The following is a 72,089-nucleotide window of genomic DNA, read 5'->3' on the forward strand; positions in this document are numbered from 1 at the left end:
GCTGTTGGTTGAAATCCTGGCTCACTAGATTTATCATGTTTTCGAGTAACTCTCCAGCGAGCACTGCAGTATTTTTTTTTCCCCCATCTCCAGTGTGTAGTTGGAGGAATAACTTTGTGTGTTTCCTGGTATATGTGTGTGTGTGTGTGTGTAGATGATGAGTAATGATGCTTCCGTGATGTTGCGTTTCCTGGTGTATAATTCTGTATAGCTGATGAATAATAAAGTTGACGTGATACTTAAAGGAAATCGAGATAGTTTACACTATACAAGATTCATTTGAGTTCATGTAGGGTTTTATTTGTGTAATGGAAGTAAACTTTATATCTACCTTACATAACCCATATGTAATAGTCATGATACAATTACTCTACACGGATACCCTCAGGAATATAATAGAATTGTTAATATGGGATTACAAACAAAGGATTACTAACATAGGATTACTAACATAGGATAACCAACATTTGTTTACTAACATAGGATTACAAAAAATGAATTATAAACACGGGATTACTAACAAAGGATTAAAAAAAATGGATTATAAACATAGGATTACTAACACAGGATTATAAACACGGAATTACTAATACAGGATTACAAACATGGGATTACTAACACCCGGTCTAGCCTTCACCACACACGCACTGTATCACAACAACACGTCTGCCGGTGTAGATCAAAGGGCCTCGATAATACTGTACATCAGAGTGTAATGTATCCCGATATAATTATATGTACACAAAAGTATAAACAGTATATTGGAACACGAAGCACCACTACCTACATGATATGTTAATTACTCAGATGTATACACTGTGGTACACGGAGAGAAATACACTGCAGTATAGCCTATAAGTGTACACCTTTGGCACTGTAATGTATGTACAATTGTAAAGAAAATAAGTACACAACAACATAAGATAACAGAATGATATGAATAAACATCATGAATTACCATACAGATAATGCTACAATAAATGAATCATACGAAAAGACCTTGTGTGAGTATTGCTGTAATGTTTTGTGTGTGTCTTCCAGTAGTGTGAAAATTACACTACACGCCGCTGTTTCGTGTGTGTGTATCTGCGTGCACACATAAGCACACACACAGGTTGTCTTCGGTTTGTGTGTGTCTGCGTCCATACATGTACAGTCACCTTCACTAATGCGTTTATAGGGGCTCGTCAGGTTTTGTGCAGTGTGGCAGCGCTGTGTTTGTTTTCATTCGACAAAAGGAAACTCGCAATAGTAAACACACTATGGAATCATATTAAAACAATATTAAAACAAATATCTCAAAGATATGATTTGTGGAATGTTTATATGACGAGTCCCTGTAAACGCGCAAGTGAAGGAGACTGTACATACACTGGTAACGTCTTGCACGCCAGGTTGGACAATTTCGCCACAAGTACCTGGTTTCCCGACATGTCTTTACCGTATCCACGTCTCTCAGAACTCTGTATCTTGGCTAGGGTATATTTTTTGCTCTGTATCTCCGCATATTTTTCTGTGACAAAGACAAGAATTTTACCTTCTAATATATGAAGGTTTCGCGCGGTTATTCCTGGCAACAGTCAGACCATCAACAGTGTGAGGGTGATTGAGACACCAGACTACAGCCAACCACCATCGTATTTCATTCTCTGGGTTTTTTATCGTAATTTTCATGCGTGTACCCCCAACAAGGCGGGTTAGTGTCCATCAAACATTTCCTGAGGCTACTTGTTGACTCGCCCGGTGGAAGACAAGTAAAGATCGTCTCCTGTTGTTGGTATTGACTCGTGCCAGAGAACCGCCTAGTGGTGATGGTCACAGATAGGTAAAGAGAATCACTTTGTCATGTTATCAACGCGTTAGTCTTCACACCAACTCTGACACAGACTTCCAGCGCCTCAGATAACATCAATCTTAACTAAATCCACACACACACACACACACACACACACACACACACACACACACACACACACTATTCATCATTTAAACCTGTTTTATATATTATGTGTTTGTCCCCCACAGTGTTGGTGGTGGTGAGCGACGAACAGGAGTACCGCCTCACCCGCTACCTCATGGCCAACTACGACGCCTCTGTCAGACCAGCCAGGAACTCCTCCGAGGCGCTCTCCGTGGTCTTCGGTCTCTCCCTCCACAGCATCATAGACGTGGTTAGTACCTGATGTCATGGTTGTCTGGTTTATAGTTTGTTTATGTATGTATGCATGTATGTATGTATGTATATATGTATGTATATATGTATGTCGCTGGATTGGCCGAGGCTAACCAACCACCTGGCCACCGCGATCACCAGAAACACCCCCCTTGATTTTTCCTGGAGAGGTTTGTCAAAATGTGGATTCCCAACATGTCAGAACTCGAGCACCAGCTTGATGACCTACACGCAACAAACAGAGCGCACGTTGAGTTATATTGATGGTGTGCACAGAACTGAATGTGTTTCCGCTGGTGGAGTGGTGTGGGGGGAAACACGTTATTGTTCGCTGGTGGAGGTGTATTGTAGGCCTCTCGCTGGTGGAGTGGTGTGGGGAAACACGTTATTGTAGGCCTCCTCGCTGGTGGAGTGGTGTGGGGGAACACGTTATTGTAGCCTCGCTGGTGGGTGGTGTGGGGAAACACGTTATTAGGCCTCCTCGCTGGTGGAGTGGTGTGGGGAAACACGTTATTGTAGGCCTCCTCGCTGGGGTGTGGGGGAAACACGTGTAGGCCTCCTCGCTGGTGGAGTGGTGTGGATTGTGCCTCCTCGCTGGTGGAGTGGTGTGGGGAAACACGTGATTGTAGGCCTCCTCGCTGGTGGAGTGGTGTGGGGAAACACGTGATTGTGGCCTCCTCGCTGGTGGAGTGGTGGGGGAAACACGTTATTGTAGGCCTCCTCGCTGGTGGAGTGTGTGGGGAAACACGTGATTGTAGGCCTCCTCGCTGGTGGAGTGGTGTGGGGGGGAAACACGTTATTGTAGGCCTCTCGCTGGTGGGTGTGTGTGGGGAAACACGTTGTGTAGGCCTCCCTCGCTGGTGGAGTGTGTGTGTAGGCCTCCTCGCTGGTGGGTGGTGTGGGGAAACACGTGATTGTAGGCCTCCTCGCTGGTGGAGTGGTGTGGGGGAAACACGTGATTGTAGGCCTCCCTCGCTGGTGGAGGGGGGAAACACGTGATTGTAGGCCTCCCTCGCTGGTGGAGTGGTGTGGGGAAACACGTGATTGTAGGCCTCCCTCGCTGGTGGAGTGGTGTGGGGAAGCAGCCGATTGTAGGCCTCCCTCGCTGGTGGAGTGGTGTGGGGGGCACGTGTTGTAGGCCTCCTCGCTGGTGGAGTGTTGGTGCATGGTGTAGCTCCTCTCTGGTGGAGTGGTGTGGAAACACGTGATTGTAGGCCTCCCTCGCTGGTGGAGTGATTGTCACGGTCATCTCCCCTCTGGTAGGTCGTAAACACTGAACATAACAGACCACTCCACTGTTTCAGCAACATGTTTAAAACTGACACTTTTGTAACAGTGATTAATTGATCGACAATCCTTGCACTTGTTTCTTGATCAGGGAGGAGGGGGAAAGTGAGTCACATATTGACTCCCAGGTCGCTCCAGTAGCTTGGAGATGTATGTATGTATGTATGTATGTATGTATGTATGTATGTATGTATGTATGTATGTGTGTAAAGTTAAATATGTATCATACAACCGCTACGTAATACAAGTATACAGGTAAAATACATACATATTATTTACTCGATGACAACAAAGGTAATTATATACAATATTATTCACGTCAAGTCTTAGGTAACAATAAGGGTTTCTGACCTTAATTCAAATTTAAGTTTATTGCAAGTTTTATTAAACACTTCATAGCATTAACTCAGCCTCAGCCATTGTCAGAGAAGCTCAGACCCGGATATTACATTCTCACACAATGATAACACGCTCACTCCTCACCTCTTCCTTATATTTATTCCAACTCAAGAATTCCTCCAATGTTTTACCTGAATTTCATTTATAAAACACTACTGCAAGTCTACCTTTTACGACTTTAAGTAATATTAGTAGGTTTTAAGTTCGTAAATAATGAATGTTTTTAAAAATATGAGTAGGATTAAAATACTAAAGACTAGTTTATGATGAGAGGAGGAATTAAGGCTCGTATATCTCAATAATTCACGTTAATGTAATTTTAATGAACGTCAAGGTTATGGCAGCTGGGAGGATGACTTGGCGAGCCTCCACAAAGTTGGCTTAATATCTCTCAAAATTTTCTCTTGACAATGAAATAAGTTTTAATATTTCAAATGACATTATTGGTAGGAATATTCATCACACCTTTGTTATATAATATACGAGGATAAATATTTTCACACCTTTGTTAAGTATAAATATACGAGATTTAGAGTCATTTCACACCTATGTTATATAATATACGAGGGGATGGAGTCATTTTCACACCTTTGTTATATAATATACGAGGGGATGGGGTCATTTTCACACCTATGTTATATAATATACGAGGGAATGGGGTCATTTTCACACCTTTGTTATATAATATACGAGGGGATGGGGTCGTTTTCACACCTATGTTATATAATATACGAGGGAATGGGGTCATTTTCACACCTATGTTATATAATATACGAGGGGATGGGGTCATTTTCACACCTTCGTTATATAATATACGAGGGGATGGAGTCATTTTCACACCTTTGTTATATAATATACGAGGGGATGGGGTCATTTTCACACCTTTGTTATATAATATAGATGGGAGATGGGGTCATATAGTCCTACCTCTCTCCTCCCACGTCTATATATATAATACCACCACCGTTCAATTATAGAAAAATGGAACTTAACGGATTGAGATGAAAACTTGGTATACAATTTCCTCTCATAAAACAGCTAAGTTGAGTTTAACTATTCGTTCGTGCCTTCTTTATCACCTGAGTCATGACCTTCTGTTCGACTTATACACTCTCTCTCTCTCTCTCTCTCTCTCTCTCTCTCTCTCTCTCTCTCTCTCTGGCACAACCTTATTGCCTCTCTTCATTTGTTGTTGATGAGCAAATACGTTAATGATGGAATTATCTCTATAGGTAGTTAACGCACTTTATAATTAACTTATTTACTAACTACTAACTTGATAGCCATTTATAACCAATTAAATAGGATTATCCATTCCCCTTAGCATGGTAATAGTGTAATCAAGGGGTTAAGACAGTCTTCCTCATACTTCAGGGGTCAAGTCATCGAACTCATGGGGTTAGGTCATCTTACTGAGGGGATTAAATAAGTCGTACCGAAATGGTTAAGATATCATTTCAAAGGGTTAAGTCATCGTACTCAAGGGAGAAAGTCATCATACTTAAGGGGTTAAGTCATCATACTCAAGGCATCATACTTAAGGGATAAAATCATCGTATTCTGGTCAGGGAATTAAAACATAGACCACATAACAATTAACATGACAGAACAGGATGGAACTTTGTGAAAAATACATTTCTTGAAAATTGGAACAAGTGACCTCGTCATTTGAACTGACGAGTTGTTGTCCATGAAAAACTAATATATATATAAAAAACACAGAACACAAATTTAAAACGCAAAACAAACGGGGTCACGAGGACACGAGGTCACAAACGAGAACACGAGGACAATAGGTCACACACGAGGTCACATTAACAGCAGGTAATTACATCCTTCGCCAACATATCCTCACTATTAAGTCCTAACTATATTATACACGCAGGTGCCATTAAGCTGTAATTTAATCTAAATTTTGTTTCATGGTTTACTTTCACTAACTCTGAGGATAAAGGTCACTTATAAAAACTTTTAAAACAAAACATTTTATTTAGTTCCTGTGTGTGTGTGTGTGTGTGTGTGTGTGTGTGTGTAACAATCAGCCTAACAGACTAAGAGTTAACACATTAACCATAAACAGATAGTTGTCAGAAACACTCGTATAACTTTGATGTTTCAGTTAATTATGAGAGAAGGTACACAGTGACAGGTCCGCCCAAACACAGTCAACCAACACATCACTTCCTTTAGTAAATAAAGTCGTCAGAAAACTTACGGATCAGATGTAAAAGAGGGACATGAGCCGCCCTCAGTCAGCAGCCTCCAGTCATGCAATTAACAACTTAAACGGAGGTGAAAGGTCATAGAGATGGTCACCATGATAAATCTGACCTCAGTTATGACGTCACTACCAGGAACAAGGAAAATGACCCTAAAATAATTACAGTAATATTAGCAGCATGGCAATCCTCACCTGTATACAAAATCTAGATCAGGTAAACACCTGTGTAGGCATTAATCATACGGCCGGCAGTGCAGAAGCTTAAAACCAGGCCAGCGAGGGTGTGTTGCCGGCCGTCTAAATGAGTTTATCATACAGCCGAGGAGAGACAAAGAGACTGAACGTTCAAGTGAAAGTTTTAGGGATTAAGGGGAATTTATTTAACTTATAAATGCAATTTGTGCACGTCGTGATTGTATGTGTCAAGGCTGTCATGACCCATGCTGTTATTTGTGTCATACAACAACGTTTGTTAAGAGTGTCATGACTCACACTGCTGTGTCATACAACAGCTTTTGTTAAGAGTGTCATGACTCACACTGCTGTGTCATACAACAGCTTTTGTTAAGAGTGCCATGACTCTCACTGCTGTGTCATACAACAGCTTTAAGAGGTCATGGACTCACACTGCCGTGTCATACAACGTTTGTTAAGAGTGTCATGACTCACACTGCTGTGTCATACAACAGCTTTTGTTAAGAGTGTCATGACTCACACTGCTGTGTCATACAACAGCTTTTGTTAAGAGTGCCATGACTCTCACTGCTGTGTCATACAACAGCTTTTGTTAAGAGTAACATGACTCACACTGCTGTGTCATACAACATTTTGTTAAGAGTGTCATGGATCTATTAATTGCTGTGTCATACAACAGCGTTTGTTAAGAGTGTCAAGTGACTCACACTGCTGTGTCATACAACATGTTTGTTAAGAGGCCAAGACTCACACTGCTGTGTCATACAACAGCTTTTGTTAAGAGTGCCATGACTCACACTGCTGTGTCATACAACAGCTTTTGTTAAGAGTGTCATGACTCACCGCTGTGTCATACAACAGCTTTGTTATGTCAGGACTCACACTGCTGTGTCATACAACAGCTTTTGTTAAGAGTGTCATGACCTCACACTGCTGTGTCATACAACAGCTTTGTTAAGAGTGCCATGACTCACACTGCTGTGTCATACAACAGCTTTTGTTAAGAGGTCATGACTCACACTGCTGTGTCATAACAGCTTTTGTTAAGAGTGCCGCGGACTCACACTGTTGTGCCATACAACAAGGCTTGTTAAGAGGCCGCGACTCACACTGCTGTGTCATACAACAGTGCTTGTTAAGAGTGTCATGACTCACACTGCTGTGTCATACAACAGCTTTTGTTAAGAGTGTCATGACTCACACTGCTGTGTCATACAACAGCTTTTGTTAAGAGTGCCATGACTCTCACTGCTGTGTCATACAACAGCTTTTGTTAAGAGTGTCATGACTCACACTGCTGTGTCATACAACAGCTTTTGTTAAGAGTGTCATGGACTCACACTGCTGTGTCATACAACAGCGTTTGTTAAGAGTGTCATGACTCACACTGCTGTGTCATACAACAGCGTTTGTTAAGAGTGTCATGACTCACACTGCTGTGTCATACAACAGCTTTTGTTAAGAGTGTCATGACTCACACTGCTGTGTCATACAACAGCTTTTGTTAAGAGTGCCATGACTCACACTGCTGTGTCATACAACAGCTTTTGTTAAGAGTGTCATGACTCACACTGCTGTGTCATACAACAGTTTTTGTTAAGAGTGTCATGACTCACACTGCTGTGTCATACAACAGCGTTTGTTAAGAGTGTCATGACTCACACTGCTGTGTCATACAACAGCTTTTGTTAAGAGTGTCATGACTCACACTTCTGTGTCATACAACAACGCTTGGTAAGAGTGTTATGTTAGGCTTATAACACAAAAGGAATAAAAACGGATATATATATATATATTGTTCACAATCAACTAATAATGTTACGTAGCCATTATTTACTATGACCTCATTAAAAAGAGCAAGACTAATTTTATAAACAATAACACTATAAGGTAAACGTTCCCCCAGAGGACGCTTAAGTGTGACCACCAACTAGTGTAGTTACACACAGGGTGACATAATTATTCGTGATAACTCGATAATTTCGACTTTCTCACTAATTGACGCTAAACTTTCTTAATTATCAAAACTTATACCTATTTAAATGACCAAAGTTTGTTAACTAGGGGAGGGAGAGAGGGGGGAGGAAGGGGGAAGGAGGAGGAGGGAAGTCTACTATTGTAAATTCCAAAGCTGCTTCCCTCCACACTTGTAACACACTGGTGCACACAACAGGTCTGCCCGTACAGCAAATTTGGAAGGCAACACAACAGGTAAGCTGATTTACCTTTAAACTATTACCAGTGTGTTACGAGGCTCAACCTAACTTGTTGGAGCAATCCCCACAAGTCTCTCTCTCTCTCTCTCTCTCTCTCTCTCTCTCTCTCTCTCTCTCTCTCTCTCACACACACACACACATACACACACACACACACACACACACAAATGATCTCTCCTGGGGCGAAAAACACATACTTAATGTTGTGTTCCTCCACGACAGGTGAGTGGCACTGAGGGAAGGTAAATAGTGATTAAGTGATGAAGGGAGGAGGGAGGGAGGTGGGGGAAGGGGAGAGGAGAGTGAGAGCGGGGGGAGGAAAGACTGGAAGTGAGGAAGGGAGAGGGGAGGAAAAGAGGAAGAAAAGAAGGAGGAGGGAGAGGAAGAAAAGAAGGGGGGATGAAGGAGAGGGAGGAACATGAGAGGAAGGAAGAGAAAGAGAGGGGGGAGGAAGAGGAGGAGGGAGAAGAGGGGTGGGAAGGTCAAAGGAGGATGAGCGAGGAGAGGGCAGGAGAGAAAAATCGAAGGAGATGGAGAAAGGGGGGGGGAACGGAAAGACGAATGGAGAGAGAGAAAAATGGAGAGAGCATGAAGGAGGAAAGAAAGGAGGTATAGAATGAGATGGAGAAGGAAGAAGGAGGTAAAGGAATGAAAGGGAGGAAGGGAAGGTAATCGAATACATAAGTCAACCCGTAATTATCATCCCCACAAAGTATATTAATTCCGGTGGTCACGTAAATCTCTTGAATATGACTTCTACTGTATATGAACCTCTGTCCTGCGTGCCAGTGAGAAGTGATACCACCCTCAATGTCAAGACCTGACTGAATTACTCAGAATAGGCAAATTGTACTCCAAGCTTTGTCAATAAATTTGTTAACCGTAAATCTCTCTCTTCGAACTGAGAGAGACAGAGAGAGAAGCAGATAGATGAAAGATATGAAAGATAAAAAGATATATTATACAAAACAGATAAATATAGAAACAGAGAGAAAGGAAGAGACAGACAGACAGACAGACAGAAATGAAAAAAAGACTCCAAGACTATTAATATCCCGTCATCTGCTGAGTGGAGGAGAAACGGAGAACGACCACAGCTAAGACAGTGGGGTTACGTTGGTCCGTTCATCCGTTGACGTGACTTAAAGCGGACCTCACTGGTAGAGTATGAACTACATATAGGGGACATCTACCTGGGGGGGGGTCTCTGGAGATGACAGTACACAGGTAAATATTCTGGGGTTTTAATGTATATAATCTATGTATTGTCTGGAGAGGATGGGGTGTGGGAAGAAGGGGTGGGAGAAGTGGGTGTGAGGAGCGTGTGGGAGGAGCGGGTGGGTGGAGCGGGTGGGAGAAGTGGGTGGGAGAATGGTCGAGGCTCGGGAGTAATGTTGTGATGTGCCTTTAGGTGATATTAACCCCTTGAGCATGACGATTTAACCCCTTCAGTACGATGATTTAACCCCTTGAGTATGACGATTTAACCCCATGAGTATGACGATTTAACCCCTTGAGTATGGTGATTTAACCCCTTGAGTATGACGATTTAACCCCTTGAGTATGGTGATTTAACCCCTTGAGTATGGCGATTTAACCCCTTGAGTATGGCGATTTAACCCCTTGAGTATGGCGATTTAACCCTTGAACCCAATAACTTATAACCCCTTCTTTACTATTATTTAACCCATTGTGTACGGTGACAACATAGTCAAGGAAACAGTTAATCCTAGTCGAAAGATTAAATCATATTATTCAACGGATTAAGTCATCGTAATCAGGAGTTAAGATCTTTTACTCATTAGCATAATATCTTGTACACACCTCAAGGTAATTTCCTCTATTACTGAAACACCTTCTTGATAATATTACTCTAAGTTAATGGCTGTTCTTCATGCTATGGTCAGGCCAGAAGATACCTTAAATTCTGTTATTGTTCAACTTTTATTGATATTGGAGAGAACTATTATTTAGGGCTGAACAATAAACCTTTTTTTTTGTTCTCGTACACGTCAGCATGTAACTTTTAATTGTTATTACTTCAATAAAGAGTCAATGAAAAAGTGGTGGTTTTAATTGGATTTTTTTTTTGACGTATGAAATATATGATTACAGCATGTTGTTACCGGAAGTCTCAGGGAGTGTAACACAATATCCTGCTTCATCTACCACACTGAACTCTTGACCTACCACACACAATAACTAGGAGAGTCTACCACAATAACCACACACAATAAGTAGGAGAGTCTACCACAATAACCACGCACAATAACTAGGAGAGTCTACCACAATAACCACACACAATAAGTAGGAGAGTCTACCACAATAACCACACACAATAACTAGGAGAGTCTACCACACTAACCACACACAATAAGTAGGAGAGTCTACCACAATAACCACACACAATAAGTAGGAGAGTCTACCACATAACCACGCACAATAACTAGGAGAGTCTACTACAATAACCACACACAATAAGTAGGAGAGTCTACCACAATAACCACGCACAATAACTAGGAGAGTCTACCACAATAACCACACACAATAAGTAGGAGAGTCTACCACAATAACCACACACAATAAGTAGGAGAGTCTACCACACTAACCACGCACAATAACTAGGAGAGTCTACCACAATAACCACACACAATAAGTAGGAGAGTCTACCACACTAACCACGCACAATAACTAGGAGAGTCTACCACAATAACCAGACACAATGACCAACACGTCTGCCACGATAACCAACAAATCTGCCCCACAGGACGAGAAGAACCAGATTCTCACGACCAACTGCTGGCTAACACAGATATGGACGGACGCTCACCTCACCTGGAATTCCTCTGACTTCGGCGGCATCCAGGTGATCCGAGTGCCCTTCCAGCGTGTATGGAAACCTGACATCATCCTCTATAACAAGTAAGGCGATAGTCTGGTGTGTGTATGTATGTATGTATGTATCTATGTATGTATGTATGTATGTATGTATGTACGTGTTTTTTAGAAGGTGTATTTTTTAGTGTGTGTGTATACATGATCGGACGTGTGGTTGTTGTACTACCATATATGTTATAGTGTGTGTGTGTGTGTGTGTGTGTGTGTGTGTGTGTGTGTGTGTGTGTGTGTGTCTGCCTTATTGTGTATAAAGAAGAATTAAAACATCGTATAGCAACAGTATTCCTATCCATCATTCACCAACTCAAAACAACTTCACGAGCCATTAGAGGTGGCAGCCCCGAGTCACTTGTCCCGTGAGTCAAGGAGAGAAGAGACAGGTAAACACGTAGCCTCCTGGACATGTGTCTCGTGTTTCCTGTTATGAGAGGAAGTAATACAAGAGAGACAGACAGGAGGAAACTGGACACATTTCCGTAGTCAATATTATATACCACTTGAGATAGCCCTAACCACCACCACCACCACCACCCACCACAAGTGACAACCACCATCATAAGTGACTACCACCAACCATGGCTACCACAAGCTACCACCACAAGTTATCACAACTAACCACCACCACCACCACAAGTGACACCCAACAACCCCCACCATCACAAATAGCCACAACCAAACACCACCAACCACCACCACTAACCCCTACCACCACAAGTTACCACAACTAACCACCACCACCAACTAAAGTTCAGTACAGGTCCAAACAGGAAGCATATCTCTACATGTCCATATTCATCACAGTATAAGAATTGACATTTATTCATTACCCTAAAATTCGAAATACATGAAAATATGGAATATAAAACATTGGTACAGTGGAGGTGACACGAGGCAATCATCCCCACATTCATCTTACTCAATGGCCCAACAAACATGGTTGATAAGCCCTCACACACATAAACACAGATGACACAAAAATGATATAGATTGATCCATGAATTAACTGTTGAATTAATAAGGAGGAATCAGCGAGGAATAACTCGATTATCATCACACCCATATACATGATTTATGCCACGTGTCTCATTCACAGTTGGCAGGGATGACACGCACCAGACTACAGTAACTTACAGAGAACAGTAACACGATAAGATTCAAACACTTTTATGATAATTCACACCATCAAGGAGTACAGCACTGTAACCCTCTGTACCCTTACTGTACTTCATAGAGATCTTGATAACAACGATAGAGCTTAAAACTTCCGCGTCTTTAATAATTGTATATATCCATTAATATATAAACGTCTGCGGTCATTGGTCCCCCACGTCTCACTTCCTAGCCAACACATTACATTTTTTTTATAGGGATTAGCCCACCCGGACACAGGTCACTGACCCACATCGGGGCCTGGGGGGAGGATTTGAACCAAAAATGAATATAGAAATGGAAAAAAAATAGAACAAGAGTGAAAAACGATATACTGTATATGTTGTGTTATCAAAGTAAGAGAAACAATTGAGACCCTGCAATTGTGTGTAAATGGGGCAGAAAGTCAGATCAGCAACCTGGGACTTGGTCACAATTTTCGTGATGCCATATGGCAGCAGGGTCTACCATTAGACAACACATTATGTTTCCAATATCGTCCCAAGCGGTAGTTATTATACTGAGTCTTGGATATAGAGTCACCAGACTATACTTATCTATGAATGGCTCAAATACTCTCACAGTATACTGAAATTTTTTATTCACTTTGCTGTTTGTCAAATACAGACGACATAAATTAGCTTGTAAATAAACAAACACGAAACAAGCAATATGAATTATTTATTCACTTAGAATATAAATGTATTCCGTCGCGATATTTGTTGGCGAATATTATACGTAGATATGTGTGGAAGCAGAGCAGCCATTACGATATTATAAGTATTAAGGTCAGCTGGTAGACCGGATGGTGCTGCTTGTTAACCTATGCATGTGAGGGTTAAAGGTTGATGCGGTACCCGCGTCCAGATGAAAGATGTATTGAATTCAGCGAGTTGTGTCATTATTAAATCTACCCCCCCCCCCTCCCCTCCCCACCAGTAGAGAGTGTGTTTCTAGTGTTCACAATCAGTACTAGTGACCCAGTACGTGTACATCTACTACTCTCTCCTCAGCGCCGACGCCCAGCACTCGGCGGCGACCATCAACACCACGTGATCGTAACGTCAAAGGGAGTAACTGGCTCACACTTACTCCAGCTATCGTTCCTCCCAGACATGAACGTCGAGTACTTCCCCTTTGACATCCAGTCCTGCAAGATGATGTGGGCGTCCTGGACCTACGACGGATACCAGGTAGGTCATGTACTTATGTTTAATTAGAACCTGTTACCTGCCTTGGCCATAACTACAACAAGTGAGTCATTCATTCTCCACCTTATACTATCATACATTGTTATACACCTGGTCACGTCCTCCACAACACCTGTCTCATACATTAAGCTATACACTTGGCCACGTCCTCCACAACACCTGTCTCATACATTAAGCTATACACTTGGCCACGTCCTCCACAACACCTGTCTCATACATTAAGCTATACACCTGGTCACGTCCTCCACAACACCTGTCTCATACATTAAGCTATACACTTGGCCACGTCCTCCACAACACCTGTCTCATACATTAAGCTCATCAGATTCTTCACCTTGCCTCCCTTACCTGTCCATTTACTCTCACCAAATTCAATTAAACACTATAACGTTCATCAGACACATGAATGATACGGCGCCTCTGTTTTAACTTCATATAAACATTATAATATATTGTTGATCAAATTACTAAGTTAATATACCTACCCTTTCCTCCCTTACTTTGCCATTTATCTTTACTAAATTCAATCACTATGTTTATCTAATGTTTGATTCATATTTCATCTCCGCTGTTGTTTTGTTGTAATACATCAATAGGGAAATATACTACAATCGTTTATGAAATACGTTGGATCAGCACAATATTCTGACACGACAACGAGGAGGTAAGTTTTAGGTAATGTCACTCTCTTCTTGGTATTACTATAGATGTGATATTTTTGGATGCGTGGTAATTAATCTTAAGTAAAAAATAACCTTAGCCTATGATGGAATTTTTCTTAATATATTTCTACCGTAAAATAACTTTAATATAATCCTTTTTTTAATATAATTTCCGTGTAATGTTATTCAACCGTAATATGATATTTCTCCAGTAGAATCTTTCTCCTCATATAATTTTACCCAGGTGTAATTTTTAAACAAATGTTATACAAGTCACGTGTGAGGGTAGGTGAGTGACAGGTCAGGTGTGAGGGCAGGTGAGTCACAGGTCACTGAGCCAGGTGTGCGAGCAGGTGAGTCACAGGTCACTGAGCCAGGTGTGCGAGCAGGTGAGTCACAGGTCACTGAGCCAGGTGTGAGGGCAGGTGGGTCACAGGTCACTGAGCCAGGTGGGTAACAGATCACTTAGGCAGGTGTGAGAGCAGGTGGGACACAGGTCACTGAGCCAGGCGAGGGCAGGTGAGACACAGGTCACTGAGCCAGGTGTGAAGGCAGGTGGGACACAGGTCACTGAGCCAGGTGTGAGGGCAGGAGGGACACAGGTCACTGACCCATGTGTGAAGGCAGGTGGGACACAGGTCACTGAGCCAGGTGTGAGGGCAAGTGGGTCACAGGTCACTGAGCCAGGTGTGAGGGCAGGTAAGACACAGATCACTGATCACAACTGCTCTTTCAGACAACACTGAGTCCAACACCTGCCTCCACGCTGATTGTAAGACTTCGTGGACCTTACAAGTCCATGCTGGTCCTTTTAAGTCCATACTGAACATTCTCTAAGATATCGTACTATAGGCAATAAGCTATCGTATACAGCTGATGGCTGATAACGGCTATACATGTATAAGTGCAGTGAGTAGCCACCTTGATTTTGTGCAGAATAGTGCAAAAAGAAGAGAGAAAAGGAGTAAGAAAAAGACAGATAAAAGTGAGAGAAATAAAAACGATGAGTGAGAGACAAAGAAGATGAAAATGAAAGAAAGGAAAGAGAGGGTGAGAGATGTTACATTACCCTTCTTACAGTCGTTGTAAATGTGTGAACTGGCACAGTCTACGTGTTTATATACCCGAGTTAAAACACAGAAACACTTAATAACAACATCAAGTGCGGGAAGAGAAGAGGAGAAAATAAGGGGCATGAGAGAGCAAAAGAAAGAAATGGGGACAGAGAGTGCGTCACGTTCCAATGGAAAAATATTCAATAAATGTCAAGAAAGAATTTTTTGCTTTTCTTTATTCTGGCTGAATAACTTTTCAAGTCTCTAAAGTCAATAAACTCAAGTAAAACGGAAGACTATATCCCCGTCACGCACGCACGCACGCACGCACACGTGTACATATTCCCAAAATGAAATAAACATCGTTGACTTTAAAGTTAATCCTACATAGAAATAAGAATGTTAAATATATTTCTGAATATTGCCACAGCCAGAGACACAAACGAGAAAATATAGAGTTGTGAAGAAAGAATTATGACCAAAAAAGTTACTTGAACCTCACCTAACGTTCATATATAGTATTATAAACATTTAGAGGAATATTGATGATAAAATAAGTTCATATCTCTTGACACGTATGATTGAAATACTGAAGTGTAATATATATATGTTAAGGGAAACTTTATCTTTTATGGTTTTTATAGTGAGAGAGAGAGAGAGAGAGAGAGAGAGAGAGAGAGAGAGAGAGAGAGAGAGAGAGAGAGAGAGAGAGAGAGAGAGAGAGAGAGAGAGAGAGAGGAGAGAGAGAGAGAGAGAGAGAGAGAGAGAGAGAGAGAGAGAGAGAGAGAGAGAGAGAGAGAGAGAGAGAGAGAGAGAGAGAGAGAGAGAGAGAGAGAGAGAGAGAGAGAGAGACCCATAACATGTTTTAAGTTTAAAGTTGTCAGTATATATCTATATTATTTTATCATCATCATCAGATACAATACATCTACCCAATAAAACACCAGAGAAGAGCCTTACAATACCACAACTAACATCTCAAGATTCATCACATCTCTTCAAAGCTTCACAAAGAACAACACGAAAGGAAATATAAACATACAACTAAACCTCTAACATAAAAACAAAAACAAAACACAAACTATCTAGACCATCAATGAAACAACAACAAAACAATGTGAGAACAAAGAATAAACACAACAACATTTCTGTATCTTGTCTCTATCTTGATATATAAGATAATAATTACGACACTAAAATTATGATGTAATTGACTTCCTAGCAATCATCCCTCGGCGTTGACTCACGAGTGTAAAATAATAAAGACTTGACTCACAGACTAACTAAATGACTCAGCTATCAACAATAACATTTATTTCACATTCTAACAATATTTTCCACTGGGTGTTTAACAAGATCTTCAACACGGATGTAGACAGACAGACAGACAGACAGACAGACAGACAGACAGACAGACAGACAGACAGACAGGTAGACAAGAGGGGCTGAGTGATGGTGTTAGTTTGGTACAAGTGACAGACAGACAGACAGACAGACAGACAGACAGACAGACAGACAGGCAGACAAGAGAGGCTGAGTGATGGTGTTAGCTTGGTGCAAGTTAGACAGACAGACAGACAGACAGACAGGTAGACAAGAGGGGCTGAGTGATGGTGTTAGTTTGGCATGTAAGTGACAGAGACAGACAGACAGACAGACAGACAGACAGACAGACAAGAGGGGCTGAGTGATGGTGTTAGATTGGTACAAGTGACAGACAGACAGACAGACAGACAGACAGGACAGGCAGACAAGAGAGGCTGAGGATGGTGTTAGGCTTGGTGCAAGCGACAGACAGACAGACAGACAGACAGGTAGACAAGAGGGGCTGAGGATGGTGTTAGCTTGCCATGGACAGACAGACAGACAGACAGACAGGACAGACAGACAGGCAGACAGTAGACAGGTAGACAAGAGGGGCTGAGTGATAAAAGTTAGTTTGGTACAAGGATGGCATGGTGACACAGACAGACAGACAGACATAGACAGACAGATGCAGACAGACAGACAGACAAGAGGGGCTGAGTGATAAAAGGGGCTTCGGTACAAGTGACAGACAGACAGACAGAGACAGACACAAGACAGGTAGACAAGAGGGGCTGAGTGATGGTGTTGGGGTTTGGTACAAGTGACAGACAGACAGACAGACAGACAGACAGACAGACAAGAGGGGCTGAGTGATGGTGTTAGTTTGGTACAAGTGACAGACAGACAGACAGACAGACAAGAGGGGCTGAGCGATGGTGTTAGTTTGGTGCAAGTGACAGACAGACAGACAGACAGACAGACAGACAGACAAGAGGGGCTGAGTGATGGTGTTAGTTTGGTGCAAGTGACAGACAGACACAGACAGACAGACAGACAGACAGGTAGACAAGAGGGGCTGAGTGATGGTGTTAGTTTGGTACAAGTGACAGACAGACGACAGACAGACAGACAGACAGACAAGAGGGGCTGAGTGATGGTGTTAGTTTGGTACAAGTGACAGACAGACAGACAGACAGACAGACAGACAGACAAGAGGGGCTGAGTGATGGTGTTAGTTTGGTACAAGTGACAGACAGACAGACAGACAGACAGGCAAGAGGGGCTGAGTGATGGTGTTAGTTTGGTACAAGTGACAGACAGACAGACAGACAGGAGACAAGAGGGGCTGAGTGATGGTGTTAGTTTGGTACAAGTGACAGACAGACAGACAGACAGACAAGAGGGGCTGGTGATGGTGTTAGTTTGGTACAAGTGACAGACAGACAGACAGACAGACAGACAGACAAGAGGGGCTGAGTGATGGTGTTAGTTTGGTACAAGTGACAGACAGACAGACAGACAGACGAACAAGAGGGGCTGAGTGATGGTGGTTTGGTGCAAGTGACAGACAGACAGACAGACAGACAGACAGACAAGAGGGCTGAGTGATGGTGTTAGTTTGGTACAAGTGACAGACAGACAGACAGACAACAGACAAGAGGGGCTGAGTGATGGTGTTAGTTTGGTACAAGTGACAGACAGACAGACAGACAGACAGACAGGCAGACAAGAGAGGCTGAGTGATGGTGTTAGTTTGGTGGTGACAGACAGACAGACAGACAGACAGACAGACAAGAGGGGCTGAGTGATGGTGTTAGTTTGGTACAAGTGACAGACAGACAGACAGACAGACAGACAGACAAGAGGGGCTGAGTGATGGTGTTAGTTTGGTACAAAGTGACAGACAGACAGACAGACAAGAGGGCTGAGTGATGGTGTTAGTTGGTACAAGTGACAGACAGACAGACAGACAGACAGACAGACAGACAGGCAGACAGACAAGAGGGCTGAGTGATGGTGTTAGTTTGGCACAAGTGACAGACAGACAGACAGACAGACAGACAGGCAGACAAGAGGGCTGAGTGATGGTGTTAGTTTGGTGCAAGTGACAGACAGACAGACAGACAGACAGACAGACAGGCAGACAAGAGGGGCTGAGTGATGGTGTTAGTTTGGGTACAAGTGACAGACAGACAGACAGACAGACAGGCAGACAGACAAAAAGAGGGGCTGAGCGATGGTGTTAGTTTGGTGCAAGTGACAGACAGACAGACAGACAGACACAGACAGACAAGAGGGGCTGAGTGATGGTGTTAGTTTGGTGCAAGTGACAGACAGACAGACAGACAGACAGACAGGCAGACAAAGAGGCTGAGTGATGGTGTTACTTTCGCAAGTGATAGTCATTTTCTTATCGTTTAATTCAGCAGCTGTGATGGACGACGACAACCTGTTTGTCATTGGTGTTACACCTGTACATGTAGTTACCTGCCAGTAGGACCTGACTCATTGTAACCCTCTTCTTAACCATCTGTTACCACCTGTACCCCCTACCTAACCACCTGTAACCACCTGTTCCCCATCTAACCACCTGTACTCTTATCTAACCACACCTGTGCCCTCTATCAACCAATTGTACCCCATCTAACCACCTGTACCCCATTCAACCACCTGTACCCTCTATCTAACCACCTGTACCCCTATCTAACCACCTGTACCCTCTATCTAACCACCTGTACCCTCTATTCAACCACCTGTACCCTATCTAACCACCTGTACCCTCTATCTAACCACCTGTACCCTCTATCTAACCACCTGTACCCTCTATCTAACCACCTGTACCCTCTATCTAACCACCTGTACCCTCTATCTAACCACCTGTACCCTCTATCTAACCACCTGTACCCTCTATCTAACCACCTGTACCCTCTATCTAACCACCTGTACCCTCTATCTAACCACCTGTACCCTCTATCTAACCACCTGTGCCCCTGTTTCATCCCTCGCAGCTGGACTTGGTGAAACAGATGGACGAGGGCGACATGTCCAACTACAAGTCCAACGGGGAGTTCGACCTGGTAGAGTTCACGGCCGCCAAGAACATCACCTACTACTCCTGCTGCCCGGAACCTTACCCCGACATCACCTTCACCATCAAGCTCCGGCGACGACCCATGTTCTACGTGTTCAACCTCATTCTCCCCTGTGTCCTCATTAATGGAATAGGTGAGTCTTAATTAATGGGTCAGGTGAGAAGTAATGGGATAGGTGAGTCTTAGTTAGTGGGATAGGTTGAGAAATAATGGGATATGTGAGTCTTAGTTACTGGGATAGGCGAGTCTTAATTAATGGGATAGGTGAGTCATTATATCTTACGGAGTTAAATGGTAGAACCGACACCATACTCTAACACACTTCCTCACATTCTCACGCACGCACACACTCTAACACTCTCGTGCACTCTCTGACAAACACTATCGCCCACACACTCACACATTCTCCTTCTCTCACACACACCAACACACTCTCCCTCCTCACACACACTCCCTTCCTCACACACTCTCCCTCCTCACACACACACACCCACACACTCTCCCTCCTCACACACACACACACACTCCCTCCCTCACACACTCTCCCTCCTCTACACACACACCTCTCCCTCCTCCTCACACACACACACACACACACACACACACACACACACACACACACACACACACACACACCCACACACTCTCCCTCCTCACACACACACACACACTCCCTCCCTCACACACTCTCACACACTCACCCTCCTTCACACACACTCTCCCTCCCTCACACACTCTCACACACTCTGTCACTTCCCCCCCACAGCGCTGCTAGTGTTCTACGTGCCCAGTGAGTCGGGAGAGAAGGTCACCCTGGGCATCTCGGCGCTGCTCTCAATGACTGTTTTCCTCATGACCATCAGGGAGTCGCTGCCCCCCACGGAGAAGACCCCCCTAATAAGTAAGTGGCGGTGATTAAATAAGTGGATGATCAGTAAGTGGTAGGGGGTGGATTTTAAGTGGTAGGGGATCAGTAAGTGGTAGGGGTTGATCAGTAAGTGGTAGGGGTTGAGCAGTGAGTGGTGGGGGTTGATCAGTCTAAGTGGTAGGGGATGATCAGTAAGTGGTAGGGGTTGATCAGTAAGTGGTAGGGGGTTGATCAGTAAGTGGTGATCAGTAAGTGGTAGGGGTTGATCAGTAAGTGGTAGGTGTTGATCAGTAAGTGGTAGGGGTTGATCAGTAAGTGGTAGGGGGTTGATCAGTAAGTGGTAGGGGTTGATCAGTAAGTGGTAGGTGTTGATCAGTAAGTGGTAGGGGATGATCAGTAAGTGGTAGGGGTTGATCAGTAAGTGGTAGGGGATGATCAGTAAGTGGTAGCGTCTAATAAGTGGCTTTATTTATGTAGTAATGAAAAGTAGTTTTATTTAATTGATAGTGTTTCATAAGTGGTCTATTTCAAGTGGAATAGGTTCATAATTAAGTGGTAGTGTTTAATAAGTGGCTTTATTTAAGTGCTATTGTTAAGTAATTTATTTAAGTGAAGGGGTTTCTTTTATAATTCTTTAAAAGTAAATGGTAAGGCTTATAAAGTAGTTCCATATGTAACAGTGCAGGTAATTTATAGTTACAGCATTATTATACATTGTAATGTTTCAGAAGTAGTCCCATATAAGTGAGTTTTTAATGCCGTATAAGCATATCCCACCATATAGTCCCTTATAGCTGTTCCTTTATAAGTGTATGGCAGTCTAATGTGCCCTTGTAAGTGAGGGTGAGTGCCTTATAAACAGTGTCTTGCAGATACATCCTTGTAAGTATTGCATTGTAGTGTAATGATAAGTGAATTTTCTTTCTAGTGTATTGTAAGTAGTCTGATAACTAGTAGTCCTTTGTAAGTATCCATTTTACTACCTGTCTGACCTTTAACCTTCCTCACATGTACAGTACAAAGGGGTCGCCATATTCTACGGGGTCACCATACTCACACACACACGACCTCTCACACCCAGGAATGTACAGTTGAGGACTTGTCCGACTGTTCAGCATTGTCAATCCATCCTCTCCGTGAGGTGTGAACCCCATGAGTATCGACTCCTAAAAACCGAAGCATTCACCAGTGAGGGGAAAGGGGGCAGGGTGCCGGTATGTAGGGGTTGAGGAGAGTGTTCAGGGCGAGAGGGGTGGGAGACGTTTAATAAGTTACTTGTGCACTTACTATGCAGTATGTATTAAGGAAGGATATAAATACTGTATGTAGGGCAAAACACAATCACATTAAGTTCGTATTCCCAGGTTGTGCTACAGATCTGAAAGATTATATATATATATATATATATATATATATATATATATATATATATATATATATATATATATATATATATATATATATGACTGTGACCGTGGAACGCTAACCGCTGGACCACCAGATACTAAAAGCAGTCCTAGACCTCGTGGGGCCGGGTTCGAATCCTGGCGGGGTTGAGGTGTTGATTGTATGTAGAAGTCGTGTTTATTGGACTAATGAATATATATATATATATATATATATATATATATATATATATATATATATATATATATATATATATATATATATATATATATATATATACACACACCTCTGCATCTTGCTTAAACATACTAGCAATTGCAAGGAGGCAGCCAAAATATTACGAGTTTGAGACAATAGCTATTCGATCTTTTTCCTTATTTGCCGTCAGTTCAAAGCATTGTGTTATATAATTTTATACATTACATAGACTGATGTAGTATGGGATTTTATCTCATTATGCACCTAACTAACATGTGGAACTAGCCTCCTCAGGGTTATACATTGGGGCTTGCATCTGTCATTATAAAGATCCGACTGATTATCGTAATATGATATTTACACTTAAATATAATGGGTGTCATGGTAGTCTGCCTCCCCCTTTTCACCTTCCCTCCCCCGCCCTCCCACACCTTGACAATACCTGTTCAGTATCAGCACCACACATACACCATGACAGCGGATGCAGTACTCTTATTAAAGTGCAATGACAAATATTTGACATTAATAAATAGGTAATTCTCTATTATACTACATATAATTTATGATTCGAAACTGTAATAAACGAAGGACTATTAACCACTACCCATTGCTTAGCTCATAATCTTCCACGATATAATGATCAGGGAATTCTTTGATCAAAGACAGTATCAAAGTGAACATTTCCAATTATGTTCAAACTGCTAACACAACTTCTATTGTATCAGCTGAAAAGGCATTCGGACTGATGAAAGGAAGATGGAATGTGACGACAGAAATGCTTTGGGGTACTTTTCCGAAGGAACTAAACTAAGGAATACAGGGTAATAGTGCTTTACTTTCTGCTATACTAATGGAAATGCATGAACTTTATCATGACATAAAAAACATTTGAACTAAAAAAATTGTACTCCAATAAGATATATCTGTGTAATTTCCTTCATCCGTAAAAAAAAAGAGAAAATATCTCAGAAATAAACACCATATTTGCTCAGTCTTGAAATGAAAAAGAAAACTTTGCAGCTGTACCGAATAGAAAAATATACAGTAGCAATTATAAATTATCTTTCTTCGCATAAAAAGTGTGCATAAGTGTTGCACCAAAATTCATATGCAATTTTTTTAACTGATCATGAAAATAACTTTACAAAACTGTTGCATTGAAATATATACTGTACATGAAACCTTACCTCCCATCTCGAATAAACTTTATATGCAATTTAAACTGAAAACAAATACATAGGTTCAATATCTTTCATCTGAAAATAAAGTTTGCATGTGTTGCACTGAAAGACATATGTATTTTATCTGGGCCTGATAAAAAAGATTACAGTTGCCTTGTACTGAAAATTATTCTTGAACTTTAATTGCTATATCATAATTATATGTAGATGTAGTATGAAAAAAAAAAAAAAAAAAATATATATATATATATATATATATATATATATATATATATATATATATATATATATATATATATATATATATATATATATATATATATATATATATATATATATATATATATATATATATATATATATATATATATATATATATATATATATATGCTGATAACCACAAGGAAAGAAGAAAACACGAAGTTCCCAAGCGCTTTCGTGTAATTCACATCTTCAGGGGTGAGTACAGACTAAAGAGAAGTGCAAAACAAGGTGTATATATACAGAGGAGAGGAGATCAGGTCTGATATTGTATTTATTCTACTAATTTTAACAGTCGGTAGGTGATCAATTTCGTTTGCTGCAAAATCTTCTTAATTACAAAATTGTCCAGTTACTCAAATTCATGTTGAATGCTTCGGTATGTTTAATGAGACTAGATTCAACATGAATTTGAGTAATGGCATGTACAAACTGGACAATTTTGTAATTAAGAAGATTTGCAACCAGGTGAGAAGGTTGGGTCACCTTACCCTCTGACCTGACTACCGACTGTTGCCATGCTATTTAAAGATTAGTAGGGTCATTACCTAATACCTGACCATTGTGGACCTGGGCTCACCCTCCTCTGTATATATACACCTTGTTTTGCACTTCTCTTTAGTCTGTACTCACCCCTGAAGATGTGAATTACACGAAAGCGCTTGGGAACTTCGTGTTTTCTTCTTTCCTTGTGGTTATCAGCATATACCTAGATCACGCGCACCTACAGTGATTTACTTGGTATATATATATATATATATATATATATATATATATATATATATATATATATATATATATATATATATATATATACCTGTATATATATACAGGCATATATACCCTGTATACTGTATATGTCATCTGCAACTGAAAAAATTGTATTCATATTGTACTAAAATACATGAACCTTACCTCCACCTGAAAAAAACAACTACTACAGTACTTCTATAAACCTCATTCAACGTGTTACTTATACTTTTAATTAAACCTATATGTTGTAACCTAACCTAACATCAAATTAAAGGTAGCAGTGTTACAGGTGTTACTAGCCTTCATTTATCTCGGTACATGACGTTAACACCGCTAGGTTTCTTGTACTGTACGGTCTGCAGGGTTAGTAAGATGCACACAATAAAAAAGTCGACAACTTAATAAAGCAAGGCTCAAGATTCAAAGTTTATCCTCACTTTATAAATTAATGAAGATCAAATTTAACCATTATCTTATGGATCATACAGTAAACTCTTATGTTTATTTACAGTAATTTAAAAAATTTTCTTAGTGGATTTTAGTAAATTTCAACCCGACACAAATCATAAACCTGGACTTGCATATTCAAAACTGGACCCTAGTATAACCTTACCTAGTATAACTGATAAAAAATATAATGAAGTTTCAAACAATCTGGACTTTGTACTTACCACAGACGCTTCTGAAGTTCTAACCTGTAAAACCATAAACCAGCGTTAGAAACATTGTTTTTTCAGTAAGCTCAATAAAAAAAAATCGTATAAAACATTAAACTCCATCACAATACAATAGTTGTACCTCTTTGACTCTACTGCCAAGATAAAAAGATATCACTCACTGACGTAATGTCACACTTCAGGTATTGTACCAATGGCCTTCATCCCAGATAACAAAAAATAATAATTCAATCATCGACCAGTTAATATCATATGATTTTCACCTTTACTATTAACTAATACCACTGTCTTTAAAAAATAAAACTGTCATTTTCAAATCATATGTTTCCAAATAAACAGTAACAATGAGTAGCAGTGAGCTGATAAATTGTTTTTATTCAATGAAACCTTCAATGACTCCAATGACTGTAACAAACCATCTATGTTCTTTCCTTCTCCTCCTATACCACTGCCGACGCGCCTGTGACATTCTAGAAAATTAAAACAATATATATATAACGTCTATGATTCTAGCTGGAAGGGATCATTGACATCAGAGCGGAAATTTTGACATCAATTAATTATGGCTCGTTACTCCCGAAATTTAGATAGTTGATAATTTGTTTTAATTCAACAGACAGTGCCATTCAGGACTATTTTTTAACTAAACACTACAATTTAAATGGAAATGTAACACATTGCTAAGATATAGTTAAATTTTTTACTGCAATGTGAGTACAGTAATTAAGAAAGTGTTTAGTGATAACAGCTTTGTGATTTTACTGCAAATATTTACAAAATTTAACAGGTAGCTAATAATGCTAAATGATAAACTTACAAAATAACAAGCAAAAATATCCGACTTCGCTCGGATTAGGTATGTACAGTATTACTGTATATAACCTTGACTGCCACAGTTTGCCTCCCAGACACAGGTAACCACCTCAACCTAACCTAACTCAACTAACCTAACCTTCCTTAATCTAACCTAACCTCCCTTACGAATAGCCAACCCAACCTAACCTAACCTTCCTAACATAGATAAATCAACTCAGCCTAACCTTGACTGTTACAGTTTGCCCTCTGACACAGGTAACTACCTCCCGCAATCGCCGTGGCAAAAACTCAAAAGGGAAAGATTTTTCGTTCTTGCCCGGTCCATTCGGGAGTCCGTGATTAATAGTAATACCAAGGTGCACAACCTTGGGGCCATGGATTATATACTGTATGTGTGTAAAGTTTAAGGTCTCTATCTGCTTCCGTTTTCAAGCTAAGGATGAAACAGTCACAGACTCTCACAGACAGACAGTCACCTGGGGTCCGTGGTTAATAACAATACCAAGGTGCACATTCTTGAACTTTTATTTTTTTTTATGGGCATTAACCCACCCAGGCACAGGTCGCTGACCCACATCACGGTTTGGGAGCAAATATATTATAATAATTAATAATAATAATAATAATAATAATAATAATAATAATAATAATAATAATAATAATAATAATAAATAAAAATTATAAGAAAAAATAAAAAACAAAATAATATATTAAAAATAATTATAATAAAATGAATAAAAACAATAAAAGTTGTATTTATAGACAGATAAAGGCATAGACCAATACATTTTAAACAGATACCTAAAATAACCTAACCTAACACAGCCACTGTAAGTGACATGAGGAAAGCATACAATAAAATTATTGCGATCGAGAGTATGTCTGAACTGTATCTGGCTATGCATTTATCTGCCTATAAATACAACTTAAATATGCTGTAACTTTGTGTTTCTTATTTCTCCCAAAACTGAGTTATTTTTAGAATCAGTGTAAAAAACTGTACTGGTGTACCGATTTTCGGTTAAATCCGCTGCTAGCCCCCAAACACGGTGAAAAACTGATCATATGACACTAAAATGATGTCTCTACTTGCTTTGTACGTGAAGAAATTAATTATATACCGCAAATACTCCTCGGAAATATCTGCTGAGTTGTCGCATGTTAACGTCTGCCCAGTTTGTTTCCAACCTCCCGCTAGGTGAACGTTCTCTCACGTCTAAAAAAAACGTAAAATTAGACCACGGCGCTTCAGCAAAGTTACTTTCTTTTTCTTTTTACGGGGAATAGCTCACCCGGACCCACAACGGGACCTGGGGGGGGGGTGAAAAATAAGAGTAAAAAGAAATTATATATTGAAGAGAAAATTACTATATTAATCTACACCACGAAGATGTCGGAAAAACAGTTTATTGAAGTGAGACAGATTGTAATATTAATAGTATGGAAACACAACTTGTACCAGATATCAAAATAAGTACTTTCTGTTTAATATGGAAACGGGTCCGCCTACCAGTTGGGAAGTTTCGTTAGGTTAGGTTGGTTTCTTTGGTTGGTAAGGTCAGGTTCTATTAGGTTCTAGTAAATTTTGCCTCTTTTAAAATACTTACTATAATAATAAGAACATATGTGGAAAAAATAACGAAATTAATCATCGCCTTCTGGTGTTAACCGTCTCCTCCACTATTACCTTTCATTTTTTATTAAGAAATTTCGTCAGATAACAACTACCGCTGGAACATCTTGAATATTACTAAAAACAGTAACAAATACTCACTGGTTGTCTTGCTCGAGTAATCCTCAGGTCACTATATATCACTTAACTGAGATCATTTAACTAATATCACCTTTTTTTCACTTAAAGGCGCTATCACAAATTATCACTTCCCGAGATCGTTAATTTTCACTTCAAGAACACTAATTATCACTTAAGTTACACAAACACTAATTAAACATCTCAACACAATATCACTCGCTATATTATCACTTAACACACCATTCCACACCATAGCTTTTATCTTAGATGTTTAGAGCGTCATTATTCTAGCAATGTTTTAAGAAGTAGATGTGAGAATAAGTTCATGGCCGGCACTGGACGGGGACGGGGACCATTAGGTGACTCACTAAATTCTTCAACTTTTTATTTATCTATTTTAGCATCTCAAGTTCGCTTTCCCTTGTGGTATATGAAAAAAACAGTATTAATTAAATAAATCTAAATTGATGGTGAAAGAAATCTATTAGGTGTCATTTGTCTTTGTAATACTAAATATTTCATATCTTCTGGGAAAATTGTGGGCACAAATTGAACATGTTTAGAAAGTCATAATTTAACTGTTCATAAAATATATTTTTGACGATCCAGTGAAACACATATGATTATATTTATATATATAATATTACTATTAACACTAAGACAAATGTTGATTTTAATATTTCACAACTATGGGAAACTTTTCTTGTTTAGTAATGTGGCCTCCGATTGATGCGCCATCTATGGAGGGTGCGACATTATAAAGAACGTTTTGTTAATACATGGGTAACTATTTAAAAAAATAGAAATGGTTGTAAGTAGTGAGTAACTAATATATTTTATTGTTTTCAATTGTGCGTTTATTGCGCTATATGAAAAAACGTGGACAACAAAAGCTCGTTGAACAGGCTTTGTGTGAAATATAATAGAGTCTATCACTGCTTTTAGTGTCCTGTTGGCCCATAGGTAATGTTCCCCGGTCACAGTCATAAGATCGTGTGTTCGAATCCTGGCGGGTTGAGGTGTTGATTATATATATATATATATATATATATATATATATATATATATATATATATATATATATATATATATATATATATTCGTATATGCATAATATCACTCAGACTTGTAGCACAAGCTGTGAATACCAGCCTAATGTGCGTTAACACATTCTTATCATCATTTGTGTTTTGTCTCACATATTTATAGCCTTGCTTAATAATACATATTGCGCTGTAACTGCACAAGTAACTTAAACCTCTCCCATCCCTCTAGCCCCATAACACACACCGGCCCCTGCTCCCCTCTCTCCCTCACTCGTGAATGCTTCGGATTCACGAGTCGAGTTCACAACTTCACACCTGACAGAGAGGGTGGATTGACAACACTGAGTGTACCAGTCAAAAAACTCCCCAACTGAACTACATGTCACCATACTCACACAGACATGACCTCTCACCCTCAGGTATGTACTACGGGGTCACTATCTGCCTAGTAAGCTTCGCGTCAGGTATGTCCGTCGTCACACTGAACATCCATCACCGCGGTGTGAGAGGGACAGAGGTGCCGCGGCTCGTCAAGATGGTGGTGCTGGGATGGCTCTCCAAGCTGGTTTTCCTCCACTTCGAGCCGCCTGTGCTTCCTCCCGACGACAAAAATGTTCATCTCAACGTGAGTTAATACTGTTACGTTCACTCTTGTTATGGGTCTTGGTACTTGTGATATTAACTAGCAGAACCAGGACAATTAACGTGTGTGTGTGTGTGTGTGTGTGTGTGTGTGTGTGCTATAAAGATACGAACAGTGAGTGAAGAAACAGTCTGTGTTGCTCTTATATCATCCACCTGTACAGAAACAGAAACCAACTTACAAGTGTGACGAAATATAAAGTAATAAATTCTTCAGTGACCATCATACTCTCTGTTAGTCTTGAGGGATCACAAAACACACAGACCAACAAAGAAAACTGGTTTATCAGACCTTTGGTTGATTATGGTGTTTGTTAAGGACTCATATCAGTTTGAATAATCTTCATCACAATAGACAAATTTTTAAAACAGCAACAACAATAATAATAATAAAATACTACTTCTACTACTACTAAATAATAATAATAATAATAATAATAATAATAATAATAATAATAATAATAATAATAATAATAATAATAATAATAATAATAATAATAATAATAATAATAATAATAATAATAATAATAATAATAATAATAATAATAATAATAATAATAATAATAATAATAATAATAATAATAATAATAATAATAATAATAATAATGAACCATAACCCCCATGTGTGTGTCAGGACCTGAGACCAGACCGAGGTATGAGACTTGACTCCATCAGCGTTGAGAAGTTCCACATGACGGAGCTCGAGAACGTAGATCACTTCAGTGTATCTCCCAGGTTCAATCCCAGACGACACACAACGCCCAACAATGACCCCACGCCCACGCCTACGCCCACCATCACCGCCACTCAAACCTCAGGTGGGCGTCACTCAGTCACTAGTATACCTGCTGGTTGTCAATTTTACTTTTGCACGCTAATAGGAAAATATGAATACAAACATTAATAAAGACAGATTCATACACAGTTTAGCCACACGTAACTGTACACATGAGCAATTACTACAGTTAGCCACACTTAAACAATTACTAAAGTTAGTCCCACTTAAACAATTACTACAGTTAGCCACACTTAAACAATTACTAAAGTTAGTACCACTTAAACAATTACTACAGTTAGTCACACTTAAACAATTACTACAGTTAGTCACACTTAAAGAATTACTAAAGTTAGTCCCACTTAAAGAATTACTACAGTTAGCCACTCTTAAACAATTACTAAAGTTAGTCCCACTTAAACAATTACTACAGATTAGCCACACTTAAACAATTACTAAAGTTAGTACCACTTAAACAATTACTACAGTTAGCCACACTTAAACAATTACTAAAGTTAGTCCCACTTAAAGAATTACTACAGTTAGCCACACTTAAACAATTACTAAAGTTAGTCCCACTTAGACAATTACTACAGTTAGCCACACTTAAACAATTACTACAGTTAGCCACACTTAAACAATTACTACAGTTAGGCCCACTCATTGTTGCAGACTTCGAGCAGCAGTTCATGAGGGTGCTGAACAAGGTGTACCAGACCATAGAAAAGAACGAGATGAGACTTGGTGAGCAGGACCGTAAGGAGGCGACTAGGGTAGAGTGGCAACAGGTGTGTCTTGCTTAATGTTCTCTATATATGTGTCCCAGCAGGTGTGTAATATATATATATGTGACAACAGGTGTATCATGATATAAATTAATATACTTCACTGTTGGTTCCTAGTGAAAAATACTCAAAGGTTCCCGTTTTGAAATTAATCTGACTTGATCTGAGGTAATCCTGTCTGATTTTAGAGATTTACACGAGTAATCAGGTCAGTATATGCTATGATAAGGTCACTACAGTATAATATAGAGCCAATATATGTTATAAAGAAGACGTACATCAGATTAACTCAGAAACATCATCACACAAAATGGTCTCACTATATTATATGATCGTAATTATAATAAACTTGTTACATAAAATATTGTGAGAACACCTCGGTAGACACACTTCACTCCTCACCAACTCCTCCTTATTCGCTGAAAATAACCTAACCTAACCTTACATAAACTAACGTAACCTTACATAACGTATCGTAACGTAAGGTAACGTAACGTAACCTAACACAACTTTACATAACGTAACGTAACGTAACGTAACCCTGATCACTACCTGAGGTTGCTCTGACCTTCCTTCAAATACTTGCCGCAAATAGGGAAGACGTATGTGTATATGTGTGTGTGTGTGTGTGTGTATGTGTGTGTGTGTGTGTGTGTGTGTGTGGGTGTGTGGGTGGGTTTTTTTCATTTGTTTGTCGTTCATTTCAAATAAAAAATAGTTCCAGCATCACAACGTTGTTTCCAGACAGTTAGTTAAAGTTGTGTTTCACTTTATGAAAAATGAAAAGGAAAACAGGATAAATCTATTAGGTGCAAAAGTATTAATCAGAGGCCCTCCCTGCCAGCCTGGCACTGACCAACGCTTCCATTCATCACACATCGAAAAAAATATATTATTCGCTTTGATCTTTTTATCATGATTCAAATTTCATTATGCAAGAATTTTTACCCAAAAATATTAAACCGGAATCAATTGACGAATTACGAACGGTTAATTTCCCTCAATCCCCAAGAGGGAAGGGAGGAGGAGGAGGAGGAGGAGGAGGAGGAGGAGGAGGAGGAGAAGGAAGAAGAGGAGGAGGAAGAAGAGGAGGAGGAAGAGGAGAGATACGGTGGAGGGAGGGAGAATATTTCGATAGGCGTGTGTGTGTGTGTGTGTGTGTTTAGAGTAATAATGTCAATAAAGAGTTTTCCCGTTAGAGGCAGAACTTTCCTTACACATTTATGTTTGTTTAGAGACTCAGAGTTGTGCATCAATCAGAAGGTAACTGAGGCGTCAGGTGTTACTCTCACGGAAAAAAGTGAGTGAAAGGCAAGAAAATACAAAAAAATAAATGACATTAAAGAATAAAAGAAAGAAATTGTAATGGTGCAGACTGTCTTGTGCAGGTGTTAAACAGGTGTTAAGCAGGTGTTAATGAGTGAGGCGTGGTTTGTCGTGCAGGTGTTAGACAGGTGGTAAACAGATGCATAAGGTGTGTTGTGTAGTGCAGGTGCTAGACAGGTGGTAAACAGATGTATAAGGTGTGTTGTGTCGTGCAGGTGTTAGACAGGTGGCAAACAGATGTATAAGGTGTGTTGTGTCGTGCAGGTGTTCGACAGGTGGTAAACAGATGTATAAGGTGCGTTGTGTCGTGCAGGTGGCGCTAGTGTTCGACAGGTGGTAAACAGATGTATAAGGTGCGTTGTGTCGTGCAGGTGGCGCTAGTGTTCGACAGGTGGTAAACAGATGTATAAGGTGCGTTGTGTCGTGCAGGTGGCGCTAGTGTTCGACAGGTGGTAAACAGATGTATAAGGTGCGTTGTGTCGTGCAGGTGTTCGACAGGTGGTAAACAGATGTATAAGGTGCGTTGTGTCGTGCAGGTGTTTGACAGGTGGTAAACACATGTATAAGGTGCGTTGTGTCGTGCAGGTGGCGCTAGTGTTCGACAGGTTCCTGCTGGCGTGTTTCCTGTTGTCGACGGTGATCGCCACTACCACCATCCTCTTCTCCTCACCACACGGGCCATGACGTCACTTCGCCGCCATCTTCGGCAGTAGTAACGACACCTCCGTCAACCCTAACAAGCAATAGAGGTTTGTGAAGATCTTTTAAGTAATGTTTATGATACACTATGAAATGCTTCCTTATGTTTGTTTGTTCTTGTTTACATTATTATACCATTACAACGTTTATCCTATCTTGTTACTGAAACGTTTATTACAGTAGCATTATAACTTTTATTGCACTCTATCATTATAACGTTTATTAACACTGCTATTTCAACGTTTACTGTACACACAAAGATATTAAGCTTTCCGTTTGAACATATGTTTACTGGTGTAACATATGTGCAGCCAGAGACTCATATGACGACTACTGTAACAAATGTGTCACGGTGGACTCATTATGTTCGCTGGTGTAGCACATGCCTTCGCCAGGGACACATATTATGTCTCCACCATGACAACCACATTAGCAATACTAGAGTGTTATATAATGAACACTATATATTTCTTCGATGTGACGTACAAGAACAATGTGTCATAATGTCATGTAGATAGTTAGAGGGAAAGTCATTATTATCTTTGAGGTTAAAGGGAGGGATGTTGGCAAGTCTTTCAGGAGTGCTAGTGTCGGTGTGTCTAGCCGCGGGACTCAACTCACAGTATGATGAATATTCCCTTTTCTAAACTCTTATGTATATTTTTTTTCACATAGCGCAACATGAGTCACCGCCCACTCAGACGATCCAGCGGGAGAGGTTTGAGTCAGAAAGATGAGGAGACAGTAACGAGAGAGAGAGACGCAGTATATACAGCCTACCACAGTCCTCCCTACTAACACCAGGAAAGAAAATGGGAACTGTGAGTCGATATTAATTATTTGACTAACAGGAAGAACACAAGGTTGTTGAGTTTAACACGAGAGGAAGCACAACCAGGGGGAAAAATAATCCTGTCAGCCCTCTGTCTCATCCATGAATCCCGAAACTCATGAACCTGTGAACCTGAGACATCACACAGTGCGTCATCTGTAGGCCCAATAATATGTGATGTCTCAGAGTCACAGGTTTATGATGGGACGGAGGACTGATTGGACTTTTTCCCTGACTGTACAGCAAATTTACTTAATCTCTCTCACCAGACACATAATTTATCTATGTCATTTACAACCAAAGTCGAGAAAAAAATGTGTTATTGTTATCATGTGAAGCATCGATCCAAAAAACATACAATACAACATGATATTCAGTGTGAAAAAAATGGAAAGTAATTTGAAATAACAGAGTAAAATAACTTTGTAAATTTGTCAGTTGATGGAAGAAAATTCTGCTTGACATATATTGACGAATTTTATATATTTTGACATTTGTTATACCAATTTAGGACATTTTATGATATTAAAAAAAATGTGAGGGTTAGAGATATATTTCAGTGTAAATGAAGAGTGGAGAAGTTAGTGTGGTTTGTAATGTGAGAAAGAGGCGATAAGGTGAAGCTTTAGGGTGTGATGGGCATGTGTTTGTAATATGACTATGGTAATACTGTACTAGTATCTTCTGTCTCTCTCTCTCTCTCTCTCTCTCTCTCTCTCTCTCTCTCTCTCTCTCTCTCTCTCTCTCTCTCTCTCTCTCTCTCTCTCTCTCTCTCTCTCTCTCTCTCTCTCTCTCTCTTCTTCTTCTTCGTCTTCTTTTCCTTCTCCTGGTTTAACAAACTCATTTCATTTTCTTATAGTCATTAATCTTTGAAAATGACTAATTTTACCAAGGCAAAATAAGTTTACGTTACAGGTAAATCAACTTAATTTTGTGATGAAGAAATTATGTGATAAATTATTGTAAATATTTAGTTTTTACTTCATTATTTGTTCTCTTCAGCGATTAATGATCCTATAGCTTATATTAACACTAGTGGTGTATTATAATATAACAGTCTGAGCAATACCTTACACTCCTCTTCCTATATCTCTAACTGCTATATTTTTTATCACCCTTTGTCTTCTTTTCCTTAATTTCACGCGAGGAATATTTTGTACAGTATATTCTCCGCAAATGAACAAATCAAATATTTTGAAGCTGAAACCTCAAAAAAGGAAAATGAAAATATCACTTTAGCTGAGGTAGGCCCGGTCGCCTCCTCACACACACACACACACACACACACACACACACACACACACACACACACACACTCAATTCATGTATCATCTCTCTGTATTTACTGGTATTTTATGTCACATGCGTGTATGTTATGTATTTTATGTATCAGTCACTGAAATAGTAAGTTACCATTTCTCCATTGATAAAAATAAACCCATGATTCTATTTTTAACATATCATTCTTAATTGATTTGCCGCCGAAAATGAACACAGAGAGGATCCGACGTCACTCTGAGTGGCTGGTCACTTCTGAGGGACACGAGACAGTCAGGTAATCAGGGTGTCGACGTGAAACTCTCAAGTCCCTCATTAACGATCTCAAACTCTCTGAATAATGAGTCTTGCTACAGTGATCATTACCCACGTGTTTTAGGCAAGGTGCATAATCCATTTTTAATATGTCTGTCATCATGAGAATCAGTGTTGCATTATGTCATTCTGTTTGTTGTTGCGTTCAACCAATCACAGTGTTTTATAAAAAGTGTGGAATAAATGTGTATATTGTGATAAAAAAAGGTGTAGGTATAGTTGAGATATACATTATGTCCAAGGTATTGAACTGTCCATACAGCCGTGAATATTAAAGTTGTTTATTTAGGGCGCTAGACTCAAGCCATCATTCTCATTGTGAATATCATTATTCTTACTCACGACACTTTATTAAATGTATGTCTGATTTATTATGGTTTTATTACCCTTGTGAGGATAAGTGAACCATTGAGTGACTTATTGTAAGGTGTTGATCACAGCTTACATAGTCCTGTTGGTCAGAGGTAACGTGGCTTCTCTCTCTCTCTCTCTCTCTCTCTCTCTCTCTCTCTCTCTCTCTCTCTCTCTCCCTCGCGGTTAAAGGCCTAACAACACTCTTTGACAAAACAAAAGAGGTTACGGTGATGATAAATGTTTTAATGATCAACTAAGCTCAGGTGTAGATATTGTTAAGCTTATGTCAGGTGTAGTTATAAGACCTAACAGCCAGTGTACTTCAGTGACTATAACACCAAGTCGGACACCACAAGACTTCTGCTCCACCAAATACTTCAACAGACATAACTACATAACTACACCACTTATTATAATATTCTATCAATATACAGTGTCTTGCTATAGTTATGTCATCAGTTACGGCGTGTTAAGGTTCACTTCTGGCACAGCAGTGGAGAAGATGAGAAGACATGACTACCTGACCTCTTCCTGGTGATGGTCTCAAGAGTGTTACATAAGACCCGTCACCCACCTACACTGTAACTCCCACCATACTCAGAACAACACCCTTACGCTGCTACCGTTAACTACCCATTGTTTCTCCCAGTATAACCTCATAAAAATATTATATGAAATTGAAATTCAATTTTCATGTCTTATGGAAAACATAAATTCCCCGACGCTGGAAGTTAATATTGATTTTTGGTGATTTTGTTATGATAGTGGGCAATAACCTGGAGAATATATACACGCACAAGACAACAGGCCCACGTGATAAGGCCTGCAAGTAGCCTTCTCGTGTCCTGCCCTGAAATTGTGTCCAGTGAAAGTTGCATGTTTATGTTGCTCTAGTGGCCAGCGTGGAGCACCAGCCGACACTCACATCTCTAGAAATACAATAAAAACAGTGTCATACTGTTTTTCGTGAACATTTCTTTATAAATTGGAAAACCAAGTGCAAAGTTTATTTTAATCACGAGTTTATTTATTGTAGATATTATGATTCTGAACCAATTACCAAATATATTTTGTTCGTGTCTAAAGGAATTAGTTTTATGCCACTACAACACTGATGGCGAGATACTGAACAGCTTAAAATATAATAATTACCCCAATTACGCTCCTGTCTTGATGATATATTGTTGATGCTATCAGTTGTCGTGTTGTAGTAGTCGGAAGTCAAAACACCAGCTACACTTTACCCTTTACGTCACAAACAAATTTGTGTAGAAAATTACCGCGATATTCGCCCGAAACACAGAAACGGGGCTCATTGTGTTTGGTTCAGAGACGCTGACGTCAGATCTGAGCCAATCTTATACCCTCACGGAATCTTCACGACAAGGCGCCCTCTCAGATACAGGGGAAGAGGGTCATTTAAAGAGTTCCCAGCAAGATAGGAGAGTTGCCACCAGACTTTTGATGTCACAGAAAATGGTGCAACTAGATATCACACATATTCTGCAGACCCGGAATCCAAGGTTGTAGGCTCCCGAGTTTGGGCCAGACTGTAAATCCACATCGTTCCACACAGGAAATGGAAATAAACAGAAAGAAATACTCGAGGGACCAATATATGCAGCACTGGGAGGACAGCGCTGCGGCTTTGCCAAGGTTTCATGTATTTACGAGTGTCGACCACACTGGGAAATTTGCTGGAAAAGGAAAAACGACGCCGGAAAACATCTGCTAAAATAACAGGTGATGTTTTCTTATACAACATATGTTTAAGAGCAGTCGATGTTGTACCGTATTACATTACCTGTGGTCAGTGAGCGTCCCTTTGTTTACTGTGAGTCCTGGTGCTCACTTAGAGGAGAACAGCGCTTGTGTGGGCAGTTAAGAAATCTGAAGTTTTAGGAACAGACACTCGTACTCAGCAGACTTTCCCCGCCAGGATTCAACAGAGAAGATTTCAGCTCAGCCAGAGTTAACTACTTAAGCTGAAGGTAGGTGAAGGAGGAAGACTCTTTACTTGCACCAACGGCAGCAACACAACAACCACATTCAGTACTTATCCACCATAAGTAGTGTGTTCAGACGAATACAAATTACATGTCACTTTGTTCATTTCAACGAACTAACCTACGTGAACAAATATTTAGTTTAGTGATGTCAACTTTGATGTTTATAAGTTGATGTTAATGAAATGACACTGTGATTTGCATATTAATGTGACACCAAAAACTTTTATTTAAGCTCGTATTCCTCCTACACAAGGCCGGGTATATTGCATTATTCTTTCAATTTCTCGTCTGACATTTAATAAATTACACTAATTACAATCTGATTCATGTTTCATTTATTTCATCATTTGGTCAGTAACATAAACGATCTACACTGACATAAAATGAGAGATTTATTGGGTAATATTTCCAATCATAAAATAAATTATAATCAGTTTGCTGACAATGGTGACGGGCAGTGGGTGACAAGGGAACCACGGAAGCTTTTTATATGTTAAGTGTGGCAGGAAACAACCTGTCCTTACCGTGACCTACACAGCCTGTCCTTATCGTGACCTACACAACCTGTCCTTACCGTGACCTACACAACCTGTCCTTATCGTGACCTACACAGCCTGTCCTTACCGTGACCTACACAGCCTGTCCTTACCGTGACCTACACAACCTGTCCTTACCGTGACCTACACAACCTGTCCTTACCGTGACCTACACAACCTGTCCTTACCGTGACCTACACAGCCTGTCCTTACCGTGATCTACACGACTTGCTATTAACAACATCTAGGTTATAGGTTGTAATAGAACATCTAACATAACATATAAACACAAGGACTCACCAACGGAGACACACACGTGGAGAATAATTAGGGTTAGAAAACGAATCAAATTGTTCCCAGAGTCATTACGAAAAGTAATTACCAAACTTAATTTTTTTTAACCTGAGCTCCTTAATCAGCCTGTTGAGGAGTTACCTGTAATGAGATTTTTAACGTACAGTAAATTATTTTTTCTTTGCAAAAACGGCAGTGATTTTTGGGGCCGAGAAATCATTTTTTTTTTCTTAGGAATTGGAAGTCCCCGAGTTAAACTACCCTTTTTACTGCCAGAATAAGAGACTTGCCAAAGATCGTAATCAAACATTTACATGAGGCGAATAGTTAAGACTGCAAAAAAGAAAAATCTAATTTCTGCGTCACTGGGTAATACAAGATGTTTTTAGGGTACAGTAATTATGTCTGTTCCTAAAATAATTTACCTCATCCATCCTGTCCCAGTTTGTAATAAATAAACCTCTGGAACGGTGGCCACTCTACTATGTAGTGTGAGCCACAGTGTAGTTTGTACAACATTTGGCTCAGCGTCTTAAGAACATTACAAGCCGCTACACTACTACTGTACACTGTACTCAGGTAGAGACACGGTGGGTCATAATTCAGTCTTAATGTTAAAAGCTGACCTCAAGTGGGAAGCATTTAGGGAAAGTAGTTGACTATTTTTTTTTTCATTTTATTTGAAGAAAAATAATAAAAACGAGTTTTTCACCTGACTTCTATTATAATAGAAGTCAGGTGAAAAAATAATTATTTATCATCCAATTTTAATAACCCCAAAAGAAATATTCAAATAAACAATATCTCTGAAATATAACATTTATCAACTACTGTTGCTAAAACGTATAATATGATAAAAATGAAAAACTATGAAAAACATTAGTGATGATGTACACTACCAGCACAAGTTTTTACAAAAGTGAAGGTGAAAGTGGGTCCCATAGGACTGTGGACCGTTTGGGGCAGTGTGGATACAGTACACTGTTGACTTGACTTTTTTTTCGGTACACAAAGAAGCAATATTGTAGGCACTGTACTGGACCGCCTTCACTTCCTCCACTGTAAAGTTCTGAATCCTATTCATGGCTGTGTAAACTGTGGGGGTACCCGGGGCGCGAACCAGCGATAATAAAAACATGAAACGAGTATTGTTTCCTCTCGGTCGCCGCGCCTTCAAATTTCACGAGTAACTGAGCTAAAACATCATTAATGGTGAAGAACAAGAACTTGCAGGGCTGAGTGAGCTTAAACAAACGCGTCTATCTCACTCACTTCTCTCCCCTTAAGAATACAGACGGCCACTGTGTAGTAATATATTGTTCTCATAATGAACTAACTCGAGCGTGGCAGCACTTGTGAAACATTTAAGTTTAAACTGTGTGTGTGTGTGTGTGTGTGTGTGTGTGCGTAAGAGAGAGAGAGAGAGAGAGAGAGAGAGAGAGAGAGAGAGAGAGGAAGGGGGCTCGGAAGCAGTGGCGCAACATTGTGGTGATAGTGGTGGCGTGATTTGGTGCAGTGGATGCGAGGAGTGATGATGGGTAGAGGTAGTGCTTCAAGGTGGTGGTGAGAATAGTGGTGATGGTGGTGGTGAGTATAGTGGTGATGGTGGTGGTGAGGATAGTAGTGATGGTGGTGGTGATGGTGAGGATGATGGTTTTGGTGTTGGTGGTGGTGACAGTGGTAGTAGTGGTGGTGGTGACAGGGTAGTAAGTAGTGGTGGTGGTGACAGTGGTAGTAGTGGTGGTGGTGACAGTGGTAGTGGTGTGTGGTGACAGTGGTAGTAGGTGGTGGTGACAGTGGTAGTAGTGGTGGTGGTGACAGTGGTAGTAGTGGTGGTGGTGACAGTGGTGTGGTAAGTAGTGGTGGTGGTGACAGTGGTAGTAGTGTGGTGACAGTGGTAGTAGTGGTGGTGACAGTGGTAGTAGTGGTGGTGGTGACAGAGTAGTGGTGGTGGTGACAGTGGTAGTGTGGTGGTGGTGACAGTGGTGTAGTAGTGGTGGTGGTGACAGTGGTAGTAGTGGTGGTGGTGACAGTGGTAGTAGTGGTGGTGGTGACAGTGGTAGTAGTGGTGGTGTAAAGTGGTAGCTTCACGTCCTCGGTTAAGTAAACATTAAGTGTTGTGTTCACCCTTACTTACACATCATTCATCTCCCTCCCTTGACAACACAACGTCTCACTGAATATTATACCTCTTTAACCTTCCTGCCGGTGGTAAGTAAACACTATTATACTCCAAGTGTCTGTAACAATGGTCTATTATTGTTACATAACTGGCTGTAAGTAAGACTGGACTACTTTTTAACTTCACGTAATTTAAGTAATAATGGTCCACTATTGTACAATAAATGGTTGTAAGTAACGTAAAGGAACTATTGTACACCATGATGCTGTACTGTAGGTAACGATGTTTGTGTAGATATTGTATGTTCTTTCTTACTCTGATATTGAAGTAGAGAGTCTCCCATTAGACCAAATTTGTCACTTAAGGGTTAAAACTCTGTACAGACACGACAACAAATGCTGATTAATTAACTCGTCTGACACCGTGTTGTGATATACCCACACGCCAAGTTTGATTAAAATCCATTACCGTTTATTCAAGTTATCGTGTTGACACCTGGCGGGAGATAAAAAGTGGTCCTGTTATTACAGTATATGTGAGAGTTTGCTTTACCCTTATGTAAATAAAATCCTTTTCACCTTAACATAAACAAGAGAGTGTTTCCTGTAACACAAAACAATACTCGCGCTGTGCTATAAAGTGAAACACTAACAGACTACTGACTCAGATTCTCGTGAATCACACGCGAGTGAACCATTGTGGAGTGAACCTTACTCACTTACCCTGGCATTATTTGAGCCACTCTCGCTTGAACAATACTCACTTAACCGATAACCACTCCATCAAAATACACATTTCTTTCCCTCTTATCCGTAAGATCCTCTCACGGCAGAAGCGAGGACCCAAATAATTCACCTCACAATGGTTCTAATTAACTCTCCTTCTTGACTCCTTTCTAAAGATCCTCAGACTCAATATCCATTCACATGAAAAACGTGACACAAAAGTATCATCGGGGAAAACATCACCAGAACTTCACGTCCTCAACAGTTTCGGATACAACTTTAATGCGTGTCTGGTGGGCGGGAGAACCTCACCAACTTTATCCTGGGAAGGAAATATTAGGCAGCAGGCAGGGAGAGCGGTTGCCACTGGCTGTATTAACTGTATGTAACTTTACTGGGACTTAGCGGAGTTAATTTGAAATTTTATCACAAGATCTTTTTGTGTTAGAAGTTGGTAAATTTGTTGTTGTTGTGCCGAGCAGAGTTAAGGTAAATATAAATTTTACGTTGAGGTTTGTTAAGGAGTTTTATGAAGAAGACCGTAATGGTGTGGGGAGCCCCCTGCCTGCTGTAAATACACTAAGGTCCTCAGTGTAATCCTGGTTACTGTTGATGTAAATATTGGTTCATGATCAGTATTTATTATTTATTTTCTAAACAACAAGCTTTGTCTCTCTCAGGGCAAAGTCCAAATTCAAGAACATTATCAGAAACTTAGCACGACTTAACACGCCTTAACACGCCTCACAGCACAACTTTAAACCTTATGATACACAGTAAGTCAACACCCCACTACCTGACGCTTGTTTGTGAAAAACAGACACCCATTATAGCGCCGTTGTTATAAGAACCGCTCAGGTCACAAGGTAAGTCCTGGCACAGCTTAGTGATTTAATGACTCAGCCATAACTACTTCTTTTAAAATGTAGTATAAGACTTATAGTTTTGGTCTTGAGTTGTGTTTTCATCTTTATTTATGTATCATTTGGTTTATGATGATCAGCAGTCACACATACTGACACCTGGCAGAAACATCAAATCAACTAGAAATCCTTTTTTTACATAACAAAATTGTCCCTAATGATTTCAATACCTTTAATTACCAATAAATAATTTCAATAACCATAATTATCAATATAATAATTTCAACAGACTGGACTTCTTCCTAAAACCGGAGTCTCACCTTAACCCAACAATAAACAGATGATTATTCAGACAGGTGTTGACTCTACCTCATTAACACAAGTCTACCTCACCACAAGGCCATACCCATCAATTAAGCTCAGATACAATCACCATACAATACATGTTAATGAGAATTACGGCTTAATCAACTCCCACAGTTAACATCATTATAACACTTTCATGTCATTAAACTGGCAATTTAATAAACTTGGGTCATTAGTCTTCAAATCAGTTCTGATATACGGATGAATGAATAATCAACTGTAATTGATGAGACTCCGTAATAGAATTATAATTTGTAATGAATTTCCTCACTTTTTTATCATTATTTTTTTTTCTCGTATGGCTGGTTGTTTTTGGAGGGTTTTTTTCAGATTGTTTGGTTATCTTGGTTTGGTTCGTTTGTTATTTTTGTCTTGTTTTTCTCGTTTGTTTTATTTTCATGTTTTTCATTGTTTTTTTTGTGGATGTTTTCCTTTTTCTCGTTGTATTGCTTTATCTTGCTTTTGTTTTATCGTGTTTTCTTCCATCTCTTTATTTTCTTGTTTAACACATTTCTTATTATCTTGTTCTTCTTTTTCTCTTATTCTTGTATTATATTTTTCTGAGTTATAAACATTTACTATCATTTTCCCTTCAGTACTGTAACATAAAACTGAGAACTAAAGCAGAATGATATAATCATAACTACTCTATCACACCTCAATTATATTTATTAATGACATTATTATTCACTACTCTAATTATATTTTCCTGGTAGTTTTATAATTAGATGTTTGTTTTTTCTTCGATATAATTAGTCACTCCTATAATTGTGTGTTTCCTGGTAATAATATTGCCATTACTGAATAATTATTTTGTGTTCATTTAAATTAAACACATTTACCATTAGTTACGATATTGTTGGTCAATTAATTTGGTGATGAATAACGTTAATAAGTCAATTACCAATTACATATGTGACAAGTTATGCTAATGATTTTTTTAATGACATTCAGATATTAAATATAACTGATAATATATTATGATATAGGCATAATAAAGACATACAATACAAAATAAACTTGACAAAGACAAATGAAACTTAAACATATGTATTACAAAGAAAAAAAAATAGACAAGACTGTTAGTAATATTGTATAGAAGAAGTGAGAAGCAGTTTCATTAATATGCAAAGTGATTCTCAATTACGTACAGTAAATTGTAGGATGTATTCCTGGGATAATTTCAAGGCAAAAATTTCGAAATGACAAAATGTCGGAATCCTCAAAGCTTGCAAGCGACAGCCGTAGATATTTGCATAATTTTATGTACACAACTCTACACATTGTGAAACAGAGGCAGTGGAGGGAATCTTGAACATTTTACTGTGTAACGTTTTCACGCTCGTGGAGATGTCTAGAGCTCCCGGTGCGCTCTGCCTTGCTCGTCTTAGTATTGTTCTGGAAGCATCTGTTGGCGCCTTCAATAATTAACCAATCACAGTGTTCATTTAATACTCCTTTGTACTTTTACTACTTTAACTCTGTGTGATTTTCCTTACTATGTGTTTTTGTATATATATATAATTTTTAAGGTGACTCTCCCACCGACATCTGTTTTATTGTGACTCTCTCCCACCCACATCTGTTTTATGGTGACTCTCCCACCGACATCTGTTTTATTGTGACTCTCTCCCACCCACATCTGTTTTATGGTGACTCTCTCCCACCCACATCTGTTTTATTGTGACTCTCCCACCCACATCTGTTTTATTGTGACTCTCTCCCACCCACATCTGTTTTATTGTGACTCTCCCACCCACATCTGTTTTATTGTGACTCTCTCCCACCCACATCTGTTTTATGGTGACTCTCCACCCACATCTGTTTTATGGTGACTCTCTCCCACCCACATCTGTTTTATGGTGACTCTCTCCCCCACATCTGTTTTATGGTGACTCTCTCCCACCCACATCTGTTTTATTGTGACTCTCCCACCCACATCTGTTTTATGTGACTCTCCCACCCACATCTGTTTTATGGTGACTCTCTCCCACCCACATCTGTTTTAAGGTGACTCTCTCCCACCCACATCTGTTTTATGGTGACTCTCCCACCCACATCTGTTTTATGGTGACTCTCCTACCCACATCTGTTTTACGGTGACTCTCTCTACCATCATATCCATCTTGGTGTCTCGAGATGTGATAGATTTCCCAACTCAAAACTCCAGGACACACCAATAGCGGGGGAGACGATGTTTAGTGTTTGTTATATATTGTGTGTTGTGAGGTAAGTGGTATGTGAAATAGAAGCCACATACTGTCAGTAATGTACGTAAATGGAAAAGAATACATGTATATTTATGTATGTATTTTTAAAGTTATAAGTCCACAACAACACTGTAAACTTCAAACAGATTTAGTGAGAGAAGAGAGGTTTCCCCGGCACAAAAGTCGACACTGGGAAGGTTGTTGACATTCATATTAGTGTCACGGTAAGTAGAACTATTCATCGTGTGGCCCAAAGAGTGTGTGTGTGGGGCATGTGACGGAGTGTGTGTGTGGTCCAGAGTGTGTGAGTATGGCCCAGAGAGAGAGAGTGTGTGTGGGGCATGTGACGGAGTGTGTGTGGTCCAGAGTGTGTGTGTGTGTGTGTCGGAGTGTGGCCAAGGAAGGTTTTCGTGGAGGGAGAAGAAACCAGACAGAATTCTCAAGAAAAACATAAATAGATAAAGAAATGGACAGTGAGAATGAAAGAAACACAGAGACAGATACAGATAAATAAAAAGAAACAGACAGACAAAGACAGACAGACATATAGAAACAGACAAAGAAACGATTTACAGACAGACAGAAAGGCAGGAAAAGAGAATCAGAGACGCAAGGTGGATTATGCAACAAAAACATAAGCAAGAAATAGACACAAACACAAACATAAACTAACACCCAAAAAGAAAGAACAACGCATACAAACAAAAACTAACCCACACACACAAATATAACAAACAAAAACAAATAAAAAACACTGAAACAAACTCACACCTACAACGAAACAAACAAACAAATAAAGAAATAGACAAACAAACAAACACACATATAAACAAACAAGCACGCATAAACAAACAAACAAACACACACACAAACAAACAAATATACGCATTTAACATCTACAAACACAAAAACCAACCTTCCACCATCACACCTTAGAGGCCACGCCAACCACCGAGACCTTAATAACAGAGACATCACGTATAGCTTCAAACAAACACACACACACACACACACACACACACACACACACACACACACACACACACACACACACACACACAAGTTAGTCTCGGCAGTAATATTGAAAAAGAAAACACAGGAGAGTTTTACCTTATCGCTGAGGGAAGACGAGTGAGGCGGCAGACGCGAACACAAGATCAATGTTATTCCAACTTCCACAGACAAGCAGAGAATCACACAGGTAAATCCGATCTAAGTTTGGCAATTATCGTGATGCAAATGATGTGCCAGGTAGGGTTAGCGTGTGAGGCGGTTCATGGTGGTTCGGGGGATAGAGAGGAGGAGAGAAGGAGAAGAAGAAAGGGAACAGAGAGAGAGAGAGAGAGATATGAATAGGAGGAGATGAAAGAGGCACAGAGAGGGAAAGAGAAGGAGGATGAAAAGAGGCACAAACAGACACAAATAGAGAGAGAAGGAGAAGAAGGAAGAGAACCAAAGGAGAGACATAGAGAGAGAGAGAGAGAGAGAGAGCCAAACAACCACCAAAATCAATACATGTAACTAAACAGTAACCAGTTGTCTGTTTTAATTACCAGACTCACAGACCAGGTAGGTAAACTGCTGCCGGTAACACTAATTAATTAATTCATACACAGTCGCCTTGATACCTCATCCAATCTTGTCTCTTTAAGTCAGTTATTTAATCTTGGCTTTATATTAATTATTATATTTAATTCATAATTCATCTTACTTTATTATTTTGTATCTTTATAATTATTCAAATATTTAATTTCTAATTCATCTTATTTTACCTTTTATTATAATTTTTCAAAGCTATTATATAGATAAATATTAATTGTGTATAATTAATTCGGTCTTATTCATGACATTTTCAAAGCTAATTTTCTACTTATTTCTCTGATTCTGATTCATATTTATTTTTTCAAGTTATTATTAAAAGTTGTTTTATTGTTATGATAACTGTATGTAGTAGGCAGTAGGCAGTTATCAAACAGGGAGGTACTACTGCCTGGGAAGATATTGGAAGCATAATGTGTTGTCTAATGGTAGACCCTGCTGCAACATTTCAGGACACTATCATTCTGCCAAATTCTAAAATAGACATGCTAGGCCTCACCATTTCCTCTAATATGTCATGGAAGCCACACGTCCTCAACATTGCTAAAGCTGCCTCCCGAAAGCTGGGAATGCTGTACAGATGCCGTAGCTACTTCACTCCTGAGCAGTTGCTTCAATTATAAATGGGATTCATTCATCCTAACTTGGAGTACTGCTGAGGTGGCTCCTCTTCTGGCCAACTGTTAGATAGGGTGGAATCAAAGGCATTTCGTCTTATTAACTCTCTTCCTTTAGTTGACAATCTTTCTTCCCTTTCTCTTCGCCGCAATGTTGCTTCACTTTATCTCTTTTACAGGTACTTTAACGGGCAATATTCGGTGGATTTGGCATCCTGTGTACCGCCGGTAAGGCCGTGGGCTCGTAACACACGTCTTGCCCGCGGTGTCCATCGTTTCTCTGTGGATGTCGGTCACACTAGAATAACCCGTTATAGTACATCCTTCTTTCCTCACACAGCCAAACTGTGGAATGCTCTGCCTTCCTCTGTGTTTCTACACTCATACAATGTCTCACTTTAAAAAGCTGGTTTTCCGGCATCTTAGTGGTGTAGATTAATATAATATTTTCCTTTTGTATTTTTAATTTCTTTCTATTCTTATTTTTTCGCCCCTAGTCCCCGTTGTGGGTCGATGAACCTGAGCCCGGGTGGGCTAATGCCCGTAAAAAAAAAAAAGAGAAAAGAAAGCTAATATCTTTATCTTTTGTTTCTTTGTCAAAATATAAAAAATCTACCTTAATGCATACTTGATGATGGAGGATGCATGGTCACTTATATTGATGTGTGTGTGTGTGTGTGTGACACATCATTTTAATGTTATTGATATTCCCGAGACCACCGTCTGCCATAAACCATATTCTTCCAGGCTACCATGGTCCTGAGAATCAGAGACTACCATGGTCCTGAGACTCAGAGACTACCATGGTCTTGAGTCTCACAGGCTACCATGGTCTTGAGACTCAGAGACTGCCATGGTCTTGAGGCTCAGAAACTACCATGGTCCTGAAACTCACAGGCTACTATGGTCCAAAAGGCTCACAGGCTACCATAGTCCTAATATTCACAGGCTATCATGGTCCTGAGGGTCACAGACTACCATGTGGGAGAAAATGGCCCAAGAAGACATAAACACATAAAACCTAATAAACGTAGCATAAAGAAGACAACGAAATAACTGATAAAAGAATAAAAGGCAAGAGACGCAGAGGAAAGAGAGAACGAGTGAGTGAGGGAAGTGAGGGGAAGCAGAGGTAATGGAAATAGTGGAAGGGAGGGAAAGAGAGAGAGATAGATAGAGAGAGTGGAAGGGAGAGAGCTAAGAGAGGGAGAGTTAATAGAGGAGGTGTGAGGGGACGAGACAGGAGGGAGGATGTGAACTGAGCTGAACACAGGACAGTAAATCCCTCCTGTTGAATGTGAAAGTCGTACAAGTCTGGATAAGTTCATTGTCAATACAGTGACTCTGTAGCTTTTGACAGATACACTGTTATCAGTAGTTTTAACACCTTAAGTATGATGATTTAATCCCTTAAGTATGATGATTTAATCCCTTAAGTAAGATGATTTAACTCCTTGTATGCGACAATCTAACCCCTTGAATACGATGACTTTACCTCTAGAAAACTTTGATTTAACCCCTTTAGTTTGATAATTGAAATAAACCGCTGAGTACGATGATTTAATCCCATTTATAAGACGATTTATCCCCTTAGTACGATAATTTAACCTCTTCAATACCATTATATTACCCCTTGAATACGATTATTTAACCATTTAGTACAATAAATTAACCCCTTGAGTACGATTATTTAACTCTGAACACAAAAAAATCATATACAAGAGAACAGCTCATCGAATTCAAAGGGCTATGAGACTGTACTGAACGGATAAAAGCTGCAGATAATGTTGTACTTAAGAGAGGAACCTTAAAATAATGCTATATTTCTCATTTTTTATCACGTGTTACACTCTTACACCGTCAATAACCAACACCAGGGCTCACTGTCTCACCTGCTATACTCTTACACCGTCAATAACCAACACCAGGGCTCACTGTCTCACCTGCTATACTCTTACACCGTCAATAACCAACACCAGGGCTCACTGTCTCACCTGCTATACTCTTACACCGTCAATAACCAACACCAGGGCTCACTGTCTCACCTGTTATACTCTTACACCGCCAATAACCAGCTGACTGTCTTGACAAGAACAAATTATCTTGATATAGTATATAAACAGTTTACCTCTTAGCTATCAATTAACCACATAAACGATTGACCCAACCCACCAGGGTCCTAATACCCCTCACTGCTGCTCAAGGCATAAGGGATCACCAGCACAGAAGTTAGTCAACAATAATTATCAGCAAAGATAATTTACGTAACATGGCAGGTAATTTATCAGAGTGTTGTGAGGTTATTTGTTATGTTCCTCACTTGAGTATTTTAGGATGGCGTCTGAAGCTCTCATAAAAATTCTGATTAAAGCAATTTGTAGTTAAAGACTTATAAATTAAAGCCAGGGAGTAATACAGCTGGCTATGGGATGCAGGGACCTTATAAGAGATCTTATATATTAAACTGTAAAGACATCTACTGGCTATAGGAGTGAAACTTTAAAACATTTCTTAAGAAACTTTTCCTCACTACCTGGATGACCTTTTGAGCAACATTGACCCTTAAATATGCATATTTTCTCTGCTTTAGATAGAAAGAATCAAACACTTTCTCAAGTTAAATCTGTAGATTAGTGGAGGAAATTGTATTAATAAGAAAGTTGTCGGTAGCAAGTCAGGTTGTGGCTGAGCCCAGCTGCCCAAACACCCTCACTTGTTGCCCCCATAATACTCAAACTAACAGTTTCTACATTTCCCGGCTCATAAAAACCTCCTCACGCCAGGTGACCCACAAAGGCTGGACGCTGGCGAGAAGAAAAAAACAAAGACACACTCAATTCAGGCCAGCCTGACCATCTTCAAAGCAGCAGCGGCAACTTCAATAACACAAAGTTCCAGGGAGCTCAAAGGAAACTAACTCCCGGACAATTCAAGCTCCGATGATTTGGGTTCGAGGGGCAGTAAACTCCGACTTATATCACAACTGCGACCAGATGGAGGCATCACAAAAACTCTTCAGGGGAAGAAATCCAGAGAGGCATACCACTAGTCTTTGATCCCTGGAGGGCGATGGTCATAGACTTAGATAACTTGAGTCAAAAGTTGGAAAAGAACTCGAAAATTTCTAGTTTACGACCAAACTCCTGGGTTTCTAGAGCTGCCCTGCGCTGCGAGTTAGCTTTAATATATATATATATATATATATATATATATATATATATATATATATATATATATATATATATATATATATATATATATATATATATATATATATATATATATACAGTATATATATTTATATATATATATATATTTCATGTAGGTTCACAATGAAAACGTGGATAAGATAAAATTTTCAAAAGATCTCCCCCAAAGAACTAACAAAACTGTATATACTTCAATAGCTACACATTAGTAATACAGCTCCAAAAACTTGCCTTTCGGATAATCTGACCTTTTTAATGACCTTTCATTAGTGGTGTAATTAATTCAAGAGCCAAAACACTTCTGATTATCTGAAACTCATCTTTCTGCCGGGCTGAATACTTCATCAGCACGCTAATGAGTATGTGGCTTGATGTTCCCGGGAAATACAGTCCATAGTTTCAGCTTAAAGTATTGTAAGATTATTGACTCAATAAGTTATTAATTTTGTTTCATAAATCGTTTTATGTTTAAACATCGTAATGGTAATAAAATTTGGATAAGATATTCCTGTTGCTGAGGACAAACGAACATGATACACACAATCGCACACACACACACACTCACACACACACACACACACACACACACACACACACACATACATACATACATACATACATACATACATACATACATACATACATACATACATACATACATACATACGTACATATATACATACTACTACTTTGCTGTCACTCGGAATCGAGTATGGCGATCATCCAGCTATGATACAATGGTAACAGTTATTAAGGATGTTACCTAGGTTGGTGAGTTCTGAGGTGACTAAAAAGGCCGATACGGGACCGCCAGGGTCGATCACAGATGTTGCACGTCTGGGGGGGCTACATCTAGTGCGGGAGGGGCGGCAGCAGCGTCTAACTCGAAAGCATTGCCACCTTCTTGTGCGGTGATCCTCGAAGCGTTATGGTGTGGAGTAATCGCGTCCCAGGTGAGGGGATCGATTTGGCACTTTTCAGGTTTGTCTTAAGACTATCCTAATAGCTTTTCAGTTGCCCACCAGCGTTACGTTTACTGTTCGTTAGGCGTCTGTAAAGTACCTGCTTTGGCAGTCTATAGTCGTCTATGCGGGTAACATGGCCAGTCCAGCGTAGTTGTTCAGGAATAATGGTAGCCTCGATGCTCCTACAGTTGGTGTCAGCGAGAATGCTGGCATTTGTTCTCTTGTCTTCCCAGCGAGCTCGGAGGATGGAACGTAGACTCGTTGGTGAACGCTTTCAAGTGCCCATGTCTCATTGCCTTATAGCAAGGTGGGGAGGACCACTGCTCGATATACGTGTAACTTTATAGATAATTTCAGCACCCTTGAGATGCACATTTGATCCGATGCTGAATTTCTTCATCGATGTCCGTTGTGGTGGACAGTTGGGAGCCGAGATACCGAAAGTGAGTAACATCAGAGAAGGCAGTACCGTTGACCTGGATTAATGGTGGAGGTGTGGCTGAACCAGGGACAGGCTGAAAGAGAATCTGAGTCTTCCGCACATTCACCTCAAGGGTGAGGTCGTGTGCATACTGAAGTTCAGTAATGGAAGCTGCCGACACCTTTGTTCCTACCTGGAGTCGTCTTATGTTGAAAAGACCCTTCATCCGGTACTCGATGTCCACCCCGCCGGCTAATTGGCACTGGCACGAGTAAGGAAGGCAGCCAAGAAAATATAAAACTATAGTTGGTGCCAGTACACACCCTTGTTTAACCCTCGTTTGGATGGGGAAGAACTCCGACTGGGTGCCATTGTGCAGGACACTGCCGTTCATGGCATCGTGAAGTTGCCTCACAATGGTGATGAATTTCGATGGGCAGCCAAAACGGCTGAGGGTTCCCCAAAGGGCATCCCTGTTGACTGAGTCAAGGGCCTTAGGTCGATGAAAGCCATGTACAGGTCACGACGCTCTCCTCTGCACTTTTCCTGTGTCTGGCGGTAATTGCCACAGTCTGACCTGTCTCCCTGTTCTTATAATTATTGATGATGCAGGCGTCTTTAAGAGCTTGGGGGGTTTCCTCCTTTTCCTATATATTTTCCAGGAGGGAGTGGTGACGGCTGGTAAGCAGAGGTCCTCCTGCTTTATACACCTCGGCTAGGATTCCATCAAGCCCTGAGACTTTGTTATTTTTCATCTGTTTGATGGCAGTAGCTACCTTATCCAGGGATGGAGGATAGCTGAAGCGGGTCAGCTCTGGATGATAAGGGACCTGCTGGGGAGTCAGTATATCCACATCGGTGTTTCGGTTGAGCAGTGAATGGTAGTGCTCTTTCCAGCGCTGAAGGAAGCCTTCGTCGTCTTTAATTAGGGAATTACTGTCGGATGAGCGGGGGGGCTGCGCCACGAGTGATTGGACCATAAAATGTTTTAGTGGAATTGAAAAATTCATGCATCTTGTGATGATCAGCTTTGGTCCGAGACTGAGTGTTTTTCTGGCAATCAGTAAAAGCAGGACGTTTATCATCGACGAGTACATTAATTGCCGAGTCATTTTCATTAAGCCAGTCCCTCTGGGGCCCACTGCTACTCCGAGATCCCCTTCTTCTAGCCTGGGACCACGAGGCACCCAGTTACCGTGTGTTGCCACGAAAAGGCACAGGAGGAGTCTTGGTGGTGAAGAGGCTGTGTACTGGCAGGGAAGACTTATACAAGTTGCTTCCCTGTTCGCCACGAGGGCTAGCTAGCGGCGGTAGCTGAAAGCGAGAGGAAGCAAACAGCGCTTGCACCCCAACACTCACATAATGCTGCAACACTTGACGCATTTCACCACCCTGTGTGTGAACACATACATAGATACATACATACATACATACATACATACATTGTTACGAACCCCGCCACCAATTGTCATGATCTACCTACCCAGCACTACGAACCACGCCATCTATTGTCTTGATCTACCTACCCAGCACCACGAGCAACGCCATCTAGGGACGAAACACGAGTATGACTCGCCTTAGTTACCACTCCCGGGTTTCCCTTCTCCATATCCTGGTTGTTGCGTCACCTCCTCAAAGTCTTCTTTGTCAGCTCCAGTTCGAGGAGAGAGGACTACACTCTAGGAAGTGACCACAGGATCACCTATCCTGGAAACCTACGGCACAGTGACTACCTACCGTCTTCTACAATACTCAGCCTTACTCGTCAGCCATCTCAGCTCCGCATTTAAGTATTTGTAATCTTATATTGCCTCCCCCACGTCCACCTTGCTTCAAATTATTTTATGTTGTATAAATATGTATATACTGTTAATGTTTAGGTTAAGTATGGTTAAGGGTAACTTATAGAACGCTGAATATTTTGTTAAGGGATTTATGGTACTTTATTATACACAACAAAAACTCGCATCCTTTGTCTACCCTTTTATAGTCCGATTGTCTTTGTTTTTTTTATTGTTGTTACCTGTTGGGATCTGGGTAGACTTTTAACTATATTCTAAATCCCCAACTCGTAACAACATACATACATACATACACATATTCCATTATAACTATCCACCATTATAAGTGTCCACCATTATAAGTATCCAATATTATAAGTATTACAAGACCAAACTTTAACACTACAATACTTTGGAAACTTGATCCATTATTGAACTAAAAATTATTATACCATGATATAAGTTGCAACAGTTATATGCCTCTTGAACCATAAAGTTAAACCATTATAGGCTGCATGAATTTTACAGGGCATAAAGTGCCAAACAATGACTAACAGGACGTGGGAGAAGAGACCTTATGGTGTGGTAGTGGAAGGGTGATAACACTGGTGGCCTTGATGCTACGTGTTTGGCTATCTTATCCCACTTCCTTCACTGGCTCTGTTCTGGTTGTCTTTTTCTTCTATTTCGTCTTCTTCTTCACTACGATTAAGGAAATGAGAGAGAGAGAGACAGAGAGAGAGAGAGAGAGAGAGAGAGAGAGAGAGAGAGAGAGAGAGAGAGAAATACACAAGGATAGAGAACGTGAAACAAAGAAAAAACAGAAAGAAACTAAAAGTGTGAAAATGGATAATGAGATATTGGAATGGAATGACAGAGATAAAACAGATTAAGAAAACGAAAGATAGAGAAGGGGAAATAAGAGGGTAAAATATTAGAAAGAGGAAAGGAAAGAGAAAAATAAAAATAGATAAACCCACAATTAAAGAAAGAAAAAAAGAGAGATAGAGAGAATAAGAGAGATTACAAGATAATTAATCAGATAAATAATACTGAGGCTAGGATAAAGAGAGAGAGAGAGAGAGAGAGAGAGAGAGAGAGAGAGAGAGAGAGAGAGAGAGAGAGAGAATTTGAGGATTTGACATCTTCCCAAGACTGGTGCGTGGCAGGCGAGAACTACAGAGTTCTATAAAAAAAAATATACACGACATATCATAATTCTGTGATAAACTCTACGGTCCATCTACCCGCGTTTCACTACCAACAACAGAGGCAAAAAATGCATAACCCTTGACCTTGCTGCTGTACTAGTTAATTAGAACCTTACTTCAGTAAAGGTCACATAATATTTTATATGTCTAAGTAACATTCCCGTCAGGTGTGTATTGTTAGGAATCATAAGTTATGCTAAGTGAGGTCGGCTCAGGTGTTGCGTCGAATTTTATGGTGTGTGTGTGTGTGTGTGTGTGTGTGTGTGTGTGTGTGTGTGTGCGTATGACCTACTTATTTGTCCTTAAATCTATGTTTTTTCTGTCTATTCATATAAAGATAAAAAATATGTGTTTACGTGTGGAAAGATAGATGTACCCTGTATATACACGCTAACAGAGAGAGATGGAATATACATGTTATACCAAGCACTATCGTATACTGTAGCCTCACACACAACACAAGAACCCCGCTCCTGTCTCACTCACTCACCCTCCGACCTCCTCTTCCAACTGCTGCTCCTCCTCTTCCTCTCTTCCTCCTCCTCCTCTTCCTCTCTTCTTCCTCCTCCTCCTCCTCCTCTCTTCCTCACACGATGTCCTCCTTCCTCCCTTGCTTTACCTTCTCCTGTTCTCCCCTCCCCTAGGCCCAACCTCCTCCTCTTCCCCCCTCCTTCCCTCCTTTGCCAAGTCACCTCCTCTATTCCTCCCTCCCTCACTCCTTCCGCTGTGAACTTCCTCTGCAACGACATGCTTCCTTGCGTCTCCAGGTTCTCTAACTGAGCCATCCTACACTATCTCTTCCCCCAGCTGTAGGATATGGCAGGAGCCTCCCCGTAGGACTGGTGATGTTGATTGAATTCTGTGGGGGCGTTGACAGAGATAGAGTAAAAAGAGAGTGTTGGTGTTGGTGGATTTTCTGCGGGATACTCACAAAGGCTGGGTAGGGTGAGGGCTTGATCAATTTAACACTGGGAAAGTTTGTGGGTTGATGGATATCCCGGTTGAGTGTTGACACCAGCCTGGAGAGTTTAGAGTTGATGAACTATTTTTTTTTGGGGGGGAGATGATATGAAAAATGTAACATACTGTGGTGGAGGCTGTTGTTGGTGATCTTTCTGGATGGGTTGGCACAGATCTGGAGATTGTGGGAGGTTGATGATGTGTCTGTGGATATGTTGGCACCAAAACCAAGAGACGAACTGCTTCTTGAACATTTCTGCAGGAATTTAATAATGACCCCCAAAAAGTGTGTGTGTGTGTGTGTGTGTGTGTGTGTGTGTGTGTGTTGAAGAGTTTCCTGGGGTGTGTTGACGTTCGATCAATAGTCCTTGGGTTCATGAACTTCCAGGGCTGTGGTGTGTTAACAGAAACAAAGAAAAGTGTTAGTTGTTGATGGACTTCCTGGGTTGTGTTGATTGCGTATGTGTTGATGCAGTTTATGTACGGTGTTGGCATAGATCTAATACGCTGTCTTCTCTCCACCCTCAGCATCACGCCTAGCACTCATCAACCACAAAACTAAAAAACTAAAATAAAAAATAAATTCTACCTAGGGAACACCTGCCGCCGCCACCTGGGACTTGCTACTAATTTACATGTCATTTTCGACTACCCATAAGGGAGTCGGGCTACTTAATCTGGGTGTAAGTTAATGGCCTTTACATAGTGAAATATATTATCTAGGCACGTTCCTCCGAGGCTCCGAGTACCACCTGGAGCTCCGTATAGCTGTCTTGTGTGTCGTAATGGAGAGTAACTTTTAAAATACTATAGCTTCTGAAATGAAAATGAATAGAGTATTTGGGGTCTCTCTCTCTCTCTCTCTCTCTCTCTCTCTCTCTCTCTCTCTCTCTCTCTCTCTCTCTCTCACTAGATAGATCTTATAAGTACATATGAATTATCTCCCTAAGCTGATAACAACAACAATAGCATCAGCATACAACACAAAAACAACAACAATAACAACAACAACAAATCTACCCTTGACCCTTACCTCACTCTGCACATGACCCTTACCTCACTCTAGCCACTGTACCTCACTCTACCTAGGAACATCACTCTACCCTCACTCTACCTCACTCTACCCATGCCCCTCACCATACCCATAATAACTCCTCCTCACACTATCACCATCATCACCCACTAAGGTCAAAGTTCACAGGTCACAACGTTTTAAGGTGTTGTGTTTTACCCTGAAGGTGAGGGACTAAAGTTATAATCACTTTGTTTACGAGTGTGGTTCTCTTCCTCTCTGGGCTGACGTTTCATCAAGCGGGGTCAATATTGTAATGGCTCTTGTATACCTGGTCAAAGATGATACGAGGTTATATAAATGATAGGGCCAGTGAGTATCAATCTATCAGAGTACCGTGCTCATATCTGAGGGTTAGCGACCACAGACCTGCCCATTCTAAATGTTCTTGGGATTTTTTTTAGCAATCCTCTGAGTTTTTATCTTTCTGGAGTACTACGAGCAGGTTTTAATTTAATTCACCCATCTCAGTCTCTGCCTTCCCCTGGTCCTCCTACCCTCAACTTTGCCCATTAATATTTATGTTATTATCAGCCCCATTCCTAATTATATGACCAAAGTATCTCATTTTTCTTTTTATTGTGCATTTCAAGTATTTATCTTGAAGTTTTTGCTATCCTTAGTACTTCTTTATTTTTTTTTACTCTCAGGGTGTTGGTGGCACAGTGGTAATGCATGTATCTTTCACCACTATGCCATGGGTTCGTGTCCTACTTGGACTATATATACATGAGAAGGATGTTATCCAGTGTGACACTACCAATCATCAAAGGTTTCCACCAGGTACTGTACTGTACTGCAGTTTCCTCCTGTACTAACACTGGACAATATAGGTCATAACAAAACTAGCAAAGTGCAAACAAACTGCCTGAACGGCTAATAAGATGATAACTGATAAAATGATAAATATACTAATTAAGTAATTAAATGATTCCCGATGGTAGAAAAAGGTCATATGAGCGTGAAATATTGGAGTTGCCGTTAAAAAATTAACCATTTTCTCAATCACTCCAAAGACTTGTCCAATAGATGGCGCAAGTGTCGAGGGCCAAAAGAAAAGATCAGGGAGTTTAAGTTCCTTATAATATACCTTGCTATTGAATTTGACATTTTTGATTGTCCATCACTCACCAGCCAGTGCCGGCCAGACGACACCATTTACCGTCTCCCACATAACCTACTACCATGAACTTATTCTCACATCTACTTTGTAAAACATTGCTAAGAATAATGACGCTACAAACATCTAAGATAAAAGCTATGGTGTGGAATGGTGAGAAAGTTTAAAGTGTTATGCGAAAATCAACAGTTGTGATGTAAACAAACTATTCTCAGACATCTTTAAGAATTTATTGGTGAAAATATCGATAAGAACAAACACATCTTCAGTGTGTTAAGTTATAATACGGCGAGTGATACTGTGTTGAGATATTTAATTAGTGTTTGTGTGACTTAAGTGATAATTAGTGGTCTTGATGAAGTGAAAATTAGTGAACTCGGTTAATAGAAAATAATTGATCTCAGTAATTGATAATTTGTGATCTCTCTTAAGTGATAAGGTTATGGTGGAGGAGAAGGTTAGCACCAGAAGGACTTTATGGTATTGCCCCAAATTTTCAGATGTTGTTTGGATGATACTAAGAAAATCGAAACTACAATGCACAGAACCTATAAGAGCCTGACCTAACCTACCTAACTTCCTAACCTCTGCATTGTCATTTCGATTTTCTTACTACCATCCAAGACAACAGTTGTAGAAAAAATGAACGATTTTAATCGAATATAAATCGTAATAAACACTCCCAATGAGATAAGTCGCTCGTTTCTTGATAGGTAAACAAAGACAACGGGCGCCCTAGTATAGAAGACGATATGAACCAAAACATGGTCACCAAGGGAGATCCGACGGCGCCATATTACGTTAAATAAGAACAAAAGAATGGAGAAAACTGCAGCGGGCCTATTGGTCCATACCGGGCAGTCCCGTTTACACCCAACCCCTATCACTCATATATCCGTCCAACCTGTATTTGAAACTAGCCAGCGTGTTCTAGTAAATGATGTTTGGTAACTTGTTCCACTCATCCACTACTCTATTTCCAAACCAGTGTTTACCTATCTCGCACCTAAATTTGTCTAAGTGACCTCGGTTAGGTGAAAGCAAATGTTTCACTCTTTAGTGGAAATTAGTGATCTCGGTTAAGTGGAAATAAATGATCTCTTTAGTGGAAATTAGTGATCTCGGTTAAGTGGAAATAAATGACCTCGGTAAGTGATAATTAGTGATCTCAATTAACCCCTTAGAGGGCAAAGTATCCCTTATGTATTTTATTCTGACTAATGCCAGACAAATGTATTCAGCTGAGGGGAGCACCTGCCCATTAAAGGGTTATAACCTATTTCAATTAAGTGAAAATAAGTGATCTCGGTTAAGTGATAATTAGTGATCTCAGGATTACTCCAGCAAGACAACCAGTGAGTATTTTTAATGTTTTTGGTAATATTTAAGATGTTGTTCCAGCGTTAGCAGTTATCTGACGAAATTTCTCCACACAAGATAAAAGCTTTCTTACCTTCAAAAATAGACATAAAATGCAGAAGGAATACTTTTTTCTGAGTTATCAGGTATGAATTATGAAATGGGTGGAGGAAGACAGCTGCCACTATAGTCAGCTTTACACTGTAAGAATGGTTCTTTCTCAGAAAGGAATTCTATTCTATTTTAGGAGAATAAAATACGAAATAACTGTAGTATTAAGGTGAGGTTTGGTAAGTTATGAAAGATTGCAGACTGTAAGATTATTTTGCCACTTGATAACTAATTACGAGCTACTGACGTTTCGGGTGCCAATGATGTCATATATGAAATTACTTGATTTTTTTTTGCCACAGTAATTTCAGGAATGTTGTGTTTTGGTTGTTCGTTTAATCTGTTCATGCTGTTTTAAAGATCGTTTAAAAAAAAAAACTTGAGTTGATAGGAAAATCTCTAGAAAGAACAACAACAATCTCTGACTAAAAGAAACCATAGGTTGGAAAAACGTCAACAATCGTAAAAGTGAAGTGACAAAATATATTCCTTCTCCATTTTTTTCGTATGTTTCAAGGTAACTTTATCTTCTATGAAGAAATTTCGTAGTTCCTAAGTCCAGATCACTCATATCAAGTATTATTAAGCAAACATATTATGACAAACTATTATTATATTCTTCAACTTTTTAATAACAAATATGTCTTCCTGAAAGCTAAACATAGGTGTACTTATATGAAAAATTTTATTTGTACTGTGAAAATACCATAATAGGTTTCTCTACAGAGACCAGGGCAACACCTTTTGATGTTATAATTTTGTTACTGCGCTTCAACAACTAAGGTCCTTAGGTGCCTACTCTACTCCATCAACAATTAAAAAGGCATTAGTAGAGGAGACGGTGAGAAATCATATATTAGTAACTGTACGAAGATTTTATTTTTTATTATTATCTGGGATGCAGGCCATTGGTAAAGTACCTGAAGTATGGCATTACATTAAAATTCTTAGTGAGTGATATTCTTTTTATTGTGGCAGCAGTTTCAAAGAGGTACAACTACTGTATTGTGGCGGGGTCTACTGTTATAAAAAAAAATTAGACGAGCCTACTGTAGTGGAAAAAAATTTCTAACGCTGGTTTATGGTTTTACAGGTTAGAACTTCAGAAGCGTCTGTGGTAAGTACAAAGTCCAGATTGTTTGAAACTTCATTATATTTTGTATCAGTTATACTAGGTAAGGATATGCTAGGGTCCAGTTTTGAATATGTAACTTTAGATTTATTCATTTGTGTCTGGTTAAAAATTTACTAAAATACAGTAAGACAAAATTTTTAAGTAGATAAATAGTTAAATTTATCCTTCATTATTTTATAAAGTGAGAATAAACTTTGAATCCTGAGCCTTGCTTTATTAAGTTGTCGACTTTTCTATTGTGTGTATCTTACTAACCCTGCAGACCGTACAGTACAAGAAACCTAGCGGTGTTAACGTCATGTACCGAGATAAATGAAGGCTAGTAACACCTGTAACACTGCTACCTTTAATTTGATGTTAGGTTAGGTTACAATGTGTACATTTAATTAAAAGTAAAATTAACACATTGAATGAGGTTTATAGAAGTACTATAGTAGTTGTTTTTTTGCTGGAGGTAAGGTTCATGTATTTTAGGACACTATGAATGCATTTTTTGGTTGCAGGTGACTCTCATATATATTTCAATGCAAAATATGCAAACTTTATTTTCAGATGAAAGATAATGTACAATCAAAGATAAAAGTCGTGTAGCGGTTTTGTCCGAAGATTAAATATAACTGGTGAAACATTATGAGAGCCCTACCACAAGGCAGAGCACCAAAAGTTTAACCCTTCGGCACATGTTTTCACCAAATTTCATGACACGACTTTTGTCTTTCATTGTAACTGTACATACGTATTTTTTCTGTTTAAATTAAATGTCAAGTTTATTTGTGCAACGGTTTTGTAAAGTTATTTCCAGGATCAGCTATATATATATATATATATATATATATATATATATATATATATATATATATATATATATATATATATATATATATATATATATATATATATATATATATATATATATATATATATATATATATAATACGCGGACTTTGAACATATAATCAACTACCTCACCAGCAAGGAATCGAACCCTCGACCTACTGGGTCGTTTTTATAGATGAAGAAAGAGAGTACTGTATATCTTTCAGTCTAGTACAAATGCAAATATTATTTTTTTTATTTGAAGAATGAGTAGATGCGATTTGTATTTTTGAGATATTCACTACTTTTTTTACGGGTGAAGGAAATTACGTACATCAGTATATCTTATTGTAGCACGATTAAAAACCTTTTTTTTCAGTTCAAATATTTGTAATGTTTTAATAAAGTTCATGCGTTTCCTTTAACGAAGAAGAAATCAAAAAAATTTTTTGTTTCTTTAGTTCCATTGGAAAAGTACCCCAAAGCATTTTTTTCGTCACATTCCATATTTCCTTTCATCAGTCCGAATGCCTTTTTTTTTCTTCAAACAAACTTGAGGTTTTCCTGGTTTATCACAAAAAGAAATATACAGTGTTCTTTCTGTGAGCTCAACACATGTAAATTATCTTCAGATTAAAGATGTAATCATTGGACAGTAATGTACTAACTTTCCCAAAACAACACCTGTAGGTTTTCTGGACAATACAAATGCACTAGAGTTAAAAATATATGCACAAATATTCGAGTTTATATTGAGGGTTTGTACATCGATTAAGAGCGGACTCAATACTGGCCCTGAGCAGTAAAGATGCACAAGACTTTCTTCCAACTTAGCGATAGCTTGTTTCTTTGGTAAAGGTTTTTGGAAGTTAGTACATATGACTATTTTATTGAAAACATTCTCTGCAGACTTTATCAGTGTGCTAAATCCTCAGAACTTCCCCAGTTTCACCCCAGTCTTTAGTCTTTATCTATGTTAGCTGAGGTTTAGAAGAAATCAAGTTTTAAAAAATCCTCCACTGAATATAGTCAGTTTAATTTAGACTCGAGCAGAACTTATTTATGTTCTAGAATTTTTTAGAGTTTCAGCTGGTCTTCCAAGATCTTTATCTGTTCCATAGGTCCTCATTGGTTCTACAGGTTCTCGTTGCTTCTATAGGTTCTGGTCGGCTCAACTGGTCCTCGTCAGTTCAACCAGTCCTCTTTGGTTCCACAGGTCCTCATCGGTTCCTCAGGTCTTCGTCAATTCCACAAGGACTTAGAAAATCCCACCACCAGGAAGGCCTTTGATGCCATTGTGTTTGTTCATGATCGGTGGCCCATCCTCATGGCCAGAGTGGTCCAGCAGTTGTTGGCTGGCCAAGAGAACTTGCAGCTGCTGTGTTGGCCTAGTAAGAGGCCTGATATAAACCCTATTTAAAATTTGTGGGCCAAAATTATGAACACATGGGAGACAGCCAGGGAGAGGAATTATTTGCCCACACGACAGCAGAATGGGAGGTGTTCCGGAACAAGCCTCAACTCGTTCGAAATCATGTAACCTCGATGTCTGGCAGGCTTCAGGTTTTTGTTGAGAACGAAGGTGGCAGGACACGTTATGAAGGCTCACGTTGCTTAAGAATAAGACGAATGAGAAGGCTTTGTGTGAAATAAAACCTAACCTAGGACTGCTTTTGTTGCCCTTGTGGTGCCGTGGGAGCAAGTCCTGTTCACACGTAGAGGTCCTGGGTTCAGTATATATATATATATATATATATATATATATATATATATATATATATATATATATATATATATATATATATATATATATATATATATATATATATATATATATATATATATATATATATGTGTATATATATATATATATATGTATATATGTAAAATAAGAGAGGGAACTGTGTGAGACTACGGCTGATCAACCCGTAAATGAGAACAAACTTAAACTATAACAGAACAGGAAATGCTCGCAGCAGTGGAACTGTTACCGACTAACTTGTCGTTGTTATTCACACATTAATGTTATTTATATCAAATTACATAAAATTAATGATTTGATGCTAATGTAAATCGAATTAAGTATATCCGTTATTTATTGGGTCATTAAAGTCACCCTGTCATAAAGGACACCATATTGAGACTCCAACCCGACCCCTATCACCCCTAAATTATGTGGGAGTTACATAAAAAATAGAAAATAAATATGCATATATCGCTCAGACCTGCAGCACAAGCTAGGAATATCAGCCTAATGTGTGGGAACACATTCTAAGTATTATTTCTGTTTTTCCTAACATATTTATATCCTTGCTTAATACATGCTACGTGGTAACTGCACAAGTAACTTCTTAAACCTCTCCCATCCCTCTAGCCCCGAACACCCCCTCCTTAACTCCCATAACCCACAACCCGCTCACACGCCACCCCCCCGTCATCCCCTGGCCCCCCTCTTCACCTCACTCGAGACTCATGGGGTTCACACCTCACAGAGGGGGTGGTTTGACACTGTTGAATGTAACGGTCGGAAAAGTCCCCAACTGTACACAAAGGAGCGCTACTAAGCGTGTACACATCTTAGACGTTCACTCCAAAATAAGTTATGTAGATCCAATTATCATAATTATAGGGATTACTGCCAGAGGGCGGGCTGGGAGGCGGCTCGGGGAGACATACAACACAATGAGCGAGCGGCGTGTTAATAGCGACCTCCTCACTGACTTAATGGCTCTCGAGTCGCTAACGGAGGTTATTACCCGCTACACTAGTTGTCAAGGAACTTTAATGGTCTTTAATGGTGCGGGTTTTAATGTGGTGTCTGGTGGCATGTCTCACACACCCACCACAAGTATATAATGGTGAAGACCACAAAGGACTTTATCGAGAGACAGTCAATGTTTAGATATATTATCTGTTTCTGTTATGTGAGATGAGACAGTAAGGTTATGTGGAAGTTTCTTAAAAAATGTGTAAACGTATATAGTGGATGAGAGAGCCAAGACTTCTGGCACTGTGTAAGATTAGTTTATAGTTGTATTGTTTATCATGGTAGTGACTTGAAATTTTCCTTTGATCGTCACTTTTACTAATTACTCTCTCACTGCTGGAGATGGTAGTTGTAATGTCTTATGTTGCGTCTTGGTAATTCGCCTTAATTGTTGCCTATCTCCCTGCCTTTACTGGACATGAATAAATGATATTCTACCTGGTAACGCCTTAATGTAACTTTGTGGTGTGCAGACTTACAGTATAAGAGTATGTTGTCTTCACCACTGTCACACTTTTAAGTAGAGTTAAGGTTGGTCACCCGGATGCTGGCTTCATCCCTTTTCTATTGATTAAATTATATAACTTCCTGTTAGTTCACTATGAGTAACAAGTAGTACTCTTGTTTGTTTTAAAGTAATTAATATTCAAAGTAAAAACTTAATACCTTCTCTATTTATTATACAACTGGTTATGCCTTATCACAGTCTGTTGAGTTTATTTACGGATTAACAATCATACGGCTACGAGAGTATACATTAGGCTCAGGGCTGGAGCCGTCAGTCACACGTCTGCTAGGTGTGAGGTAGAGTTTGGGACTAGCTTGATCGCCGGTGATTTAAATAATGATGTTATATGAATCTCTTCCCTTTGTCTCGACTCTAGTTAATCAGGATAATGTACAGAATATAATGATAACATGTAATTAACCCACGTTTATATAAATATTGAATGGCTAAATGTTGACAGAGGCTATTACATACTCCATCAACCCTGTCACCCACCACCCTGCCACCCACCACCCTGCCGCCCACCACCCTGCAACCTACCACCCTGACACCCACCACCCTGCCACCCACTACCCAGCTACCCAACACCCTGCCATCCACCCACCCTGCAACCTGCACCACCCTGACACCACCACCCCTGACACCCACCACCCTGTCACCCACCACCCAGCTACCACCCACCACCCACCACCCTGCCACCCACCACCTGCACCACCACCCTGACACCCACCACCCTGCCGCCCACCACCCTGCCGCCCACCACCCTGCCACCCACAGACTAGGTGTGCTTTATCTCTATCTGCGGTGTGTGTCTGACGAGTCTGGAGCTGAGACACAAAGTGAGTCGTTTATTTTGTGATGATGAAGTGTGTGTGTGTGTGTGTGTGTGTGTGTGTGTGTGTGTGTGTGTGTGTGTGTGTGTGTGTGTGCCAGCATATGTTCGTGTGTGCGTGCATGTAATAATAATTAATTAATAATATTAATTAACGACTTATTGAAAGAATATGATAGCCAAAAGGCTGAAAATATACAGTTACATAATTTGGGAACTAATATATTAGTTACATAAGTGGTACAAGTATGATATATAATAACAAGGAGGGAAGAAAGTTATTCAACAGGTTATTTCTGTAAATTAACAGTGCAAAGGTAAGATTGGCTGGGAGTGAACACACTGGTTGACTACAAGTTGTTGATAATTTTTACAATGGTTGGGACTGGGCTATTCTTATAGCGATCAGTAAGTGCTTTTATGGGCTGGATGCGGTTGTGGTGTCGAACAGCAATTCGTGGACGAGGGATCTCGAGTGGAAGCGGGAGACGGTGTCGAAGGTGGTGCAGAAGCTTCTCCCCAAATTTGCAGATGAAGTCGTGGTGATGATCAGAGAGAGCCGAGAGGTTCAGTGTATTGAGCGTTTCCTGATATGTGGAGTAGGAGGGAGAGAGAGTAATTTTGCACACCCTCTTCTGCACTTTTTCTGGGTGTTTCCTTCATGTGGCATTTAGGGCGGAAGACCAGGCAGGGGAGGCATAGGTGAGCTTGGGAAGTATGAATGTTGAGTAAGCACTGGAGATCGGGCACGGGAACTCCTAGGGACTTGAGACGACGGAGGAAGTGGAGATGAAAACTGGAGGATATAAAAATTGCATTAACGTGTTGCGGTTTCCAGTTACCTGTGGAATCAATAATTAGAGGTGAACTGGAAGCAACATTCATAAATGTTTATGGGTTAAGTTTTCAAGCCCAAATGGTCTTTTCACCATTTATTAAGAAAATAAACCATTGCACAGTAATTGGGATATCACCGTAATTAACGCTATGAGCTGTGAGCGTTAATAATGGACGAAGTTTGGTATAATTAGCTTCTTAGAGCACACGTGTCAGTGGCTCAGAGATGGGAGTTGAACTGGCGATAGCCGGCTACTTAATTGATGATTGTGGTCAAGGTGTGAGGGAACAACGGGAATACACTGCCACATGTTCAGTTGATGTCTACTTACGGCTCATAGGAAAGTTACCGTGGGTGATGTAATTATATAAACCTAATGTATGTAACTCTGCTAGACAAGTGCAAATACAGACGTGTGCTTTCCAGTTCAGTTTGTTATCTATAGTGACGCCGAAGAGCTTGGTGGAGTCCACCTTCCTGGAGTGTGTTGGGGCCCAAAGCAATGGAGGGAGGTGGGATAAGGTCTTGGTATGGTTGATGGTGACATGGTTGATGGTGGCCCAATTTTGGAATATTTCCAGCGAGCGGGAGTTTCTCTGGGGGCATCATTGATAAGAATGAGGAAGCAGAGGGGTGCCATCTTGGTGCTTTTGGGGACTCCACGGGTGAGTGATTTAAAGGTGGAGACAGCCCCCTCGGAAGCGTACAGTTTGGCGTCGGTCACTAAGGAAGTCTGTAAACCATGGTATAAGACTTCTCCGAAACCCGAGGTCGATAACTTTGTTAATGATTAAGAACATAAGAAAATAAGGAGTTTGCAATAGGCCGGTTGACCTGTGCATGGCAGCTCCTGTCGAGAGTTACAACCACTCTCTATTGTCCATGAATCTATCTAGCTTCCTTTTAACACTTTCCAGCGTGCCAGCACTTACCACACATTTGCTAAGCTTGTTCCACTCGTCTACCACCCTATTTGTGAGCCAGTTTCTTCCTATCTCCCTCCTAAACCGAAGCTTATCCAACTTAAATCCGTTGCTACGAGTCGTATCCTGCTCGGATATTTTAAGAACTTTTCTATATCACCTTTATTGATTACTTTCACCCACTTAAATACTTCTATCATATCTCCCACACTCTTCGTCTTTCAAGGGAATGCAAGTTTGGTTTCTTTAATCTATCTTGATATGGAAGGTTTCTAAGTCCCGGAATAATTTTCGTCATTCTTCGCTGCACCGACTCCAGTGAATTGATATCCATTCTATAATTAGGCACCAGAACTGAACAGCATAATCGAGGCGCGGCCTGACTAGCGCAAGATATAATTGCAATATGACCTCTGCACTCTTATTACTTACACTTCTCGATATAAAACCTAATACTCTGCCTTTTTTCGAACATTAACGCACATGGGAAAAAACGAGCGAAATAAAAAAATGAAAAGAACACGAGAGTGAGAAAGTGTACATGTGATCGCTCTGGGCATATAAACAACTTCGCTTTTGTCAAGTCGTAAATGTTTTTATGTACACATCAACGTGTCAGCTGTAGTAAGGCTTTTTACGTGCTGCTATAAATCTGTCATAAAAAAGCCGTATGTGTCAATTCCTGGACAATCAGAGGTAAAAAGTGGATGGCAGCTGCGGCTTACAAATACAATAAGTACACGAGGGAGCACCTCAGTTAGGGTGTTCACTTGTGTTTAGCCACAGTCGCCAGTAGTCTGCTCTTCAAAACAGTTCCAAAGTTAAGCAGTAGAGGAGCAGTTGACTGTCACAGAGAGAAGAAGAGACTGCATTATGTTCACTGTAAATATAAAAATGAGAGACAAGTGGCGAAATGTCAGAGTTTTTTCATAATATTCGTGTGTTACTTCCTCTGTGGCGTCAGTTCCCTCGCCGGATCTTCAACAGACCCAGGAGGAGTTATGATGATGTTACTCAGCCTCTGTCACAGTACATCAACAGAACACAGGCTAGAGGGTAACACAAGGAAGGTAATGCGTGTAAGCAATCCAGTTATTCTCAGTGACTTTTGGGGACACTACACTACATCCTGGTCTGCTATAAGTGAGATCTGGAACATTACTTATTGTGTGACTATATGGTAGCACAGTGTCCATCTTTCTCAACCACCTTTGCCACAAAGGTATTTCACCACCAGCACCTCAAACCTACTTCACCACCCGGGTATACCACCACCAGTATTGCAATAAAATGTGTACAGTAAGTGAAAACATATAAGTAATACAATTAATACAGTATATATAATTAATACAGTTTATACAATTGACTTCAGATGCAAAAGAAGACAACATCCTGATTCGAACGAGTAACTTGAATGAGATAATTAACTGTCATTGTCCAATTCACCACTGTTGTTTATATTAGTCGTCAGCGTTATTAATTACAACCTGACATACATCCACCTGTCCTGCTCATCATTTGTCCTTAACTTTGTCAACCGCCGACCGGTTTATGTGTAACTGTCTCCTTGTATTCCTGAAGCTAGTGGGTTTGGTCTCGGGTATATATATATTTATCAATCAAATAGTTCACTTTACTGGCTATGATACTCAGCATAGTATCTGCGTTCTTGTATCTCAGTGGATCAGGCTATTGAATACCCCTCCTACCTCATCCCGTCGTATTTACCCTTGTAATATTTTAACCTTGGCCTGGTTTTATCATAAATCAAGTAAAATTTAAATCCGAAGGACAACGTTACGTTGTGCCTGGTGCCGACGGGGGCTAGATGTTCCAACATGGCCACAATATCCTCCTCGAAGGAAAGGAAAACTAAAACCTTGGCAAACAGGATGATGGAAGAATCACAGCTGAGATGGTAAAACACCTGAAGAAAACAGACGAAGACAAGAAAAAAGAAAGATGTTGGAAATGAAGCTCAGGAGAGACAAGATTACTGTAAGATCAAAGAGACGAGAGATAGTGTGGGTGACAGGCACACGCACACGCACACGCACACGCACACGCACACACACACACACACACACACACACACACACACACACACACACACACACTATATACACAAGCCTTTAGTGAAAACTGTGAAAGGCTAAGCTTCACCTCATAACGCTGGAGGTGGTGTTGTCGTAGCTGTACCCGCCAGTGTTGCCAGACCAACAGGTGAGGTCGACTGTGCAGATTTAATCCACTTAGGAAGGCGACTGTTGGTAATACTTGGGGGGAGGCGGGTGATGGTCTCTGCAGTGTAAACAACATTACCTGCTGGCCCCTCAAGCTAGGCCGCCTCTCTTGACTATCTCTCCCCTACACCTACCCTAACTCATTCTCCCTCACTCACCCCTCCCTCAATCATCCTCCCTTACTCACCGGTCCTTCACTTATTCTCCCTCATTCATGCTCTGAGTCAGTAAATGTTCTTCACATCCACCCTCACTCATCCTCCCTGATTCATCCCTCCGTTAATCACCCTTTCCAAGTCAGTATATCTTCTCCACACCCTCCCTGGCCCACTAAGCTTCATCCAAACCCTCCCTGGCCCTACTCCAAGCTTCCTCCACACCTCCCTGGCCCACTAACTTCCTCCACACCCTCCCTGGCCCACACTCCACACCCCTGGGCTTCATCCACACCCTCCCTGGCTCCTCCACACCTCCCCTGGCCACTGCTCCTCTCCACACCTTCCCTGGCCCACTAAGCTTCCTCAACACCCTCCCAGGCCTACTCTCACACCCCTCCACACCCTCCCTGGCCCACTGCTTCATCCACTACTGCTCCACACTCTGGCCCCTCCTCCACCCTCCTGGCCCACTAAGCTTCCTCCACACCCTCCCCTGGCCTAAGCTCTCCACACCTCCCTGGCCCAGCTTCCTCCACACCCTCCTTGGCCCACTAAACTTCATCCACACCCTCCTTGGTCTATTAAGCTTCCTCCACACCCTCCCTGGCCCACTAAACTTCCTCCACACCCTCCCTGGCCCACTAAGCTTCATCCACACCCTCCTTGGTCTACTAAGCTTCCCCCACACCCTCCCTGGCCCACTAAACTTCCCACACACCCTCCCTGGCCTACTAAACTTCCTCCACACCGTCCCTGGCCCACTAAGCTTCCTCCACACCCTCCCTGGCCCTCTAAACTTCCCCCACACCTTTCCTGGCCCACTAAGCTTCCCACACACACTACGCTGGCTCACTAAACTTCCTGTACTCCCTCCCAGACTCACTCCCAACAACTTCGTTAAGTTTTACCAACAACTTTTCTTGCAAATGAAATTAATTCGTCTTGAAAGTTTACGACAGATGTATCTCGTTGTCAGTACTTAAGGAACTAGTGAGAGATATATAACCTGCCAACACTTAAGGAACTAGTGAGAGATATATAACCTGCCAACACTTAAGGAACTAGTGAGAGATATATAACCTGCCAACACTTAAGGAACTAGTGAGAGATATTTAACCTGCCAACACTTAAGGAACTATTGAGAGATATATAACCTGTCAACACTTAAGGAACTAGTGAGAGATATATAACCTGTCAACACTTAAGGAACTATTGAGAGATATATAACCTGCCAACACTTAAGAAACTATTGAGAGATATTTAACCTGCCAACACTTAAGGAACTAGTGAGAGATATATAACCTGCCAACACTTAAGGAACTAGTGAGAGATATATAACCTGTCAACACTTAAGGAACTATTGAGAGATATTTAACCTGCCAACACTTAAGGAACTAGTGAGAGATATTTAACCTGCCAACACTTAAGGAACTAGTGAGAGATATTTAACCTGCCAACACTTAAGAAACTATTGAGAGATATTTAACCTGCCAATACTTAAGGAACTCTTGAGATAGAATATGTAATTTGTATGAGAAAGATGTTTGTGTTTTAGTATGTGCATTTGTGTATTTCTGCGTATATGTGTGTGTGTGTATGTATGTGTGTGTGTCTATGTGCGTGTGTGTACGCGCGCGAGACAAAATGTTCGCCTTGCAAATATTTGTGTATTTGAGTGTATATGTACAGTCAATATGCGTACATATTTCTATGTACTGTATAAATGCAAATGTGTGCATGTACGTTTTCACGAGTGTGTTTGTCAGCGTGGGAAAGTTTTTTAGGGCCATGTATGTACGTGTGTTAGTGGAGTGAGTGTAAGGAAATAATACAATAAACAGGAAGCCAAAAGGTAAACACACCTAACTCCTCTACCATCCACCTCCCCTGTGTTCAGCCTCACCACAGTAAACACACACTCCTCACACCCGCCTCCCCTGTGTTCAGCCTCACCACAGTAAACACACTAACTCCTCTACCACCCGCCTCCCCTGTGTTCAGCCTCACCACGGTAAATACACCTAACTCCTCTACCATCCACCTACCCTGTGTTCAGCCTCACCACAGTAAACACACCTAGCTCCTCTACCATCCACCTCCCCTGTGTTCAGCCTCACCACGGTAAATACACCTAACTCCTCTACCATCCACCTCCCCTGTGTTCAGCCTCACCACAGTAAACACACTTAACTCCCCTACCATCCACCTCCCCTGTGTTCAGCCTCACCACAGTAAACACACCTAACTCCTCTACCACCCACCCCTGTGTTCAGCCTCCCACAGTAAACACACTTAACTCTCTACCGCCTCCCCTGTGTTCAGCCTCACCACAGTAAACACCTTAACCTCTACCACCCCCTCCCTGTGTTCAGCCTCACCACGGTAAATACACCCAACTCCCCACACCTGGCCTCCCCTGTGTTCAGCCTCACCACAGTAAACACACTTAACTCCTCTACCATCCACCTCCCCTGTGTTCAGCCTCAC

General features: G+C 40.3%; 1 protein-coding gene across 1 annotated transcript; it reads left to right on the forward strand.

Moving 5' to 3' along the window:
• Positions 1-2,026: 2,026 nt before the first annotated feature.
• Positions 2,027-34,610, forward strand: LOC121868835 (neuronal acetylcholine receptor subunit alpha-7-like). Its single transcript, XM_042369809.1, is given in 11 exon segments — positions 2,027-2,171; positions 11,259-11,413; positions 13,552-13,586; positions 13,589-13,731; positions 19,783-19,999; positions 20,633-20,767; positions 29,246-29,451; positions 30,103-30,286; positions 30,916-31,031; positions 32,940-33,103; positions 33,729-34,610. Coding segments are annotated over 10 exon segments (1,386 nt in total). The 5' UTR covers positions 2,027-2,075; the 3' UTR covers positions 33,039-33,103; positions 33,729-34,610.
• Positions 34,611-72,089: the final 37,479 nt, after the last annotated feature.

Source organism: Homarus americanus, unplaced genomic scaffold (assembly GCF_018991925.1).
Source record: "Homarus americanus isolate GMGI-L3 unplaced genomic scaffold, GMGI_Hamer_2.0 scaffold30535, whole genome shotgun sequence".
NCBI lineage: Eukaryota > Metazoa > Arthropoda > Malacostraca > Decapoda > Nephropidae > Homarus > Homarus americanus.